We start from the raw sequence: 70,327 nt of genomic DNA on the forward strand, positions 1-70,327 counted from the left end.
TTACTGTATGTACTGCTAGCTAAATTATTCATCGGGTTAGGCTGTGATCAACAGTAAACTCCTTGGATATTTCTCACATGGCTTCCATGTACAGTATAACTCACACGCAGAGATGCAATCAGACCTCTGGATGGCAGCATCCTCTTTCCCAGGATGCTCCACTACCAGCGGGAGATGGGTCTGGCAGGCATGCTGCATCAGGCACTAGGAAGCGGATGTATGAGCGGGGGCAAAAAAGCAAACAGACCATGACAGTCAGAGGAAGCTGTGAGAATGGGTGTGAGGCCTGTGTTGCTTGTGTAAGTGCCTTTCAACAAAGACCCCACCAGCAGTTTCCAAAGTGCACCAATTAACACAGACCATAAGGAAGAGAATGGGGAGGGAGACAGAGAAGGTGGAAGCGTGGCTGAGAGGGCTGTACGAGTTAGGAGAGGGTCTAATCCTGCCATGGTATGGAGAATGGAGAAAGAAATGGAGAGAGAGAAATAGATCGGGTTTATAGAGGAGGTGAGGAAACAAGAGATATGAAGAAAGGAGCAGGAGAAACACTGAGATAGGAGGAAGATGCAGAGCTATTGGGTGAGGGGTTTGATGATGTGTCTTTGAAGCAAAGACATGGAAGGGTGGTTTGTGTCTATGACAGATGAGTTCTATTTCAACTGCATATACTGTAGACTGCTTATGTATGGAAATGTATTCTACCACAGCCTCCAAAAATAAACACTAAAATCCACAGAAAATGAACGCATCTTTCATATTACAAAATTTCTGCTGGCCTTGGACAGGTTCTTGAGTCTGGAGACATCAACCCATGCCTTTATGGTTGCTATGCAGCTGCTAAAGCCTGCATCCTAATGTGCGGGTCCCATGGGACGCTGTTGAACACACACGTACACACAAAGATTTCTGCTTTAGGTTGTCTCTTCAAGCACCATAACTGGCAGGCCATTAAAATATCAAGAAAGATTGATGTTGCAGAAGCAGAAACTATTAAAGGTTGCACTGTGTTGAACGGAAAACATGAGTAGACAATTGGCCTGGATAGTCTCTAGTGTATTTTTCAGATATTGTTCCGGAAGAAACAGGGTGATTCACTTCGTCCTCTTTTCAATCAATATTCTCAAGGTCAGTCATGAGGTTCTGTAAGGCCCAGTGCTCTTCAGCAACATCTGAATGTTGCATGGTGCAATTGGCTTGTGTGAAAAACTGATCAAATATACTGACATACTGCATCAGTTCAGACAGACAGATTACTTCCAGAAATAATGCCTGAATAGGCTTCCTGAATATCTGTCCATACATCGTTGTATTTAGAATAGTAATTTCCATTGTAATGTAGGACTGAAACTGAACTAAGACCTCTTATGTTAAATGTCCTCTGTGAACCTCACTTTCTTGTCCATCAAAATAATTAGAAAAAAAATTGAATTGAGGACAGTAGAGGAGGATGAGAGTTTATTCATCGGTTTCCAGAAGGATGAAGAGATTTGCTACATCTGTACAAGATCCTCCGTCTTTGTAAACCCTCATTCTCCGTTTCATTTTCTAAAATGTCTTTTTTTGTGGTATAAATGGGCACCTTTTAGTAAAACCCAGACATGCAGCAGAAGTACTCTTTGGAGATCTGCAAGAGAAAAAAAATCCGAGGTTGACTTGGACAATCAGGGCATGATTGACCGTAGCTGCCACTCAGTCATGGGCAGGGACCATCTGTCTGGTCCAAGAACAGCTTGTTGTGTGAGTCAGCCCGTGCAGACACTCTCAGCCTGGGCCCCGGCTCTCACCGACTCACCCTCTTATGTCCATCATGCTCCTGCCTCCTGTGCACACCTGTTAAACTTGTGCAGTTATGGACGACCTGTCACGTAGGAGACACAACCTTCCGAGCGGTAGCGCTGTGTCGGCCACTCGTGATGGCCGTTGTCCATCTGGCCTAACCGTCTGACTGTGCTGTGAGTGAACGCACATCAGGTGAGCCGGTGAGCCCCCCCAGGGAGCCGATGTGAAGATGCGCACGTTCAATGGGGCTTTGCCCAGTACACTGAGCTGAATTCAGACAATCTCTCGTCCTTTTTGGTTTTGTTTGAAGGGATATTTCAACCATACTTCTCAGTAACAAGTATTACTTCAGCAAGAGTTGCAGCGTTTAAAAATATTATTTTAGTTAAGGCAGTGGCAGGGTTAATCTAAAATTGAAAAAAAAAAAGTTTTTACTTACAATTTAATGTTACAAGTATTTAACACTTATTTTGATGAATCCAACATTGTGTAATTATGCTGTGCATGCTGGTTTTGAACAGGTGCTCTGGTTATTAACAGTGAAATAGAGACACTAACAACTTGCATCTATGCTACATTCGCTTTTTGGTTTTGAAGAAATGTGAAAACATCACAGATGCTCAACTGCAAAACAGAGAATCTTTTCCCTCCCAGTGGATTTACCGTGAGGCCAGACAGGGCAGCTAGCATGTTTGTTGTCTCCACGGCCTGCGGAAAGGCAAACTGATCAGCTTTAATTGGTAAGGCTAATTAATGCCTCCTGTAAAACCCTGTTCTCATGCAGCATTCAAGAATCCACAACAAAACAGTGGGTAGAGACACAGAGAGAGAGAGAGAGAGAGCGGAGAGAGAGAGAGAGAGAGAGAGAGAGAGAGAGAGAGAGAGAGAGAGAGAGAGGGAGAGAGAGAGAGAGAGAACAGTAACTGAATAGTTCATGACACTGATTAGACTGGCAATGCTGGGCACAATTACCCACTTTACTGACACTAATTAGACCCAACCTTTAATAATCTGAGAAAGTTGGATTAAAAAAAACACTCTCTTGAGAGTGTCTTGTTGCTCCTCACATCTGCACTTCATGAACATGTAAAGTATTTTATGAAAAGATTCACAAATGTCACGCATCCACAAGTCTGTTACTTCACAGGAGGCACTTCAGAGTGTAGGGCACAAATTTGCAGACTGCTGAGAGGCTTGATTAATGCGTGTAAAATGTCTTAACTTATGTTGTGTTCCCTACAATTTTGCTTTACTCGGTTGGTAAGTAAGGGATAATGTATAGAACCCAAGTGCCCAAGGACATCATAAAATACTTCTCTAATGAGGTGCTAGTTTGACACATGTTGATGTTAATTACAAAAGTCTCTTTTATTCACTGTTTAGAGGTTAAAAAAAACTGAATATTATGGTGTGTGTTTGTGTGTGTGTGTGTGTGTGTGTGTGTGTGTGTGTGTGTTTGTGTGTGTGTGTGTGTGGTGTGTGTGTGTGTGTGTGTGTGTTTGTGTGTGTGTGTGTGTGTGTGTGTGTGTGTGTGTGTGTGTGTGTGTGTCTTCAGGTGTACACTGCATTGTGTGTGTGTGTGTGTGTGTGTGTGTGTGTGTGTGTCTTCAGGTGTACACTGCATTGTGTGTGTGTGTGTGTGTGTGTGTGTGTGTGTGTGTGTCTTCAGGTGTACACTGCATTGTGTGTGTGTGTGTGTGTGTGTGTGTGTGTGTGTGTATGTGTCTTCAGGTGTACACTGCATTGTTTCTCCACTGTGCTGTGGCTGCAAGTCCAGCCACTGATGCATAAACAGCAATCGCGATTCAATGTTAGTACTACATCACACAGATACAATTAGGATTAAAGGCCTAGGGTGAGTGAAACAGAACTGCGCCAAACTCCCCCCGGATCTCAGCAGTCAAGTGGAGATTGTAAGCACATGGAAACAGTGAACATTGGAGTGCAGCAGCCGTCTTTTTCACCTACCAAGCCAAAGACAGGCTATCTGACGTGAAGGGCCATGCTGAGGCATCAGTGTCTGACCCACTCACAGAGAGCCATGCTGAGGCAGAGACACCAGCATCCCACCCCCCACTCCCTTGACTTCTTGTCACTATCCCCACCCCATCATCTGAAGTCCCCTGAAAGTATGGCAAGGCTGCTGTTGATTGGCTGGCTGTCTTTTTCAAGCCCATCCCCAGCCCCAAGGGCCCAGCACCTAAACCATAGACATGAATGACCTAAACCACCTACTTCACCCCCACCTTTGTTCCCTACTTTCTCTCCCTTCCTACCTCCAGCAGCTTTCCCAAACTTTTACAACACCGCAAACACCCCTTCCCCCTCCCCGTTCAGAAGGATCTTTTCGCCACTTTAACAAGGGTGACCAGACGTCCTCATTTACCCGGACATGTCCTCTTTTCGAGACCTAAACAATGCGTCAGGCAGGGATTCCAAAATTGTATTCCAATATTTGTGTTTCTCTGAGTCTTTTTTAAAAACTAGTTTTTACGCCTTGCAAGTTTTGGAAAGGGTATCTCCCTTACGTTCCACCTTTTTGCGCGAGCTCTGTCTGGTGAGAGAACTGTCATTGGTCGACCGCCCTCTCAGTGTTGCCAGATGCACAATATTTATCCTCCAAAGACGATAATTTTGAGAATTTGGTAGGATACTTCGCCATTTCCAATCTGGCAACACTGAGCACCTTGCCGCTTCCACTAGTAACTAGTATCTTTTTCACATGCAGGCGTCATGTGCTGTTGTAAACAATGCAACTTGTGACTATAGCTGCGTTGTTTACAACAGCACATTACAAAATGTCATGTGCCGTTGTAAACAATGCAACTAGTGAGTAGTTGCATTGTTTACAACAGCACCTGACATCTGCATGTCATCTGTATGCTATACACTACCACGCCCCCTCCCCCGCGACAAAGTGTTTTTCTCAAACTAAAACGTGGTCACCCTACTTTAACACCACTAGCAGCAGCCTTGTCCTTCATCTCCCCTGCCAATACAGAGCATGAGATGTTCAGTGAGTGATACTGTGGCAGCAGCAGGGAACAAGACATTGATCGGATGGTGTGATGTGTCCAGGGTCCTTGCTACAGTAGAGATGAGTAGAGTACTGACAGCTGTTCTGAGGACAAGCTGGGACCCAGTATGCCTATTCCGGTGTTGATAAGAAATACAAGGAATCAAGTGCATCTAGCGTATGGGTTAGACCAGTCTAATCTGTTACCTGTACCTTTAAACCAGTCTAATTTGTTACCTGTACCACAACAATATCAGAGTGGAAGAGGACTCCTATTATACTTTAAAAAGCTATACATACTTAATATCAGATCTCTAGCGGATAAATAATTTTTTGTTAATGACATTGTTATATCTTACAATTTAGATGTTCTGTTTATTACTGAAATGTGGTTAGCAAAAGGCAGCAGTGCCACTGTTCTCAACGATACAAGCAGCAGCTAATTTCAGTTTTATGAATACATGCCGAACTACTTTCAGTTATCTCCATTGATTACCACATTTTCATCAGAAGAGGGGTAGATAATCACATGGACAATAATGCCAAAGAAAGTCTTGCACTACTTGACAGTTTTAATGTTTCGCGACACTACGCACTCTATACTACACACTCTACACACATTGAAGCCCACACATTCAAAGTCTTTACAATTCTTATGTTATGGTTAAAAACTGATCCTTTCTGGGTGATTTTTGACATACCAATCAGAAAAGGTGCATAAATGAGAGTACTAGAGCTCAGTTTATATAAGCCATAGCTATGACACCAACCTTAAGTGCAAAGGCGATACACTCATGGATAACTTTAACTTGAAAATGTTAAATGTCTTGGATGATGTTGCAGAGGTAAAAGTCAAGAAAACAGAAAACACCATGCGAAACACCATGATGGAAAAACAGAATGCAGGAAAGCTGAACACAAATAGAGAAAAAAACATAGCTTCGCTTTAGTCCTAGTTGAGCTTACAAACCCTCCAAAACAGATAACCCCAGGACTCCTTTCCGCAGAGAAATGTAATAAATGTTCTTGTTTTTTAGTGAAAAAATTTTAACTATCAGATGGACCATCAACACCAAAAAGTAAAAAATGAAACTATGCCTTCTAAATGACCATCTAGAAATAGTTTGACTGCCATGTCACAATGGAATACAATTGACCAAGAGGACTCTCAATTCATTGACATGTTGTCTCGATACACTGCCTTTTTTAACCTATATTTGACTTTGTAAGAAATGATTTGCAGGAAATAGATAATGGCTCATTGCTATCAGGCACTTTCCGTAAGTCACTAAAGTCACTTTCATTATGCCACTCTTTAAAAAGATAACTCTGGAGTGTTTAAAGCACCAATAGACCTGTCTCAAATCTTCCTTTGAGACCACAGTTCTAAAATTACACTGATAGTTACAGAATAGACTATAAAGTGCTGCCATTAGTGTAAATAACTGAATGGTTTGGGTCCTAAATACATCTATGATATGTTTAAAGAATATAAACCGATAGGGCTCTTAGATCCATGGACTTAGGTCAGCTATAGAGACCAGATTCCAAACAACACAGGGTGAAGCAGCGTTGAGCTGTTATGTTGCCTACAACTGGAACAAACTTCAGCAGCATTGAGCTGTTATGTTGCCTACAACTGGAATAAACTACAGCAGCGTTGAGCTGTTATGTTGCATACAACTGGAACAAACTACCAGAAAACCTTAGATGTGCCCCAAAAAACATTTATCTATATGTGCCTAATTTAGAGCTCTAAACTGGCACCCCGTTCTAATGGCGCCTACTTATTCCTTTTCTTTTTAAATCAATCTTTTAATCAATAATTGATGTACTTTGTACTTTTTTTTAAATTCAATAACATTTGATCATTTAATTTGAATGATTTGAATTATATGTTTTTCACTTTGTTTTTCTTTTTCCTTTGGAAGCTCCCTTTGCTTTCTTTTATTTAAAGCACATTGGATTGCCTTTGAACGAAATGTGCTATATAAATAAATGTGCCTTGCCTTGCCTTGTCATGCCTTATATTAAAATATATATTATATATAATCATTACAAAACATATGTCAGCTCAATCCGTGGCTTAACTGGAATGATACATAGCTAATGAAGGTACACACAATTCAGATCTAATCTATTGAAAGGTAAAATAAATGTGTTGTCTTAATAGAATTACTGTTGCCCAAGATGATGAAGAAATATGCAACTTAACACAGTTGGCCTAAACGATTCGGGAAATTGCTTATTGTATTACAGATTTGCAGGGTTTTCTTCTGTTCGAGCGTCAGGCACCCATTTACAGCAGCTTACATCAATGACTAACTCAGCCTGAATCAATGAGGGCTGCGACCCCAGGTTCTCCCTCCAGCCCATCTTTACACCACCTACCTCTTTCTCCCATGATGCAACAGCAAACAAAGGGGTAGAGCAAGAGGACGACTGAAAAGGGGGAGAAAAGTTTTAAATGCTTAACATCATGATTCCAGAGATGTTTAAACCTCCAGCAAATGCCTCTCATTCAAACGTATATCCTGACGAATTGTGTTTTATGCTGTAAATCGCTAATACAGAACACGGCAAAGCGATTTTTATCATTTAGCTTCGGAAGCTAGTTAGCAGTAGCCAACGACAAAGCTAGTCCATCAAAAACGCTGTATATTTGGTGGTGCGAGTTGTAGGAGCCTTTGGGCTAAACCTTAGCGACATTAGCTTCTTGTTTTATTTCAGGATGTGATTCAGAGCTCTTCGGGAGATACTACGGAAACACAAGTTCTTGTCTATTGGATGTGACAGGACGACAGGTAACTGTGCACTTTCGATCTTACAAGGTGTAAAAAGTTCATCGTTTGTATGAAACAGCTTTCTTTGTGTTTGTCCAGTAACAAGCAGGCTTGTTTGGCTAGCTAGTTGTCAAGTTAGCATTAGCCAGCAAGCTAACTAACTATTTAGGATATCTGGAGTCACTAGCCTCGTGAATTAGGCCCACTGTGTCCTATAATACAAGATCACTCTAAATTAGTCATGATGTCACTGTAAAATAATATGTATGTGCATCTGATTAAGAATGTTGGTAATCTTAGCCAGGTCTTCATATAGTTAGTTTGTTATAGAAACATCAGAACAACTTAACTAGCTTGCTGGCTGTCTCCAGTATCAGTTCAAGTCTGATATGTAGCTAGCATGCTAACTTTCATCACGTTGTTTGGCTGGAAATCTTCTGGCTTCCTTACTCGCTGACAATTGTATCGTTACCCTCAGTCTCAAGAGAACCCACCAATAAGACATTTAAGTTGTTTCGAGGCGTGAGACGTAAGGGTTAATAGTATGAATGATTGCACTGTTCATACTGTTTGTCCATTGCTCCACCACAATAGCCATACTATCAAATAGTAGAGAGGACAAAGTCTCTGGAGAGGAAAATGGAATAGGTGCTTAGTGTTGTTGCCCAGATGTTACTAACCATACAGCTTTGCATTTGTTAAGTAACACCATGTGGGATGGTTCAAACTTTCCACATTATGAAACAGTAGGCTACAAAATTTGAAAACACACCTGCATGCATCTTATCTCCTATGTCCTTTCAGGTCAGGCCAATTGCATAGCGTATTTATGAATGTGGGTTATGATAATCTAATTTAGAATGCAATGTAATTTGACAAAAGTGTGTTTTTATTATTATTACTGTTTTTATTATTTAAACCTTGAGGTAAGTGTTTGTTTAAGTCTTACATCATACTAGATAAGTGAGTACTAATCACTCATTCTTTTCCAGGAATGGCAGAGGTATTCACATGATAAGCAATGTGCAAGCAGAGGGACAGGCAACTTGGTCATCTGTAAAACATTGCCTGAGTCACCCCCTTGCCTAAACTGGGGAGGAACTATCAGAATGAAGAAGATAAGCCTTAAGACCATAAGAAAGTCGCTAAATCTCAAAGGCAAAGATGAAAATGAGTTTGCTGCACCATCAACACTGGCAGCCGGCTTTGCAGCAGAAGACTCTCTGTTTGGAGGCTGTTACAGCAAAGATCTTGTTAATAGTGACTTTGATAATGAAGAGGAGAAAGGGTCTAAGAATCGCTCCAAGAGTGAGAGCCTTATGGGCACCCTGAAAAGGAGACTGTCTACGAAGCAGAAGGTCAAAGTCAAAGGGAGTTCGCCATCTGTAAGTTCTGTGGATGACGACACGTTCTCGTCATCGTCCGCGCCCATTGGTTTCAGTGACTTAAAATCCCAGCCCTCGTTGCGGTCCACCTCTCTCCGGAGCCACCATTACAGCCCAACCCCGTGGCCTCTCAGACCAGCAAACTCTGAAGAGACGTGCATGAAAATGGAAGCCAAGGTGCACGCCTCGATCCATTCGTCCAGTGCTAGTCCTGCATTGAATAGTGTCCGGAAAGACTTCCTGGAATTCCCTAGAGACGGACTCTTTAAGGAGTCAAGTGGTTCATTGAAGGATCCCGAACCTCAGAATGGGGACCTTCATCTAGAAATTGACGAAAATGTGCCTGCATTCATTGGCCTTGCAGCTCAAGACTATATCCAGTACACAATGCCTTTAGATGATGGACTGTACTCTGAAGAAGGGTCCCGCTCTTTCTGCCTGGATGGCACTTCACCTATGGAGGTAGGGTCACAGTCAGATAGATGCTCTTTAAATGTTGATGAGGACCCCATCGACCAGGAACTGATGTCCCCAGACCTCTTTATGGAACCGTCGGTCAACAGACTGCTGCTCAACACGGCCAACGTTTTGCTGCAAGGCTCTCAACTCGAAGCCCCTCTCTCTCCTTTGCTACCTCTGCTCCCGGGCAGTCATCTCCAACGGACCTTACCCGGGTTTTTTAGTGGTACCCACGCTCAGGTTGCTGAGCGGGTCATCCACCACCTCAATTTTGACCCCAACTCTGCCCCAGGTGTGCGGCGGGTCTACGATGCGGTTCAGAACAATGGGCCCATGGTGGTGACCAGCCTGACCTTTGAGCTAAAGAAGCTGGCTAGACAGGGTTGGTACTGGGGGCCGATCACACGGTGGGAGGCAGAGGAGAAACTGACTAACCTAGTTGATGGCTCCTTCTTGGTGCGGGACAGCTCCGACGACCGCTATCTGCTCAGCCTAAGCTTCCGCTCCCAGGGTAAGACGCTCCACACGAGAATAGAACACTCCAACGGCAGTTTCAGCTTCTACGAGCAGCCGGACGTAGAGGGCCACACGTCCATTGTGGATCTCATTGAACATTCGATAAAGGATTCCGAAAGCGGGGCCTTCTGCTACTCCAGGTCACGCCTACCCGGATCTGCAACCTACCCCGTCAGACTGACCAATCCCGTGTCCCGGTTTATGCAAGTGCGGTCCCTGCAGTATCTCTGCCGGTTTGTCATCCGTCAGTACACACGGATAGACCTGATTCAGAAATTGCCTTTACCGAATAAAATGAAAGATTACTTGCAGGAAAAGCACTATTGAAAATGGTTATTATAGACTAGGAACTTCACAAGACTCGCTTGCTACTTGCACTTTTGGGATAGATAAAACAACAAAGCAGGTTTTAACACATTTCTGGTGCCATTACTGGTGCCATTCCTTTTTTTCTTTTTCAGAGGGAAAGTTGAGAGGTGATGTGTGTTTTTGTGTTAGTGAGTTACAGTGTCTCCCTCCTACTAGAGTAGATAGTCATGTTATGTTGTTGGGCATATCAAGTGCAAAGAATGTGATTTAGGGGATCAAATTTTACTGGAATATTTTCTGCATGTTCATGACGAGAAAAGCTTATATTGTTGTTCTTTGGTTGTGAAGATCAGTCGTTACATAATACATACATTTTTTTTTTGTATGCATAAACACATACATATCCCAAATAAGAAAACATGACAAAGCACATGAGGGCCCCAAGCTTTAGTAACTTTGAAGAAATCTAATCAGCCGTGGATGCACACAGGGAAAATGTCTTAATGCTGTTCAGGGTTGCTTGTATTTTTCTGTAACTATTGACTCTACCCACAGTTGCCAATTGCCACATTTGAATCATCCCCAGTGTTATAATTTAATTCCCTCTGCCCACGACCATTTTGGCTCAGTGATAATTTCACAGTATTGTGTTAACTGCTGTCAGCCTGAGTTTTATCCATAGATGCTCCTCCCGTATAGAGTGCAGAGAGCCATACTTATCAGCTACATTAGCTGGTCACACGGGCAGTGTACTTCTATGTCCAATGAAGTTGACTTTCTACAGTAAGGATATCTGAAGCTATCTGTAGAAATGTTAATTATTGCCTTTTTTTCAATTTGGCTAATGTATTTTTCAACTCCCCTTATTTTAGCCAATACAGCTCCCCATAACTTATAATCCCTGAGAACCTGTTTTTGTTATTTTTCTACATTTTCCTATTTGAAAGTTTTTCAATGAACGGTACTTTTTTCTGTGTGTTTGACAAACATCTTTCACTCTGATATTGTAATGGTGTAACTTCATTGTTCTCATTTCTTGATGATCATTTTGTTTTGTTTTAAAATTATTTCACATTTCCAGTGTTCAAGTATTATTGGGTGTTCCTTAAAATGTCAGACACTCCCTAGAAGCTACCAGTGCTTGTCGAGAACCTCAGAAATGACTCCTCCCATTGCAAAGGAGAAGTATTTACAATGGTGTTATTCAGTGCATTCTGAATAATATATATCGAAAGGGAAGACGTTTCTGCCTTATTCCACAAGGTGCAAAGAGATGTCATTGGTTTCCAGCTCTAATAGATGAGGGTTCATGTTTGCGCTTTTTTTTGAGAAATGATTTTATTTAAGGTTCAAATTCAGTTGGCAAACCAACCTCTCCCACACATTAACAAAAGTTGGACAATAGTTTTAAAACGCTGGACAAGTTGATTTTGTTATTCAGTCATCTTAAAGCTTCATGTTGCAGCCTTGACTGGCTCATGCCACAGCAAACATGGAAGAGTAATATATGCAGCCATTTCCACTCATTTCTTCCTAACACATTTTTGCTAGTCAAACAGATATCAGTTTTCTATTGTCTGTGTGGCTTTATGCTGCCTTTGCGGTTTCATTTTGTATACAGACAGGCAATAACTTGGGCATTGTAAGGGGGTAGTATTTTCTTTTGTTCTGTTTTAAAGAGAGTTTTGAAACTTGCTAACCTTACAGCAGTCCTTTTGTGGCTCGTGAACATTGATGATTATGGAGCAGTTGGTTAAAAGATCTGGGATCCCTAGTTGTGCTGCACCATCCAGTTCAGAAACGTATCAAATCGAAAGTGTTAAATTGGCAAGGTACCGATTTGTCGTACCTATGTTATTATTAAGACGGCAAGTGTATGGTTCCTTCAGAGGAATCTTTCACTTGCTGCTTAGCAACAAGTTAAACATTCCTGTGATACTTAAAAGGGAAATTGATTCATTTTGTCTGTATTGCAATTGGGATAATACTGTCTGTATTGCAATTGGGATAATACTGTCTGTATTGCAATTGGGATAATACTGTCTGTATTGCAATTGGGATAATACTGTCTGTATTGCAATTGGGATAATACTGTCTGTATTGCAATTGGGATAATACTGTCTGTATTGCAATTGGGATCTACAAGTAGATTTGACCTCCAAACATTGAAATCTACATGGTTCAGAAATATATGTATAACAGTAATTGACAGCAACATTTCAACACTATTATGGGCCAAAATAACATGCCTTCGGCATACCATAAAAACAGACTGACTGCTAGTCATATTTCCACTGTTGGTGGAAAATGGGAAAACCACACCAAATGAATGAACCCTGTTTAGATTATCGAGCACCCTGAACACTGGCAAAAGAAAAAATATTGGGAATGGTACTGGCTTGATATATTCATATTCCAATAGGGAAAGACTGAGGGAAGTTATCCACAAAGATGAGGCAAGTGTATCTGATGATAACGTAATTAAATGCTAAAACAGCTGTAGTCACTTAAGCACAGAAACACACCCTTTATAGTGTTCTCCAGTCCTCGAAAGTGATAACTCTATCGTTCCTTATTCATTTAAGCTGCTGGTTAAGTCAGTATTTTATCTTCAAGTTAAGTATCTAGTTATATCCAGCCAGCGATGTCTATTTCCTAATCCTTAGGTATGACCCTAGGAAAGTTTACAATTGTTCATACTGATTATTTTATGTCGCTTTGGGCCTGAGTTTATTCTGGTTTTAAATTCAATTCAATTTTATTTATATAGCGCCAAAACGATAAAATTGTCTAAAGAAGTATATCGACATTAACCACACATTTGGTACGTTGTAAAATGTTAAGTTCTCCATTACTGATGGCCTTTCTGCTCATACAGAAATATGAATATATCGAATGTTGTTTCAATGTGATTAGAATGGCTGGGCTTTGAAGTCACTTAGGTGTGAACGTCTGTAAAATAGTCAAGTTGAAGTAGTGATGACTCGATGGGTGATTATTGATGCCTAGGGCTGCAGTGATTTTTTTTTTTCCGGTTTTGGTTTGTTCCAGGTTTTTAGTACGCCCTTCAAGAAAGCAGTGTATGCTCCGACATGCTTTTTTTTATGTTTTTGAAGGGTGAGGCTGTATACCAACATATTGCACATTTTGAATACAGTGTAAAAGGGTTTTTTGTATCTGCCGATACACCATGTAAATAAAAGACTTATTCTGATATGTGTGGTACGTGTGCTACCTTCACAGTAGGTCTATAATCCTCTGCTATATTCACTGAGTGTATGTCTGTCGATTCATTTAGGGCTTATGCTGAAACAATAGTGCTAAAGCCTTTCCGACTGAATGTGTCAAATTTGCATTGATTACAGCTGCACAGGAGCGTTAAACCACAGCCAGGGCCATCCTCATGCATGCAGTCATATTTCAAGGCCAGCTGGTAGCCCAGAGGTGTGAATGGGCCTCTGTTTCTCCTCCGAACACCACACCACACTGGCCCTAGGGCGGAGTTTATTACCCAGGGTGACTGATCATATGCATGCGTTACCAACCCTTCTGTGTCAGTTTTAATTGGTTTCTATGGAGGCTCTAATCCACCATGCATTTCTCCGAGGGTCACTTAAAGACCCACATGTCTCGCACACAACCTTTTCCACAGCAAATGCCCACTTTGCCTCTTAATTGACAAATGAGCATGCGCTTTTTTCTCCAACAAATCAGAATGGAGGGGCCTATGGGGGGTTGGGGCTTGAGAGAGGCTTTTCTTTGCCTGATTACCCCCTCCCTCTCTCCCCATTTCTAAACTTCTGTTGAACAGGATATCCTCAACTGCAGTTATTCATTATAGTATTTGTGTGCGTGTCGGGGAGGTGGGGAAGGGTAACAGTAGTACACCATGGTGTGCTGCTGTGTCCAAATACGTTATGATAGCTGCTTTATTTTTTGATGCAGATAAGGTAAAAATATAAAACATATTTAATGGTCAAGTAATGTAATAGACAGATGAAAGTATGAAGAAAGATTACGCCTTGTCACTAAGAAAGCTAAAAAGCATCAAGGGGATGGGAGAGGCGGGTATGTTGAGAACCGTATTTGCACATGTTATAAGGCACTGTGTGTGTGAGTTTTGGATGCCTGTGCTGGAATATTTGATGGTTGAGTAAAGCAAAAGTCATGTTTGATGATTTTACCCATCATTTCTGAGAATGATTCTGTCATGACGTGACATCGGCATCTCAAAGAGATTTGATCATGGTTGCAGTGGTGCAATGTGTTTAAAAGAGCCAATCAATATTTTTTTTAAAGATAAATCACATATGAGGATGAACGTGTGGGAAATGCAACCCCAAACCATCTAAGCGGAGTATCAGTGTGAATGACTTTCAATTGTGTATCTGAGTGTAAGGCACTTCTACCATGATCCTTATGTTGTCTTCAAACCTTTCACTGTCCCCCAAAAACGTCAGTGTCTCCACAAGTGAGCACTTTGATTTGCTGCTTGTGTTCAAGGCTGGGAGTTTGCACTGCAGAAGCAGCAACAGCAGCAGCAGCAGCAGCACCCACCCTGACGCTTCAGTGGAGCTCTTATGCAGAGGCCTGTGGAGCCGCACCGCTTGTCACACTGATGCTGCCTTTATCTGAGAGCCACGCCATCTGCCAGCAGCCCCAGAAGACCTCTTTCTGAGCGCGCCATGTGTCTCCACATGAAAGGCAGGCTAGGCAGACAGCGCTGCGAAGCTACCGTGCCTCTCCCCGTCCCTGCTTCATTACAGGACAAGATTAGGCTCGCGAGGTTATGAAGAGGTCTTCAGAGGGGTGGCCCTCCAAAGCCTGCATTCAAAATGAATGTATCCCCATGAAGAAGGTGAAGTGAGGGGGGATAAAAAACATTAAAAAAAGTATGTCAATGCCAAGGACTCATTTTGCAGTGAAATGAATAAATGTGTCATCTTGCAGTGCTACAGAGAGAGTGAGAAAAAACATATACAGTACATATAGCACACAAAGCAGTCAGACCATGTTTTAATCATGCTGTCTGTGACTGCTTTGCCGGCGCAGGGCTTTTTGCAGAGCTCCTCCTCTGGAGCGAGGAGTAGGGCTGTGGTAGAAAGACCGGAGGCGTGCCCTGGGAGGTTTGTGACTCCCAACAGAAAAGCGAAACCTGGGGTCACGGCCAAGAGATGAGTCTGTTCTCGCTTGACGCTCGTTTCTAATTAGCCTGACATTTCACACTTAGTATCAGGGGAAACAATACATTTTTCATAAAATGTGTATCTAAAAAGATGAATAATTTTTCAGGTCTGCGCATAATATCCAGCAAGGCAGAGCAGACTTGTAATGATGTGATCTGCTAAAGCATTTTTACCTTTAACAAATGACTGCAGTGACTCGTATTCAGCACTCATATTGTAGCAACTCAAAAATTATTATTAATGAGAAAGGGATTTTAACATTTGAAAGGGTTTTATTATGTGTTGTATCAGGCTTCTAATATGGCAGTGGTAGATAGTACGGTGTTAACGGCTGATAATGCCATGGGTGTAATGTTTTCTGATTGACACCAACCTGCTTTTGTGCTGATGTGTGTGCTGTGCTAGTGTGTCACCAATATTCTACCTGCACTGTAATGCAACAGATGTTAAGCAAGATGTGTTGTGGCACATTTTCCCTTGAAAATCAGTATAATGTAGATGATGTTCGGGGATCAAAGATGCTGCTGTGGCTCTAGTGCATTTATATAACTGTTTTGGTGTTCTGGTCTGGTCTGGTAGAACACACTAACATTACCACGGTAATGGGTTTGGGTTATGAGTTTGGTTCGGTTGGGTTAGTCTCTGGAGAGCTCTTTGGCTGCCAGTTCTGCTGCAGCGTATCTGCCATTACCACCAGTTGATACCTATCAAAAAATATGGATGCCAATAGCTCTATCTTATCCATGAAGAATGGAATAACTTATTGTACAAAACTGTGAAAACCACATATTATCCAGCGTTAAAAAAACAGCAAGTGCATATTATCCAAACTCAATGTTTTCCACTGAAATGGAACGCTTTTTAGTGAATCTGGTGCTTTGCAGCTTGCTCTGTGATTTCCCAAACGCTTGCACATCAAGTAGCAGCCTTTCGGAACATATGAGCTCGAGAGTCTTCAGCTCAGCAAACCCTTGATATGTTTGATACCAATTTAATTAATAAATGGAAGGGGTTGAAGAGTCTTCTTTCGGGTATTTTTCAACTGTATTATGACTCCTATCAGAATATATGATTTAGTCTGACTTCACGGAATATTTCCCAGATATTTAATGGTAGTAGAAAATATGTAAGGATGCCATTAGAGTTGCTTAAGCAGTCAGCCCTATTTCAATCTTTCAGCAACTTCATCAGTATGCCATTGGCTGAGGCCTTGCCTTTGGGCTTCATGATAATAAAATGTGAGCCCAACACTGCAGTGTTACCTGAAGAAGAGATCACGGTTGTTAGGGCTGCATCAGCCCTCCAGCTACGCTATCTGGGTTTATAAAGTCATGGCTTGTCCAGAGAAGTGTATAAATGTATAATTTGGTTACATTTCACCTTGGAGTCTGAATGCATAATCCATAACCAATAATCAAAACCAAGACAAGTATGGTCAAAGCCTAGGTCAACTATTATGTTCAAGATTTTCCACAGATAAAGGTCTTTGGGATTCACTGCCATATGTATCTATATTCCATTACAATAAAGACTAACTTTCTGCTTCATACAATAACTCCGCCTTCTTAAACAGTCAGCAAAAAAAAAGACAAAACCACGTTAGAGAGGTCTGTGTGCCGTAGAGCAGATCAGACAACACTTAATTTCTGTTATTTTCCAGCATGTGCTCCCCACACACTAACAACAATTTCAAAACTCACAATTATTTTGGCAAAGGCACAATTTAATTCCACCAATTCCCCTCTGCTTCGTGCGCTTCATTTTGTTTAGATATCTCACCACTTCCCCCGGTCCTCTGGGTACACATCTCAGTAGGAGAGTAAACAGCTCGGAGGACTGAATTCGCAGACTCAATGAGAGGAAGGTAAAGGCTAAATAATGGGATCCAGCAGATGCTCCTATTTATTATTTACAGGCAGCCACTGACATCTTTCAGAGAGAGAATCTCATAACTGTTGGCATCCACGTCGGAGGAGAACGAGGTGATTGCTCCCCCAGGAGATCACCTCCCTTTCCAGTTAAGAGGATTGTTGATCATGGAGCAATTAAACTGTGCACCGATTAATTATGAACTCTCACTGGTCACCTATGAAGCAACTGCTTACTTTACCCAGGTTGTGGAAATTCACACAATCGTGTGCAATAGTGTAGTTAAAGCAGCAATAGGTTATAAAGACCAAAACGTCTTGTGACACAGAATGACATGATGAACACATGGCCAGAGGGATGGAGACATGAAACATTCATGTGTTAACTCAACAAGGCAACGTGATGAGAGTCATGGTCCTTAATTTACTAGTTTACCTTGTCAAAAGCTTTTCCATTATTGAAGAACTTTTTTCCAGAAGTGCCAACAAGTAATTCTAGGGTCATTAAGAAGACATATGACTTGTACTCCACCCATAAATTCGAAATTGTGTTTGCACTAAAATAGATTTCATCAGAGCTGGCAAACAAGTGATTAAACAGCTGGGATCCAGAAAGTAGCATGTAATGCATTTGAAATAAGCTCCAAAGAAAATATACTGGCCAACTTAATCAAAAGAACATTGTCTTGTCTGTTCCTATGTATGCAAATTGTAGAGCGCAATTCTAACAACCTCCAAGATGTCCATAAAGAGCCATAAAAACGTACTGCCATAGACAATGTGAGGCACCATCATTGCCACCCACAAGCTGTTCATCAGCAGAGGGGAAGGTGTTGTCCTGACTGTGAAGGAAATTGGGCATATGCTTCCCCGGTAAAAGCATAGCCTTGATAAGTGGGTTTCATTGGGTAATTGTAAGATATAATAAATAAGTGTTTCTAGGGAATTTATACACTTCATTGCCTTGAGGAAATATACTAAAGTGCTTGTCAGCTTTTCAGCTTGTCAGTTTGTTGATGTAAAGAGCAAACAGTAGATGAGATTTACAGGAAGCAGAACACCTTAAAGGAAGTCCACCGTTAAGTGACTTTAAAACCTGAAATATGAGATAAGGGATGATTATATTCAGAAATGTAACATGTTAACCTCTCTCATTTGTGTGTGTGGGGGTTAAAAAAAATCATTGAGTTTATCAACTTTAATGCAGTTGCATTGCCAAACACAATACTTGATTAAGGGGGTGAATTAATTATGTTTATGACCTTGCTGACCCAGCTGTTGGCATCAACACAGCCTCCCTGCACAAAGCTGGGTGTGCAATGGAAACTGGCATGGGCCTAAGGCGTATAAGACCCTCTCACCTCACAGACTCCACAGTTGATGACTGTGCTTACATTTTGTGAAGTGAAGTGAACTGCTAAATGTTTTGGAGAAAAAATAATAATAATAGCACATCTCAGAAAAAAAGCATAAAGCCTTCCAGTCAACCTAGATAAACGTGACCAGACGTGATAACAAAAGTGACCAATCTCCTTCGTAAATAGTCATTGAAATAAACAGGTCTTCAGCTGTCAGCTTCTGTTATGATCACAACAGGCATGAACTAAGAAAGGAAATTTAGATTGGAGTATTTTCTGACAAATTTTACATGACCTACTGTATATTGACTGTCACATTCAAAGGTACCAAATTTCACTACACTCTGAAGTTGCAACAAAAGCATTTATTGAATATTAAAGAGGTGTAAATCACGGCTTGTGAATTTTACTCACAATGTTCCTATCAGTGTTTCAAAAGTGTTTAAGCAATATACTGTATAACTGCAATTCTATACCGTAGTAATGTCACATTTATGGTGCATGACAAACACTCTGGCTATGTAGTGCTGTGTTTTATTAGACATGTATCTATCTATAAGATACTCTTTGTTATATTTTATCACAATGTTTAGTCTTACATGTACAGTATCATATTTGGTACAGACCCACCAACCCCAATTTCCACCAGCTATGACTGGTTTTAATTAGTGCTGTCAAACGATTAAAATATTTAATCGCGATTAATCGCATTTTTGTCATAGTTAACTTAAAATTAATCGCGATTAAATTAATCAAAATTAATCGCGATCGCAAATTTTACCTATTCTAAATGCCCCTTCAATTATTTTTTTCCATCATTTTTATTTTATTTTAATGCTGTTATCAACATGGAAAAGTGGATTGGCTTGCTTTAAGCAATGTTTTATTTTATTGAAAAACAACATTGCTAAACAGGGCGGTACAAAATAAAATTATAGCTAAAGTGCACATTTAAGATAAACAAGGACTCAGCCTATAGTGCAGTTAAACCATGGCTTAATATTTTTTGCTGCCAGCTGCCTGTTGACATTTTCAGACAACAGTGAAGCTCGCTTCTTTTGCACAACACAACTTTTAAAGGTAAACTTTCTATTCAGAAGCTGTTTATCATCCATTTCGCTGTATCGCGCTCATCATTCACTGAAACGTGACGTTAGCCTACCACAAAGTTTGGGAGGGCAAAATAACGTTAATCTAAAAAAAAAAAAAAAAAAAAAAAAAGTTTTTTTTTTTTTTTTACAACGCGTTAATCGCGCGATAAAAAAAATAACGGCGTTAAAATGGGTTCGCGTTAACGCCGTTAATAACGCGTTAAACTGACAGCACTAGTTTTAATATTATTGAAAACCTATAAAATTATAACTGAATACTGTGGGCATAGTCAACTCCCCATTGGATGTTTACTTAACTGGCTAATATGTCCCTTCTGTACCATAGGCTAGACCAGTGTTGCAGTAATTGGTGATTGTGCTAGCACTATAGCAACCATGACTCATCTGACAACTCTCTGACACTGCCGTTCATTTCAAAGAACCTCGTGGTGATGTAGGTTAACAAAGCAACACTTGCACTTGCTCTGAGCCTTCTCTAAGTTTTCATATTCCAGTACATGAAATATTAATGGCCGTCAACCAACACCCCGCTAACCACAGCCTGCAGAGAGATGGTTGCTCTGGTAGGAGATCAGTCGTTGGCTTCTGGAGAGGAAACTTCCCCTCGCGCCAGGGAAGGGACGGATCTACGCGAGTTTCCAGGCCCTGGGTTGATTACGGGCCAGTGAGTACCAGGTGTCAGTGGGTCACAGATTGGGCTTGAGCTCAGTCACTGCCGATCTCCCGGCAGGCGTCCCACGGAGAGGGCGGACATCAAAGGCCCTCAGCTGAGTTCACAATGAAGAAATATGGTATCGCTTTCACCATCTGAGCACTGCAGCACACAGTGCATGCGATGAGTGTGTGTGTGTGTGTGTTTGTTTGGGGGGAAGGTTGTGTGCACGTGTGGGTGTGAGTGGTGTGTGTTTGTTTGTTTGTCACTGAAGACACACACACCACCTACAAGCAAACCGTACTCACAAATGCTTAGAAGAAGAGATGAAGAACAGATAATCTTTCTAAATGATTCACGTCACAAATAAGTCCAAGTTTATCCAGTGGAAAACACCAGAGTGATAAACTTTGAGATTAACCTATTCGTTGATGGTCTTAAAGTCTAAGTCTAAAGTTATATATCATTCCACATACTACACAGCTTTTGATCACTGGGAATATAAAAAATATTTACCTTTGTCATGAATAGTCCTGAGTTATTTTTGCAAAACAGACTTATGTTCATTCTATTTGACTGTGTTCCACCTGGCAAAAGAAAGATATCTATCTGGCAGAGAGAGAGACGGTACTGATTTTTCCACAACAGCAGTTAAAGCCTTGTGACTGACTTTAGTGTTTCATCAACATCTTGTGCCAAGCTTATTTTTTTATCATTGTTCCAGCAAATGTCATGATGTATTTTCAAAGATGCAATCAGCATTTTCCTTAACTATGCTGACTGCACAACACTCACAACATTGCAAGTCCAGGAAGCCAGAGAAAGAAAAAAAAAACTGGAATGCAGTAGGTCTATTTTGAGTGTCTTCTCTCATTTCTATTTCTCTTAATAAGCACTGCCTCTTCCTCACGGGATACAGCTCAGTGGGAGGCCATGCTGATTGGATCTGTGTTCCTGAATGCCATGCTGCAACGCACAGGTGGAGCACAACACAATGCGAGAATGCCAGTTCCCATAGGATGGATCCAGAGAGAAAGGTAAACTTGGTAGTCTGCGTTAAATTCATGCTATGGGTACATTTATGATTGTACTGAAATTATGCTACACTAAAGTGTCAGTCTGTAGAAACCATGAAATACTCTTCATGACCACAACCCCGTTATACTGGCATAAACTTTGTGTGAGTACCCCACATTCCAGTGCAAATTGTTGATTATTAAAACATGCACAGTATAATTGGGTATGATAATGTGTGTGAACCTAAAGCCACTCTGGCATGCCATGGAAACATGGGACAGCCAGCAGGCACATATATGCAAACAGGATGCACCACCATCCCATGCTGAAATGGCAGTTGTATGGGAAGTAATGATTGAGGGGGTAGATGTGTAAGTAGAATGATAATGGAAGGCCTATTAATTTCTGTTCACAAAAAAAAAAAAATCATGAAGAGATACGAAGCCATGCCTAAATGTTTCTTCGACTGATGCCTCGTGTTCTGGTAATATGATGATATAGGATCACAGTGCTTGTGAAGGACCGAAGAAAAGAAGAAAAAAAAAACAGAAAGCAGGCAAGGTTAGAGGGACATTTTGCACTCACTCAAGAGAAAGAAAAACTGAAGTTTGAACCAGAGAGATCTGCATTTTCTTCCCCCAATTCAAAGTCATGTTAAGTGACCTGGCAGCAACGTGTCTGCTTGACTCATGTTTTCAAATTTAATCATCCTCCTGAAAAAGAAAGGTCAGTAAAGAGATTCAGACAGCTTTTAGCCTTTGGGTCATCTTTACTTGAACCGGACCAGGAGACTGTCAGGGTACACTTATTATATACAGCATCAACGGAGCACACGTGATAAGAGCTGATAGAAAAACAAGCCGGGAAGCAATACTGATAAAACACACTAATGAAATGCGAAGACACAATTTGATCAAAGCCGATAACTGAGAAGTGGAAATAAGACATCACCGAGATATAGTTTCACAGGTGTGATTGTGTTCACAGTCCACAACGTCATAACGGAGGGAATGTGTCTGTGTTTTCTCCAGAGCTCGGCACCTTGTGCAATTTAACACTGAACGCCTACGTCGTTACCAAGCCCCATCAAATTTGCATTTTACCTCCAAGAGTGCTGTCTATACAGTTTTTAATTGTGCCCATGGTAATAACTCTCCTTGTTCTGTGTCTCATCCTCTTATGCCAGCAGAAAATAAATCTCGGTATCCTTGGTGTTCAGAGGTGCGTAGACTCGTTGATAGTCTTCCTGTCAGAGGATGCTCAGATGCTACTGTGTCACAACACAACCCAAGGCTCATTCTGTGCATCTGCAAGTCCCTGGAGGAAAATACCACGCTCACGTTGTTGTCCGCTTCTTTCCAGACTGTGCACACTCTGCTCTTTGCAGGTGGTGAATTATTTCTGTTTTCCACCTGCTATTGTAGTATTTTGTTGTGGTATGTGTGTGCATGTGAGTGAGGGAGAGAGTAAGTATGAATGTTTTACAGGTACAAAGATAGAGGAAGAGAGTAGATGTGTGTCTCTGGGCCTGTGTATTAAAGTTTGCATGTTGGCTTTGTGTGTGTGTGTGTGTGTGTGTGTGTGTGTGTGTATGCGTGTGTGTGTGTGTGTGCATGTGTGTCTCTGTGTGTGTGTGTGTGTGTGCATGTGCGTGCGTGTGCGTGTGTGTCTGTGTTCTTAAACAACTGCTTGACAGACAGAGCAGTTTCTCTCTGACCTGATTTTAGACTTCATCTAAGCTTTGCTCACAGTCACTGTTCATGATGTTACTGTGGCTGCTGCACCAGAGTCAGAATGCTGATTTAGTGACAGCTTCCTTCTATCCATTTTCCAAGACAAATATTGTTGTGGAAAGTTCATCCATGCCTCTTTGAAGTCCCATTACAAAGGAAAAGGATTCCAAAGTTTCTACAAACAATAAAATACAAATACTATTTGAACTAGACGTATCCTTAAAGCACAGATTTTTGTCAAAGTATCCATTGTAATGGTGCAGTAATATTGGCCCCATAGTGGATCTGGCCCTTACTTCTATGCCACCTCAAGGTACCCGAGAATCTCACAGTTTTGATTGCCTGTCTTCTATAGTATTTACCATAAAGTGTACACAAAGATAATGGGCAGGATATGTGCTTGGTTGAGCTGTGCTAAATTCCAAGAGTACAATAACCCATCTAATCCATTCCACACGTTGCTTGAGGTGCAAACCCAAAATGAAGAGGAGCCTTAATGATGCACATGCAAGGGCCAACCCTGCTTTTGGCACTCATCCAAATTACGGGTGTTTACAGTAAAGCTGTTGGAGAGAGACATTCATCCCCAAATTGTGTTTATAATTTGTGTTTATGGGTTGTCTCATAAAAATCTTGAGCACTATCGAATGGGTTAGAGTAAAAGAAAAATCAGATTCACTGACGCCAGAACATGCTAGGTATCTTTTCTGCATACAGAACCCACTGGGTTTAAAATAAATACCGAATAATTGCAGGCGATACTTTGATCGCTATGTATATTGAATATTTGAAGTTGTCCCTAAAGTGTGTAACGTTTTTTTTCCCAAACGGATTTTCTAGGGTTAAAATAACATTGCTGGTGTTTTCAGTACCATGGACAGGGCTTTGGAAGAAATTGTTTGTTTTCTTAACTACTTTACTTTGGCGATAGTGTTAATGTAAAATATTTATACATATTTATATCGATATAACATTCCTAATGCTACTTTTTCATAAATACATTCAAGTATAAAATGCAGGTCTTTTGAATATTTCTGAAACGGAGCGAAACTAAAATTCAACCGAGATTTTGAAGATAACATCAAATGCGCCGTATTTACTTGAAAGCACAGCAAAATCCAAAAACAATCCAGAACAGAATACCAAACTAAACACGACTCGTGCATTTCTAAGAAAACTCCAAAAACTGTAAACAGCCTTGCAACTGCCTACCAACTCGTCTTGACTGCAAGATTCTCACCATTGCATACGCTTTCACTAGATGGTTTTTGAAATGTTCTTGTCTCAGATGATGTCTTCATTGTGAAAGACCAAAGTCAGTAAATAATAAAAATCCTTGGATGTTATCCGAATTCAGACAGAGGGTTGCACAACAGAAATGTTCTGACATTGGGTAAAATTAGAGTGGAAATACAAGGAAGCCAGAGAATGTAGAGTACTTCCATCCACCCATCAGATTCCCGCGTTCCAGTTTCAGGTAGAGCTTGTCTTCGCGTTCCAATTGAAGGAGAACTGCGTTGCTTGCAGCTTCACGAGTCACGTCCTGATCCCCAGCGAAAGCTGATATAATTGGGTACTCGTTGTGCATCAGATTTACCTGGGTATTTAGGGAGGGAAGTGTGTATGTTAACTTTCTATCGTTCACTTACATCCACTGGTTGATATATAAGTAATTGTATAAGATCCAATTTTACGTAGCCTGTTCAGTACAGTACCCACCTGAATAGTTTGTCGATTGTAAACCTTCACAACGTGGAAACTAAAACTGTATATCCCTTTTCTTGGTGCCAGGAATATGCTGGACCTGAGGTCGAAATGATTTCCAATATTGACTAGTACCTGTAATGATGTGAGACAGAGCATTGCGGTATTTGGCGTCACCATCGCCTGTTTAAGTCACTGTGATTTTGACAATCAGCATTAATCACTTATTCATTGAACTTCATTACACAATGTTAGACAAATGTCAAAAGTAATTGAAGATGAAGACACAATGACACATTCACTCCCGGAGGCAATACATTCTGAAGTTGAGAATACATCTATCTTTGCCTCACTTATAGACTATAAACAAAAGAAAGGCTTCTGTAGGATACTAACCTGATCGAAGTAGATGGTCATAGATTGATTGCTCATATCAGAGGGCTCGTGGTTGGTTCCTCTGACTGCAGAAAACGCCACTTTAGCTCCGGCTGCCCGAACAGATATTCCGAAGGATGATGTTACCCCTCCTTCCGCGGATGGGTTCGAGTCACATACCACCAAACATTTTCCCTCCAAAACCACTGGTTCTGTTTCATTCTGTCCAGAGGAAAGACCAACACCACACCCCAGAACAAGGCAGGACGCCAACCACAAAGGAAACAGTCCAGTATCGTGGCCTTTCATCATAGTGAGGAAACAGCTTTCTGCACAAAACGTGTAACGACCACTCTTCAGAGACAAGTCACAGCACAAGCACCTGCTGCAACTAACTACTCTCTCCCTCCCTTTCTCTCTCCCTCTCTCTTTCTCTCTCTCTTTCTCTCTCTCACCACGTCCATGTTATTCCACCTCCGGCATCTCTTTATTGTTCACAATGTTACCTACACAATGGAAATTAAGTTAGCTGCCGGTTATAATAATCTTTTAAAGAGTGGGTCAATTAAGGATGCACCACAGTCCATTTGTTTAAATTGGCATATACCTTATAAACCCTCGTGGATTAGTCTATTTGGCTACTCAAGTTGTCTCTCGCCAGGTGATCAAATCCTAAAGCAGCTGTCAGCAATATCGTCTGTTATAGACCGACATCTGCTTCAGTGGGTCTTTAATTATGCCCTTTCAGCTGAATATGTCGTTGTACTCCTTCTGCCCCGAAAAAGGGGATGTAGAGTGAAAATAAAAGCAATCCTTAGAAACTTGTAAGATTCTTGATAGAATGCAATTATTTTGTATTAAGGAGGAATAAGAGCCCGCACTGATTTGAATAATTGCGACAAAAAATATCAGAATAAGCGACGTTTGCCCCATCTAGTGGTTTTCGGTAAAGTCTGCATGAGGTATTTGGTAATAGGACAGTTGACTTTCTTCTCAACAATGTACTAAAAACACTGAAAGGGCTTGTCTCTGATAAGCAGAAGACATGTAGTGTGCTATATGATTGCACCTAATATAAAACAAAATACACTTTAATGCTGTTTAGATTCAATGCAGAACAAAATATTTGTGTTACTAGTTGCCCAATCCTTATCTTATCACTGTTACTTTTTTGTGCATAATCTAATTCTGAATGTGGCACTTGGTCTACAGCCAATCCAGCAAGTCAAATTTGGAATAGGACTGACTACATTCAAATACATAGACCTCCCTTGTTTGCCAATCATTTCCATGTTCCACTTTTCCTGAAAGACCCATCCAATTCTACAGGTGATTGGCCATATTTTAAAACAGTGTGGCCCCATTATCGTTTTTTAAAAACATGAAGACCAAATTCCCCAACACTTATAAGATCAGCAGGTTTTTCTTACTCTGCTTGACTTTTCCCGAAGACCAGTCATTCATTAGTAGCCTACTCAGAAGTGGATCATGTATCACCTGACATGGTGATGACATACCTTTAAGAACAAACTACGCCTTATATGTAGTATTTTATACTTTATGGTATCACTTTTGTTATATTGTACACAAGCAACATAATCTGAGCACTTTAAATATCAGTCTCTACATGTTTGCAGGTGCTGAGTCACAAGATTCTGATACTCTAAAACATGTGGCATCATTTAAAAGTTGAGAACTTTTGTCTTTGGACTATGGGTTTGGATATCCCTTATGGCATGTCATGTCATATTTCAGACGGAATGCCAATTCAGCACTGTACCAACCAAATTTCCACTATGTAGTGAAACTATGTCACCATGGTGATTACGCTATACCCTGGCTGCCATCCATGCCTTAGTGCCAAGACAGCAGTTAGACTTCATGTGGATATAAACCGTTTTAGCCAAAGGAATCAGTTATTCACTATAACTTACCATCAGATACACTGTTGTATTCACATTAAAATGCTTTCAGTAAAGACTGGTTATTTCAAGTTACTTCGGCCAGAAGTTGATTTAGTTTTTTTTTCACTGATATCAGTGACATATAAATGCAATGTTTGGAAATGGCCTGATATCCAATGGCAGTCACTAAGTTTCAGAAATCAGAAGACAGCAGTGCATATGTATGAATTCATGGGTTTCCTTTCAGATCTGCCATATGATATAACATAGGTTGGTCGTCTAATCTCAGTCTCACAAATTACAGCAAAGCAGAGGACATCTGGGACCAGATAAGCTATCTCTCCCCCCCTTTCCCTCTCTCTCACTCTCTCTCTCTCTCTCCCTCTCCCTCTCTCCATTTCTCTCTCTCAGCTGTTCCTGCATGACCTGATTGTTTGCCCATCTCTAATCTGAAAAATTCCAATAGGAGGAAGACACTACACAGTCAAAGGTGTGGCTTCACCCCACACAAACACTGCAATACACAAAAACACTGCACCCCACACAAACACAGCACCACACACTTTATTCTGTATTTAGTGAGGTCAGAATAAGTGAGTAGAGGCTTTACCCATGATTCATCAAATGTCTGCTCATATTTTGAGTTCCTTGCACACAAAGGACCTATAACTGGAAATAATTTAAAGCATCACTCTGTTAGGTTCATTTTGCTGACCATGCAGATTATACAATGCAGATCAATATACCAATTAACAAAGGGTACTCAGGAAAAACACAGTGTGATTTATAAGCCATTGGTTCAACAATTGGTTATTAACCTCATAGTATGCAGGGGAAGGAGAATTGTTAAGTCATGCTACCAACATAAGACTTCAGCACCAATATTCATGATCTCACTCTGAGTTCCGGGAGGAGTGGGAAGGGTGGTCGCTTAGGGCCATTACATTGTCTGCTCCCAAAAAAACGAGGATCATAATGACATGCGAAGCAGAGCCTCTCATCTGATCTCGTTGCAGAACTGCCCTTTTCTCTTTCTCTTGTTTCTTCCTGTTGCTCTGAACAGGCATAGGCTACAGGGGGACGCGCAGGAGATACCGATGACGGACCTGTTAATCCGCTCTTCACTAGGAGAGTTTTCAAGAGGCATGGAGATCAGACAACCATGCCGTCACATCTCGTCAGTCGACGTAATTGAGTGGTACCTTTCGCTTCGTTGATTTTTTTTCACCCTCGTCTTTGGGCTCTTAAACTCTTCTATTTGCCGCGCAAAACTTTAAAGTAAATGTCTGGATTTACTGGTGAGGTATTTTTTCGCCAAAGTTTCATGGAAACAGCTAAGGTTGAAAACCTTTGCAGAGAGAGATCATGTACGGGCTCAAACTGCTTATTGGTAAGTTAATTTCTCAGCATGCAATTAACCTACATACATAATGAATGCATGTGATGAGTATATTTAACATTATTGACACTAACATTTAACTGTTATTAAAATACATATACTTTTTTATAGTAGCCTATAGGGTCCTGATTATATTAAACTCGACATTGCGATGTGATTCTTTATGAAAACCTGACTGGGCGTTTATTTAACTTTATATGTACAACAGTTGCACATTTTATGAATTCCTCCATGATTATATGGGACGTACGTGTCCAGTATAATCACAATTCCCTTGCTACAAGATTGGAAATACTTCTCTTTCGAACGTAATCCGAAAAAAATATTAATGTTTTGGCCCAAACGCAGATGTGTTGCATTATGTGGAGGCTGTGGTTAACAGAGTATTTGGATTTATATCCAGATTTAAATCTGGACGAGCAAGCAGCAATCTAGGCCTTCATCTGATTTTTCTTTCGGCATTCAGTAAAGTAAACAAACTGCATATCACACTAGAATGCATTGCTACGGCTATGTGCTGAATTACTGCATAACTTGTTTGTAAAACATACCATTCTCTCCCTGTACATTGTCAGTGAGTGTCAGCCTGATCAAACTGGGCTTTACTGGGAAGACAAAGAGGGCTGCAGGTAATCCTTCAGGTTCTGCATACCTTTACATCTCACTAAAATGAGGACATCTCACTAAAACTAAAGGAATGACATATTTTATGAATGTAATTATTTCTCACCCTAACTGAATGGGCCAGGGAAGGTAACCATTCAAATGTATCCTCTGGTGCCTCTGCCCAGTTTATGCCATACAAGTGGATCCCACATTTGGCAAATCAAAGTTAGAGCAACAAAGAAGCTTCAAACAAAGTCAGGTTTGACTCGTGAACACAGCTTTTTGGACCGAGGGCATGACCACTGTGAGTCTGATGTCTGTTTCAGTCAAAAACAATTCTGGGGTGACGCCAAAGGGCCTGTGTGGCACCTGGGTCAAAGAGCCTGATGGAGGGCAGTTTACCTCCCCAAACTTCCCAGGGAGGTACCCTGCGGACAGGGAATGCATCTACATCATTGAGGGTACTTTTCTTAAGCCTCTCTATCCTTATCATTACATGGAGATGTCATTCTTTCACCTTGTGTGCTGTACTGCACTGTGCTGATTCTTCTCTCTGGCTTTTGTCTTTAGCGTCACCAAGGCAATGCATCAACCTGTTCTTTGATAATAACTATTCTATAGAGCCTTCTTGGGAATGCAAATTTGATCACATTGAAATACGAGATGGACCGTTCAGCTTCTCTCCCATAATTGGCCGTTACTGTGGACAAGAGAGTCCCACGTTTGTCATATCCACGGGACGTTACCTCTGGATAAAATTTGTTGCCGATAGCGAACTGGAGTCAACTGGATTTTCCGCTACATACAACTTCACCCAAGGTAAGGCAGCACAGGGTACATACAAGTAAACAGCGGCCTTTTAACCAAAGCTTTAAGGCTCCATGTTACAGTGATGAATGTCATCATTAGGCATGATGTAGCAGTGGTTTGCAGACCTCCACTGTGTGAGTGTGTAAGACTTTGTGCTTTGGTCTGCTGGGTCTGCATTTGCAGTGCAGGCACACGTGCACCAGCTGAGGGGCGGGGGAGGTCAGCGTCATCTCTCTTCATTCCACTTAATGAAAGCTTGTGTTTGGGAGAGAACTCTCTGTCCACTCAAAGCCCCAGCAGCATTTAGCACCCAATTTCTCTTACTGGCTACAGGGGCTTCATGTCATCTACTCACAATTGTTTGTATTGATGCACTTTAATGCTACCCTGGTTGACAATGTGAAATTAATTGAAAACTTCAAATGTTTATTGCTGATATTTCCTAATGCTAGACCAACTGCTAGTTCCTTTGTCAAAGAAGCTCACCCTTGAAATAAATAGTGGTATAACAATATTCAAAATGTCATAGTCATTTCAATATCGCATACTATAAAATATCTGTTGAACAACAACAAAAATAACAACAACAAAAACAACAATAAGAAGAAGAAGATGAAGAAGAAGAAGAAGAATTTAGTAATATAATAATATGTGATATGTGAGTTAGAATGTTTGAAATGCCAAACATTATGATTTACCTAAACACCAAATTCTGCAACCATGCAATCTCTCAATCCCGCAGCCCTGAGTATAATCCACTTTGATCTGAGCCAGAGGTAAGAAAACATGAGAGGATTAGGAGGGATTCATGAATGATTTTTTGATTGAAACCTCAGAGAAGTTAACACCCTCTTCTTGGAATTTTTTATTTTGTATTACTCTTCAGACTATTTTCTCACGTCAGTCATTGCTATGAATAACAAACTGGTTAATGGAAACACTAATGAGTGAATATTGCTACGTCATGAAGATACATTTAAGTCCATGATCTTGCACGTCTAGTCTTGCATGTTTAGGATGAAGCAGTTTAATCTGTATGAAGCTGGTACAAGGATTAATAATCCACATACAATCACAATTGTGAGGCTTCAGGAGATTCACTAATCCTACATGATGCAGTTATTAGAAGAAAGTGGATGATTGCAGCAATGTTGGGGATAGTGATAAGGTCAAAGGTAGTTGTTTACTTTTATTTTACTTTTATACAAATTACTCTCAAAAACTGTCATCAGTTTTGTGAAATAACATCAGGATAAGCAGCATCATTTCAATACACTATAAAGGCATGTGGTTTCACTGTAGATGTATGTGTTTGGAACACATCTGGCTCTGTACTTCTTACCATAGACTCATCCTGAGCATGTAAACTGCTATTTGTCATGAAGCTTTCAAACACTCAATGTGTTCTCTTTTTACAGATCCTGATTTCAAAGAATTGGGAACCTTGCCACCCCTACCCAGTATGTTTCATTTAAAAAAAATCTAGATCATCAAGTGAGCCGTAACGACAGCAATCACAACTAACAGAATGTGTTTTTGCAGACTGTGATTTTGAGATGGGTGGGCCAGAAGGCATAATCGAGTCTATTCAGATATCAAAGGAGTCCAAAGCGGTAGACACACAGGCTGTGGACTGTAGGTGGTTTATACGAGCCCCGCCTAACTCTAAGGTCAGTTCTTCTAAATGTAGACAAAAACCTGCCCCTACCCCTCAGTGTGTTCTGCCTTGTTACCATACACTGGGTATAGTGGCTCTCAAATTTGTCATATAGATTAAACTTCTTTTTATTTTTAATACCATACATACTGACAGAAGTGATTTTGTTTAGGAATCAGATATACAGTCCTTCAATGCAATCACTATATCAGCTATATCTATTATTAAGTAATTAAGTAATTCATTTTGAAAAGATGATGATTTTTTGCTTGTTATGAAATATCTGCCTATTCTTTCCCCGCAGATCTTCTTACGCTTCCTGGAGTATGAAATGCACAACTCAAACGAGTGCAAGCGTAACTTTGTGGCGGTGTATGACGGAAGCAGCTCAGTGGAGCACCTGAAGAACAAGTTCTGCAGCACTGTGGCGATCGACGTGATGCTGACCACTGATGTGGGTGTCGTGCGCTTGTGGGCTGATGAGAAAAGTCGAAAGAGCCGCTTTCGCATCCTTTTCACCACCTTCCAAGAACGTGAGTTGCCGCTGTAGTTAACTGTATTGCCACACATCTACGGTACTCTATGGGTGGGAAATGCTCCTTCACACTGTATATCACTGACATTTATATTTATACATTGGGCAGACATTCTCATCCAAAGTTGGAAGTTAGGCTAAACATCAATCCAAGCATGCAGTTCCACAACACAGGTTTCATGTTGTTAACCAGATGAGTGTATGGGCCATTATAGACTACACAACTTTTCAGTCGCCTACTGTAAAGTGGCTATATGTAGGCTGTTGGGGAAAATAGTAACAGGGTTAGCCACGGCCAACAAAGACAAACATAGACTAGTCACAAGGAAATCAGGCAGGTTTGACTTCCAAATCTGTCAATGTAGTGAATGTAGTTGAAGCATAATGTGCCCGGTTTCGTCAGAGATCAGATGTGCTACTTAATTTTTATATGAAGTGATTTACCTTTCCTAAGTGAAGTTTATTGACCTGCCATTAAAGAGTTGCAGTAGTCCATTTTATGACACGATGAATGCCTGAAGTAGTACTTCTACTGTACACCTTAAAGGTTATGACTGCCTTTATGAGTCGAATTGATAAAGAGCAACGCTTAATATTTTGCTCAGCAATTCTATACAGAAATTTGTATGTATGAAATGTCACACTGTTTGACATGAAACATTCCAGGAACATTTGTTCTGCATGAATGGTTTCATCATCATATTATTTGTATTGGTTACAGGGGAAGTTATGCTACCAAACATTTGTGCAGGTTGAGTTGGTATAATCTCTCCAAGATGGTCATTTTGCATAAACAGTATTGATTGTCATCATGCATGACACTGACCCTGTTTTTCAAGTAATCTAATTCAGCATTATGTGTCTAGTTTAGGTTACAGAAATTATGGTACTTAAACCACCCAATGCTTTTTCTATTCCCAAGCTCCATGTGAAGGGGACACTTTTTTCTGCCACAGTAACATGTGTATTAACACCACCCTTGTCTGCAATGGAATACAGAACTGTGTCTATCCCTGGGATGAAAATGGCTGCAAAGGTAACCTTTCCAACTAGTTTGAATAAGCCAACCTTGTATATCTGATGTTCATGTTGGACCAAACACATTTTGGACAACTGTTGCTCACATGAATGTACAGTGCAAAAACCACTTACAACTGAGAGTATTAAAAAAACCTTAATAATTATGAGGGATTATACTATATGTTGTTTTGCATCAAGTTTGTAAAGCCAGCTCTGTCATATACTTTAGTGCACAAGGTATTTACCATCATTAGTGAGTTGGTTCATCTGGGTTTTTTCCAGAAAAAAAGAAAACAAGTGTTCTGGAAGAATTGGACCACGTAAATGTCGCCATCATTGCCATGACCTGCGGCGTAGTGCTCATCCTCCTCATCGCGTCCGGTATCCTTCAGATGAAGCAGCCCCGCAAAAAGTATATCGTGCGACGGGATGATTTTGATCCCAACCTGTTCCACGAGGCCTTTGAGCCGCCGCACTATGAGCTGTGCACACTGCGCCGTGATAACTCCGCGGACATGGATGACCTGGCTCAGGATTTCCAAAAGCTGCGCCGCTCCTCGTCCAAGTGCATCCGTGACCACCACTGTGGCTCTCACGCCTCCTCCAGCGCCCACGGTAGCCGCACCGACCTGAACCTGCGAGAGGCTGCCGCCGCCCTGTCCGACCCCCAGGCCGTGTCCCCACACCTCCCCTCACACCACCCCATGCACCACCCCGCCACAGCAACCGTCACCACGCCCGGCGGCCGCAGGAGCGTCCAGGTCATGAAGCACAGCTACTCGCACAACGGAGGAGAAGACTACGACCCGGAGGACGAGGACGAGCTGGATGAAGGGCCCAGCCACGGCAGGGCGAGGCTGGAGAGATCTGTGCACCGGTCAGTATCCAACGATTTCTAAAGCCTGTGGTAGCACACCGTGCTTGAGACGTGGTGTGAGGGTTCTTGCATGGAAGCCCCTGTCGTGAACGTGGCGCTTTTCTGTTTCTCGTTTCATTATGTGAAAGATTTTCTTGTTTATTTTTTTTTGTCTTCTCCTTCCATACAATCACCTGTCATGCCATGTCATGTCATGTCTAGAGAAGATGCGCATATCAGTGACAAGATTATCAGATACATATTTTGATTTTAGTCTGCATGTGCAAATTCCATTATACTTATTCCATTAAGTATTATTGCAGGTTTTGGTATAAGAAACTGTGAAATGTATGATTTTATTATATATAGGTTTGTGTTATGTTTGCATCCTTTTATTTTATTTTATTGTATTATTTTATTTGCATTATGTTTACATTCACAGTCTGGCAGGCTGTTGCACATATGAGATTGGTCTATTACCATGTTAGTTGAAGTGGCAAAGCTGAATAAATGACAGAAAAACAACCTCATTATTATTATAACTATTATTATTATAATTTTTTAAGTTAATCTATGATTGACATCTGTTGTCTCTTTTTTGTCCCTTTCATTTGATGTGACTTGCATGCGTGTTTGTTGTTATCCAGATGTTTTATATGAACCTTTTGGAAAAAAAAACATTCTTGGATTTGTTAAAGGGCAAACCCATTATTTAAACCAGTGATTCACAAACGTTTCATGTCAGGCCAACCTTTGACAAAGAAAATGTCACCTCCCCTCCCATGGTGTAAAGATTAAGACTCACATGTTATCTGCTATTTAACTTTAAATAAAAAAACATAAAAAACCAGGACAAACATTTAAAGTGTAATTCTACCCTTACTTATGTTTTTGGTAAAACTGTAAGGTAAATGGTATGACTAAACTGTAATGGAACACATTAATACTGGTGTTAATATTGACAAAATTCCCAATTTAAATAAAAAATGTTCTGGGTTGAAAATGGGTCAACACACCTACTGCTTCAAATCATCCTGAATCACCTTGCAAGGCCGATGCTGACATATTTGAGACCATTTGGAACATATCCGCGTCATGAACTTGGCCTCATTGAGTCTCATTTTCATTAGCTGATCGAGACTCATCATTCACAGCAGTGTAATATTATATATGATATAAGTAGGCATACAAAGTAACCTAAAAACTCATCACAAAAAAGTTGGGCTACTATGCTGTTGGAGCACTGCCATACCACATTCGACCTGTAGTCTGTGGTATAGATTTCTTTCTCACCGTTTTTTCCGCCCTCAACCAGCGCCCTTCCTTCTGTAACTTCATGCAGTCCAGTGGCCAGTGTTGACACATTGCAAATTGTACATTTTTACAATAAATACATATCAATGTGTTACGGGACATTTCGAACATTTCTGCAGTAAGGTAAAAAGCCTACGCGCTGAGCACAAGGCCATATAAACTGCCGTGGTGACGGTGTGCCCCCTTGTGGAGGCTCTTGAGATTTGTACTCTGATTTCCCTGTATTTTTCAGGAATTATACATTTTGTTAGTAAGTCAGACAGACAAACAATCAGATAGGGAAGGATAGATTATAGTATTATTGGGGACCATGGTCGTTTTATAATGCCATTAGAAATGCGGTTGTTGTAAACTCTGGCCAGGGTAGGTATTACATACATGTCATGACTGTAGCCAATATATAATGAAAACAATTAAAACTGCAACACTTTCTTAACGACAACATTTTTAATTTAAGTTGCACTTTATAATTGCAATTTTGTCGACGAATGCTTCATTTGTAGGCCTATGTCAGTATCCTATCGAAAATAAAACACGTCAACTTAGAAAAGCAAATTTGTATAAACAAATGTATATGGTGTTGTGTGTGTTGATCCACCTTTGCAATCATAGCATATTTTCTAAGGGGGAAAAAATCTAGCATCGTCAACCTAGGCAGCCTTTGATGTTTTGCGGAACATATCGAATGAGCAGTCATACATAGTCGGATGATTTTTTGTAACGGACAGAGCCGGTGCATCAACATCGGTCATCGTGATACTGGGTAGAATCCCTCCTTATGTGTCGTTATTCAAGAACATGTAGGCTATGTTATTTTAAATGGTGTTCACTGGCAATTTGTAGTGAAAACTCAGGCCATTGAAAACATCAGAAAGTACTGCAAAATCCACTAATCTTGGACAAAGCTCTGACCTTCTGTTGTCATGTCTTAGCGGCGATCATTTTTATTACCGATTTAGTTAACGTTAGCTGGATTTATTCTGACAGTGCGGTGTTTACCATTATGTCTAAGTACGACGCGCAAACTAGTACGCCGGGAGACACAATTGACGTTGCTGTGACAGGCAATGGCCTAGGAAAGCGTTTAGGTATAATCGCTACATGTGTAGTTGGAGGGTCGCTAGTTGCCCTCTATGCAGTGACAGGACCATTTGTTGCTCCTGCCCTAAGAAAAATATGTCTCCCATTTGTTCCGGCAACTTCGGTGCAGGTTGAGAATGTCTTTAAAGTGCTTCAGCAAAGAACAGGGTCACTCGTGGACATTGGAAGTGGAGATGGAAGAATAGTAAGTACAGCAGGTCGTGTCTTCAGTGCTTCTTCCGGAAATTATTTTTTTATTTACATTATTTGTGGATTATTAGCCCCACAATATCAGCTTTCGATCATGATAAGAGCAGTACAGATTTTAAAATGATAACACGCCTTTTCATCTTTGTAGGTGATAGCAGCTGCCAAGAAGGGCTTTAGAGCTGTGGGTTTTGAGCTCAATCCATGGCTGGTTTGGTATTCGCGTTACAGAGCTTGGAGAGAAGGGGTTCATCATTCTACTTCATTCTATATATCAGATCTATGGAAGGTAAACATATTAATGGATATAGAACAGATTGTGAATCTGTTGGAAATGATGTATCTTTACTAAATCAACTTTGGACAAAAGCATCTGCTAAATGTAAATGAATCGAAAACAAATGAAGAAAGAAAGTATAAACAGTAGTGACAGTGTATCTTCCTTTCCAGGTTAGTTTTGCACAGTATTCCAATGTTGTGATTTTTGGAGTCCCACAAATGGTAAGTGTCCTCTGGTTTGACATACAATTTTGTTCGTTCTAACCTAACCATTTTGATTCAAATATAAAGTACAAAATACACTGTAGTTTGATATAAAGCCCCTGTCTTCTCTCTCAGATGGATAAACTTGAGGACAAGCTGGGCAGAGAGCTAGAAAGCTCAGCAAGGGTGGTTGCCTGCCGCTTCCCCTTTCCCTCTTGGGTCCCTGATGACACAGCCGGCGAGGGGATAGATACTGTGTGGGTGTATGATGCTAAGACAGTTCAGTCCCTTGTACAGATAAACGAGGCAACTGAACAGTGAGCTGAATTAGGGTTACTTTTACTTTGGTACTTTCGTCCTTGTAGAATGTATTCTGTTCATTGTGTGAATTAAAAACTGTATGAATAAATGTATCATGAAAATAAATGTACATTTCTATTAATAGAAGGTCTGCTCACAGAACTTTTCTATTCAGGTATATCCTCTTAAAGGCAATGCATGCGTATTCATACATTTAATATTTGATTACCTCTCATACGCATTTTGCCCGTCCAGACATAATTTAAACAGCAGCTATGCAAAATATGGTTAATTCAACGTCAGGATAATTCATAGTATCTAGATTACAACCTGGGGCCTGAAGTATGAATCGGTTTTGAGGTTAGTGAGGTAACTTCAGGTTTAACTCTGGGTTGTCAGTATCACAACCGTAGTTAACTTTTTACCGGGTACATCGCCATGGTATCTTACGCTGCACACTTAACCTGTTCAGGAGCAGGTTATGTTTAAGTTAACAGATCAAAATAAAGAAAAGCACCGCCTACTGACCAATCAATTTTCTTCGAAAATCACCATTCCTGGAAACTTGGTGCGCAGAGAGTTTTAGAGCTGAAAAAATTACATTTACACATAAGAATACATCTCAGCAACCGATTAATTTAATGAAATACACAGTTGTGATTAAAGTCAGATCAATTTGTGTTTTACTGTTTTTCTCAAGTTGCCTTGGTGCATTTATCAGATATTACACAACCTCCACAACATCTAGTCAAGTGTGCACGTCATAAAAAGTAATTTCTCATTCTTTTGATAACATATGCTTTGGCACTTTCATACAAATGTTTCTAACATTATCAATTGCTATTGTCATGTTCAAAATGCATTATGGTTCTCTGTTGAATAGTCTTACCCCCCAAAATATATGGGCATTAGTTCATTGGATACGTCATTACATGTAGAAATGTAGTGCAAACCAGGTGTCATAAGCAAGTGTCATTCTTTTAGACAATTTGGGTAAATACTTATGAATTGATGAATTGCGCTCCGGTGTATGTGTGAAGCGTTAGATCAACCAATGACCAATCAGTTCTCAAATAGCTCAGGGGTGCATCACTGGCAAGCATATAGACAGAGCACAACATTGGGAATTTCTGACAATGGAAGAACAACAAGGAAATGAACATGGTCAAGACCTGGGAAGAAGACTAAGGCTTCATGGGGGAAGAGGAGGAGAGGAGTAAGCCTACTGGTGGAAGGAGAGGAGTAAGGCTGCGTGTGGGAGGAAGAGGAGTAAGGCTTCATGGGGGAAGAGGAGGAGAGGAGTAAGCCTACTGGTGGAAGGAGAGGAGTAAGGCTGCGTGTGGGAGGAAGAGGAGTAAGGCTTCATGGGGGAAGAGGAGGAGAGGAGTAAGCCTACTGGTGGAAGGAGAGGAGTAAGGCTGCGTGTGGGAGGAAGAGGAGTAAGGCTGCTTGTGGGAGGAAGAGGAGTAAGGCTGCGTGTGGGAGGAAGAGGAGTAAGGCTGCGTGGGGGAGGAAGAGGAGTAAGGCTGCGTGGGGTAAGAAGAGGAGAGGAAGTAGGCTGCGTGCTGAAAGGAGAGGAGTAAGGCTGCGTGGGGGAGGAAGAGGAGTAAGGCTGCGTGGGGTAAGAAGAGGAGAGGAAGTAGGCTGCGTGCTGAAAGGAGAGGAGTAAGGCTGCGTGGGGGAGGAAGAGGAGTAAGGCTGCGTGGGGGAGGAAGAGGAAGAGGAGTAATGCTGCGTGTGGGAAGAAGAGGAAGAGGAGTAAGGCTGCGTGGGGGAGGAAGAGGAGTAAGGCTGCATGTGGGAGGAAGAGGAGTAAGGCTGCGTGGGGGAAGAAGAGGAAGAGGAGTAAGGCTGCGTGGGGGAGGAAGAGGAGTAAGGCTGCATGTGGGAGGAAGAGGAGTAAGGCTGCGTGGGGGAAGAAGAGGAAGAGGAGTAAGGCTGCGAGGGGGAGGAAGAGGAAGAGGAGTAAGGCTGCGTGGGGGAGGAAGAGGAGTAAGGCTGCGTGGGGGAGGAAGAGGAAGAGGAGTAAGGCTGCGTGTGGGAAGAAGAGGAAGAGGAGTAAGGCTGCGTGGGGGAGGAAGAGGAGTAAGGCTGCATGTGGGAGGAAGAGGAGTAAGGCTGCGTGGGGGAAGAAGAGGAAGAGGAGTAAGGCTGCGTGGGGGAGGAAGAGGAGTAAGGCTGCATGTGGGAGGAAGAGGAGTAAGGCTGCGTGGGGGAAGAAGAGGAAGAGGAGTAAGGCTGCGTGGGGGAGGAAGAGGAGTAAGGCTGCGTGGGGGAGGAAGAGGAGTAAGGCTGCGTGTGGGAAGAAGAGGAAGAGGAGTAAGGCTGCGTGGGGGAGGAAGAGGAGTAAGGCTGCATGTGGGAGGAAGAGGAGTAAGGCTGCGTGGGGGAAGAAGAGGAAGAGGAGTAAGGCTGCGTGGGGGAGGAAGAGGAGTAAGGCTGCATGTGGGAGGAAGAGGAGTAAGGCTGCGTGGGGGAAGAAGAGGAAGAGGAGTAAGGCTGCTTGGGGGAGGAAGAGGAGTAAGGCTGCGTGGGGGAGGAAGAGGAAGAGGAGTAAGGCTGCGTGTGGGAAGAAGAGGAAGAGGAGTAAGGCTGCGTGGGGGAGGAAGAGGAGTAAGGCTGCATGTGGGAGGAAGAGGAGTAAGGCTGCGTGGGGGAAGAAGAGGAAGAGGAGTAAGGCTGCGTGGGGGAGGAAGAGGAGTAAGGCTGCGTGGGGGAGGAAGAGGAAGAGGAGTAAGGCTGCGTGTGGGAAGAAGAGGAAGAGGAGTAAGGCTGCGTGGGGGAGGAAGAGGAGTAAGGCTGCGTGGGGGAGGAAGAGGAGTAAGGCTGCGTGTGGGAAGAAGAGGAAGAGGAGTAAGGCTGCGTGGGAGAGGAAGAGGAGTAAGGCTGCGTGGGGGAAGAAGAGGAAGAGGAGTAAGGCTGCGTGGGGGAGGAAGAGGAGTAAGGCTGCGTGGGGGAAGAAGAGGAAGAGGAGTAAGGCTGCGTGGGGGAGGAAGAGGAGTAAGGCTGCGTGGGGGAGGAAGAGGAGTAAGGCTGCGTGGGGGAGGAAGAGGAATAAGGCTGCGTGGGGGAGGAAGAGGAGTAAGGCTGCGTGGGGGAAGAGGAGGAGTAAGGCTGCGTGGGGGAGGAAGAGGAGTAAGGCTGCGTGGGGGAGGAAGAGGAGTAAGGCTGCGTGTGGGAAGAAGAGGAAGAGGAGTAAGGCTGCGTGGGGGAGGAAGAGGAGTAAGGCTGCGTGGGGGAGGAAGAGGAAGAGGAGTAAGGCTGCGTGTGGGAAGAAGAGGAAGAGGAGTAAGGCTGCGTGGGGGAGGAAGAGGAGTAAGGCTGCGTGGGGGAGGAAGAGGAGTAAGGCTGCGTGGGGGAAGAAGAGGAAGAGGAGTAAGGCTGTGTGGGGGAGGAAGAGGAGTAAGGCTGCGTGGGGGAAGAAGAGGAAGAGGAGTAAGGCTGCGTGGGGGAGGAAGAGGAGTAAGGCTGCGTGGGGGAGGAAGAGGAGTAAGGCTGCGTGTGGGAAGAAGAGGAAGAGGAGTAAGGCTGCGTGGGGGAGGAAGAGGAGTAAGGCTGCGTGGGGGAGGAAGAGGAATAAGGCTGCGTGGGGGAGGAAGAGGAGTAAGGCTGCGTGGGGGAGGAAGAGGAAGAGGAGTAAGGCTGCGTGTGGGAAGAAGAGGAAGAGGAGTAAGGCTGCGTGGGGGAGGAAGAGGAGTAAGGCTGCGTGGGGGAGGAAGAGGAGTAAGGCTGCGTGGGGGAAGAAGAGGAAGAGGAGTAAGGCTGCGTGGGGGAGGAAGAGGAGTAAGGCTGCGTGGGGGAAGAAGAGGAAGAGGAGTAAGGCTGCGTGGGGGAGGAAGAGGAGTAAGGCTGCGTGGGGGAGGAAGAGGAGTAAGGCTGCGTGTGGGAAGAAGAGGAAGAGGAGTAAGGCTGCGTGGGGGAGGAAGAGGAGTAAGGCTGCGTGGGGGAGGAAGAGGAGTAAGGTTGCGTGGGGGAGGAAGAGGAATAAGGCTGCGTGGGGGAGGAAGAGGAGTAAGGCTGCGTGGGGGAGGAAGAGGAGTAAGGTTGCGTGGGGGAGGAAGAGGAGTAAGGCTGCGTGTGGGAAGAAGAGGAAGAGGAGTAAGGCTGCGTGGGGGAGGAAGAGGAGTAAGGCTGCATGTGGGAAGAAGAGGAAGAGGAGTAAGGCTGCGTGGGGGAGGAAGAGGAGTAAGGTTGCGTGGGGGAGGAAGAGGAATAAGGCTGCGTGGGGGAGGAAGAGGAGTAAGGCTGCGTGGGGGAGGAAGAGGAGTAAGGCTGCGTGGGGGAGGAAGAGGAGTAAGGCTGCGTGGGGGAGGAAGAGGAGTAAGGCTGCGTGTGGGAAGAAGAGGAAGAGGAGTAAGGCTGCGTGTGGGAAGAAGAGGAAGAGGAGTAAGGCTGCGTGGGGGAGGAAGAGGAGTAAGGATGCGTGGGAGAGGAAGAGGAGTAAGGCTGCGTGGGGGAGGAAGAGGAAGAGGAGTAAGGCTGCGTGGGGGAGGAAGAGGACTAAGGCTGCGTGGGGGAGGAAGAGGAGTAAGGCTGCGTGGGGGAGGAAGAGGAATAAGGCTGCGTGGGGGAGGAAGAGGAGTAAGGCTGCGTGGGGGAGGAAGAGGAGTAAGGCTGCGTGGGGGAGGAAGAGGAGTAAGGCTGCGTGGGGGAGGAAGAGGAGTAAGGCTGCGTGTGGGAAGAAGAGGAAGAGGAGTAAGGCTGCGTGGGGGAGGAAGAGGAGTAAGGCTGCGTGGGGGAGGAAGAGGAAGAGGAGTAAGGCTGCGTGTGGGAAGAAGAGGAAGAGGAGTAAGGCTGCGTGGGGGAGGAAGAGGAGTAAGGCTGCGTGGGGGAGGAAGAGGAGTAAGGCTGCGTGGGGGAAGAAGAGGAAGAGGAGTAAGGCTGCGTGGGGGAGGAAGAGGAGTAAGGCTGCGTGGGGGAAGAAGAGGAAGAGGAGTAAGGCTGCGTGGGGGAGGAAGAGGAGTAAGGCTGCGTGGGGGAGGAAGAGGAGTAAGGTTGCGTGGGGGAGGAAGAGGAGTAAGGCTGCGTGTGGGAAGAAGAGGAAGAGGAGTAAGGCTGCGTGGGGGAGGAAGAGGAGTAAGGCTGCATGTGGGAAGAAGAGGAAGAGGAGTAAGGCTGCGTGGGGGAGGAAGAGGAGTAAGGTTGCGTGGGGGAGGAAGAGGAATAAGGCTGCGTGGGGGAGGAAGAGGAGTAAGGCTGCGTGGGGGAGGAAGAGGAGTAAGGCTGCGTGGGGGAGGAAGAGGAGTAAGGCTGCGTGGGGGAGGAAGAGGAGTAAGGCTGCGTGTGGGAAGAAGAGGAAGAGGAGTAAGGCTGCGTGGGGGAGGAAGAGGAGTAAGGCTGCATGTGGGAAGAAGAGGAAGAGGAGTAAGGCTGCGTGGGGGAGGAAGAGGAGTAAGGTTGCGTGGGGGAGGAAGAGGAATAAGGCTGCGTGGGGGAGGAAGAGGAGTAAGGCTGCGTGGGGGAGGAAGAGGAGTAAGGCTGCGTGGGGGAGGAAGAGGAGTAAGGCTGCGTGGGGGAGGAAGAGGAGTAAGGCTGCGTGTGGGAAGAAGAGGAAGAGGAGTAAGGCTGCGTGGGGGAGGAAGAGGAGTAAGGATGCGTGGGAGAGGAAGAGGAGTAAGGATGCGTGGGGGAGGAAGAGGAAGAGGAGTAAGGCTGCGTGGGGGAAGAAGAGGAAGAGGAGTAAGGCTGCGTGTGGGAAGAAGAGGAAGAGGAGTAAGGCTGCGTGGGGGAGGAAGAGGAGTAAGGCTGCGTGGGGGAGGAAGAGGAAGAGGAGTAAGGCTGCGTGGGGGAAGAAGAGGAAGAGGAGTAAGGCTGCGTGTGGGAAGAAGAGGAAGAGGAGTAAGGCTGCGTGGGGGAGGAAGAGGAGTAAGGCTGCGTGGGGGAGGAAGAGGAGTAAGGCTGCGTGTGGGAAGAAGAGGAAGAGGAGTAAGGCTGCGTGGGGGAGGAAGAGGAGTAAGGCTGCGTGGGGGAGGAAGAGGAAGAGGAGTAAGGCTGCGTGTGGGAAGAAGAGGAAGAGGAGTAAGGCTGCGTGGGGGAGGAAGAGGAGTAAGGCTGCGTGGGGGAGGAAGAGGAGTAAGGCTGCGTGTGGGAAGAAGAGGAAGAGGAGTAAGGCTGCGTGGGGGAGGAAGAGGAGTAAGGCTGCGTGGGGGAAGAAGAGGAAGAGGAGTAAGGCTGCGTGGGGGAGGAAGAGGAGTAAGGCTGCGTGGGGGAAGAAGAGGAAGAGGAGTAAGGCTGCGTGGGGGAGGAAGAGGAGTAAGGCTGCGTGGGGGAGGAAGAGGAGTAAGGCTGCGTGTGGGAAGAAGAGGAAGAGGAGTAAGGCTGCGTGGGGGAGGAAGAGGAGTAAGGCTGCGTGGGGGAGGAAGAGGAGTAAGGTTGCGTGGGGGAGGAAGAGGAATAAGGCTGCGTGGGGGAGGAAGAGGAGTAAGGCTGCGTGGGGGAGGAAGAGGAGTAAGGTTGCGTGGGGGAGGAAGAGGAGTAAGGCTGCGTGTGGGAAGAAGAGGAAGAGGAGTAAGGCTGCGTGGGGGAGGAAGAGGAGTAAGGCTGCATGTGGGAAGAAGAGGAAGAGGAGTAAGGCTGCGTGGGGGAGGAAGAGGAGTAAGGTTGCGTGGGGGAGGAAGAGGAATAAGGCTGCGTGGGGGAGGAAGAGGAGTAAGGCTGCGTGGGGGAGGAAGAGGAGTAAGGCTGCGTGGGGGAGGAAGAGGAGTAAGGCTGCGTGGGGGAGGAAGAGGAGTAAGGCTGCGTGTGGGAAGAAGAGGAAGAGGAGTAAGGCTGCGTGGGGGAGGAAGAGGAGTAAGGATGCGTGGGAGAGGAAGAGGAGTAAGGATGCGTGGGGGAGGAAGAGGAAGAGGAGTAAGGCTGCGTGTGGGAGGAAGAGGAGTAAGGCTGCGTGGGGGAGGAAGAGGAAGAAGACACATATGCTTTGGCACTTTCATACAAATGTTTCTAACATTATCAATTGCTATTGTCATGTTCAAAATGCATTATGGTTCTCTGTTGAATAGTCTTACCCCCCAAAATATATGGGCATTAGTTCATTGGATACGTCATTACATGTAGAAATGTAGTGCAAACCAGGTGTCATAAGCAAGTGTCATTCTTTTAGACAATTTGGGTAAATACTTATGAATTGATGAATTGCGCTCCGGTGTATGTGTGAAGCGTTAGATCAACCAATGACCAATCAGTTCTCAAATAGCTCAGGGGTGCATCACTGGCAAGCATATAGACAGAGCACAACATTGGGAATTTCTGACAATGGAAGAACAACAAGGAAATGAACATGGTCAAGACCTGGGAAGAAGACTAAGGCTTCATGGGGGAAGAGGAGGAGAGGAGTAAGCCTACTGGTGGAAGGAGAGGAGTAAGGCTGCGTGGGGGAGGAAGAGGAAGAGGAGTAAGGCTGCGTGGGGGAGGAAGAGGAAGAGGAGTAAGGCTGCGTGGGGGAGGAAGAGGAGTAAGGATGCGTGGGGGAGGAAGAGGAGTAAGGATGCGTGGGGGAGGAAGAGGAGAGGAAGTAGGCTGCGTGTGGGAGGAAGAGGAGTAAGGCTGCGTGTGGGAGGAAGAGGAGTAAGGCTGCGTGGGGGAAGAAGAGGAGTAAGGCTGCATGTGGGAGGAAGAGGAGTAAGGCTGCGTGGGGGAAGAAGAGGAGTAAGGCTGCATGTGGGAGGAAGAGGAGTAAGGCTGCGTGGGGGAGGAAGAGGAGTAAGGCTGCGTGGGGGAGGAAGAGGAGTAAGGCTGCGTGGGGGAGGAAGAGGAGTAAGGCTGCGTGGGGGAGGAAGAGGAAGAGGAGTAAGGCTGCTTGTGGGAGGAAGAGGAGTAAGGCTGCGTGTGGGAGGAAGAGGAGTAAGGTTGCGTGGGGGAGGAAGAGGAGTAAGGCTGCGTGGGGGAGGAAGAGGAGTAAGGTTGCGTGGGGGAGGAAGAGGAGTAAGGCTGCGTGGGGGAGGAAGAGGAGTAAGGCTGCGTGGGGGAGGAAGAGGAGTAAGGCTGCGTGGGGGAGGAAGAGGAGTAAGGCTGCGTGGGGGAGGAAGAGGAGTAAGGCTGCATGTGGGAAGAAGAGGAAGAGGAGTAAGGCTGCGTGGGGGAGGAAGAGGAGTAAGGTTGCGTGGGGGAGGAAGAGGAATAAGGCTGCGTGGGGGAGGAAGAGGAGTAAGGCTGCGTGGGGGAGGAAGAGGAGTAAGGCTGCGTGGGGGAGGAAGAGGAGTAAGGCTGCGTGGGGGAGGAAGAGGAGTAAGGCTGCGTGGGGGAGGAAGAGGAGTAAGGCTGCGTGTGGGAAGAAGAGGAAGAGGAGTAAGGCTGCGTGGGGGAGGAAGAGGAGTAAGGATGCGTGGGAGAGGAAGAGGAGTAAGGATGCGTGGGGGAGGAAGAGGAGTAAGGATGCGTGGGGGAGGAAGAGGAGTAAGGCTGTGTGGGGGAGGAAGAGGAGTTAGGCTGCGTGGGGGAGGAAGAGGAGTAAGGATGCGTGGGAGAGGAAGAGGAGTAAGGTTGCGTGGGGGAGGAAGAGGAATAAGGCTGCGTGGGGGAGGAAGAGGAGTAAGGCTGCGTGGGGGAGGAAGAGGAGTAAGGCTGCGTGGGGGAGGAAGAGGAGTAAGGCTGCGTGGGGGAGGAAGAGGAGTAAGGCTGCGTGTGGGAAGAAGAGGAAGAGGAGTAAGGCTGCGTGGGGGAGGAAGAGGAGTAAGGATGCGTGGGAGAGGAAGAGGAGTAAGGATGCGTGGGGGAGGAAGAGGAGTAAGGATGCGTGGGGGAGGAAGAGGAGTAAGGCTGTGTGGGGGAGGAAGAGGAGTAAGGCTGCGTGGGGGAGGAAGAGGAGTAAGGCTGCGTGGGGGAGGAAGAGGAGTAAGGCTGCGTGGGGGAGGAAGAGGAAGAGGAGTAAGGCTGCGTGGGGGAGGAAGAGGAGTAAGGATGCGTGGGGGAGGAAGAGGAAGAAGAGTACGGCTGCATGTGGGAAGGAGAGAAGTAAGGTTGCGTGGTGGAAGGTAAGGAAGAGGAAGAGGCCAAGGAGGAGCCCATGTACAGTTCTGCTACATGTATTTTTATGTTTACATATCATCATATTTTTTGTATTTGTGCAATGCAGTGCTGTAAAAAGTATCTTTTTTTCTGTATCACTGATCTGTTTTATGTTTTACAAACTCATAAATGTTAACTCATAAATGTGAATCGTGTGTGCCCAAAATCTGTCAGTCAGCCTTCCAGATACTGTATTGTGTAACTTTGTACTGTTGAAACCACATAGAGAAAATGCCGTCCTGTTTATTTTTCCATTATTGTCATCAAAACCAAATACTTGCAGAGTTCGTCGTTATATTGGCAACATTTCCAAGCTTGTCCATGGACCATAAGCAATGACACAAAGTTCTGATGGCACCGACACGTTAATTGACATACATATTTGTACACATAAAGAAAGGATTTTGAGCAAGTTACGGGCTGTTGCAGGTAATGTATTGCCTGGTGCTGTTTGTACGAATTGTTTCGAGAAATACACTTAATGTTTTGCAAATGTTAACGATTCTAGAAATGTACTGAAGCGAGTGAGAAACGGTAATGATGAGGCAAGTGCCACTTGGGCCACTTTTCCTTACCTACTTTGGCTAACACTGTGTTGCGTTTAGCCTGTATTATAGATTAAAATTATTCATTCTTGTCAAATGTATCATTGAGATCGCAAATGCATGACTGTGGTTATCGGGTTTGTCAAGCCTGCTAACGAAAAGTTACCCTATGTTGAAATTGCCTGATTTGGCTCAGAAGAAGTGTCGTGGCTCAGAAGAAGTGTCGTAACTTTACACGCGTGCGCAGGTGTCTGACGCAAATGCAGGCTGCAGCGCAAGTGCACTCTCACCAGAACGACTCTGGCATTAGATACTCTCAACACTAAAAGCTTGGCTAACGTGACATTAGTTCGCAAACTATGTTGATTGTACTTAGTCCATCTAATTCTTATCAATGCGAAATTGAAATGAGTTAAATATATGCTGAAAGGTGCGAGGTGTTGCGCTCAAACACCTGCTCCGAAATGCACAGATATTTCATTTTCTTTCCGAGTGCATTATTTTCTTGATCAGTATGTCAGACGTCGCTAGCTAGCTAGCTAGCTAGCTATGTGTTGACTGGAGGGACAGTGCGTCACCATTCAAGATGGACACTGCCGAAGAAGGTACTTTACCCCGACTAAACCACTAGAATAACACTACTGGCACTGGTGTTTTTTCTGACTGTATACCGCAATGTTTTGCTGTTTTTTGTACCACACAACGTCCTTAAACGTAATGTCAGAGGTATGTGTAGTTTGGGTGACTGACAGAAGGTGACCATTGGCTGTTTTTAGCTAGTTTGCTAACATTATAGCATAGCGAACTTATCCTAGCTAGCTATATGTTGCAAATGTGCTTTGATAGCGTGCTCATTCGCATACCTAGTATGTGATCTACCCTAGCTGACAACAGCTATCATTAGCACTTTGAAGGCTTACTATCTATAGAAGACGTCCTCATTAGCTAGGCAAGTTTGCCTCGGTCAGAAGCACATTTGTATTTGTGTTGTAACGGGATGAAACTCCTGAACATCCACAAACGTTAGCAAACTTTCATCTTACAACTTAGGATGGTTTGGGAAACTGCAGCTACCGAGCCACCTAGCTGATGTTTGTGTAGCTATTAAGCTCGTTAATAAGCATTAACGTTTGTTAATGTTGCCTGTGTAACGTTAACTAGCTTCACAAACTGTCAACACAGCGAGTTAGTTCATTATGGTTGCATCATTGTAACTGATGAACGCCAGCTCCATTTCAGTATGTTTGATCACTCATATTGATTTGATTTTCTCAAAATTGTGAACAAATCAATGGAGTAAAAAGGCAGGCGATGCAATATATCATTGGTTAGTGATGCTAGCCACGTTGATATTGATTTGTAAACAATAAATGCTTATCTGTCCGATTGCACTGCCGCTTAAAAGACCGACAAAACAAGACATTCAGATGCCGGAGCTTTGTTGTGTTGCCTTTGTCTGAGTTTGTTCACCTATCCAGAAATCAGGACTGCTGACATCAACGGCTCAGAATGTCGTGCTTTACTTGTATGGTATTGTAGTCACTGGTGGTCAAAGTCTGACTTTGCTTTTTATGAATTGACAGCCGATATATGCAGGGTATGTCGGTCAGAGGGGACCTCTGATAAGCCCCTTTACCATCCCTGTGTCTGCACTGGAAGCATTAAGTTCATCCATCAAGAATGGTAAGGACTTGATATATTACTTTCCTGATATTATAAAAGAATGTTCTGGCTGCTGGTAGAAACGTTTAGGATGGTCCTCAAAGATTAAGATGCTGATGCAACAGAAAATGAGCTTTTATGTCTTGTTAAACAAGCCCCCTTACCCTCCCTTCCTTCTACTTTTGTGTGTGTTCCTCTTCAGCCTTGTTCAGTGGCTGAAACACAGCAGAAAAGAGTACTGCGAATTATGCAAACACAGGTTTGCTTTCACACCAAGTAAGTGTCCCTCGCTGCTTTTTGAAAAACTGTTGAAGATGGTAAGTCTGTCAGGTGTAAAGACACCACTTAATGATGTCTCTTGTGTGGCTCAGAACTGTAATGTGATGTGGAGCAATGTGGTACAATGTAGTTTGACCAAGGCCTTGTTGACCCATTTTAATTACACAGAACTGATATCTGATGCTCCCGACGTGGTTGATGTGGATTGTTATCTCAATGTCTCTTTTTCTGAAAGCAGAGTTTTGAGAATGTGCAAGTAGCCAAGTTTGATGTGCTTTTTGAACTAGAGCAGATAAGCATTCATGCTGACCTCTCTACTTGGAGCAGGGACTTTGAAATCAGACAGCATTGGCCCACTAAAGCTTAACAGCCAAGTCTTCATTCAGTCCCACATTTTGGACCTTTGCCATTTTTAAAGTCTACCAGACATTTAATTGTTTACTCTGTAACTGAAACTTTCTTGGAAGATGACTCGTCCACAGTGAATCAGTTATGAATAAATAATTTAATTTTTTTGTTTATTTACATTTTGTATTCATCAAAGTATGAAATGTTATAATTAAATGTAGTCTTCATATATTGTTAGAATCAAACTGAAACAAACACAAAGACATATATGGTTTGTCATGTTATCATGTTGTCAGCAGTATGGTATGTTTGATAAATAAGGACCTATTGCAACTTCCTTCTCTCCTCTCTCCAGTCTACTCACCAGACATGCCCTCCCGGCTGCCGGTGCAGGATATTTTTGCTGGCCTGGTGACCAGTATAGGCACAGCCATCCGCTACTGGTTTCACTACACACTGGTGGCTTTCGCTTGGCTTGGTGTTGTCCCTTTAACAGCATGTAAGTGGTCTGCTGATGACGTTTGAGTAATTGGGAATGGGAGTTTGGGGAATGTTGATGAGTTTTGGTACACTTAAGTTATTATTTGCACCAAAGTTTGTCAGTGGTGGGCTGGGGGGGATAAGCATTTTTTTTTGCTAGCTTTGTACCGTTTACCTGCCTTGGAGGTCTGATCAGTTGTTGAATTCCTTATCTGAGGAAACCTTTGGTTAGAACTCTGCAGTCTTGAGTGACGGCCTTTTCTCTCCATCTACAGGTCGCATCTACAAATGTCTGTTCACAGGCTCTGTAAGCTCACTACTGACGCTGCCACTGGATATGCTCTCCACGTAAGTCCGCTGCAAAACTTGGCTGAACATGACGTGCAACCCGCAGTTTTATTTGTGACGCTCAGATAGTTTGTGGAAGTCTGAGGTGTGAACGTAGCTCACTCTGACGGTGTGGAAAGAATGTGTGTCGTCTTGAGGGTGGTCTCTAAGCTGCCCTCTCTCTCTCTCTCTTTGTCCCCTTGCTGCACAGAGATAACCTGCTGGCAGATTGCCTGCAGGGCTGCTTCGTGGTGACATGCACGCTGTGCGCCTTCATCAGCCTGGTGTGGCTTAGGGAGCAGATTGTTCACGGCGGTGCCCCACTGTGGCTGGATCAGAACCAGCAGCAGCCGGGCAACGTAGCCGCCCGGCCCAACGAGGTAGGACTTGTCACCCACACTCATGTAAGCTCAAATTGTATGCAACGACGGGCCAATCAAAATCCACAGTAGAGTACTTGATTTCTCTGGAGTGAACACTGATGTTCAGTGCCTTGCATAAGTATTCACCTCTTTGGATGTTTTTCCCTGTTATTGCTTTTATAAATATAAATCATGGTCAATATAAGTTGGCTTTTTCGACATTCACAGGGGGTGAATGCTTATGCAAGGCACTGTATGTTGCCTGGAAAGCATATGAGGAAGCTAGTTCCATGATGATTTGGTCAAGATCAGCCATTCATGAATGTTTGGTCTCTACCTGAGCAAGCCTTTGTTTTGAAAGACTGTTCTAAAAGGTGTCTGAAAGTTGCTGAGGGCCACATATAACATTGTTGTCATGACTACAGAAATGTTTCATTATCTCAGCATGATAATGCCATATACAGAGGACTTCCATGAAAAGGAAATATGGTATTGTGCATCATGATTCCTGAAAAACTTCACCCTAGTTATTGCCTACAATCACAAATGGTGAAGCATAGTATGGCATCTGTAGATACGCAATGCATTCAGTATTCAGACCCCTTCACTTTTTTCACATTTTGCATGTGTTCCAGCATTGCAGCAATATGCTTAAAATCCATTTAAATCATTTTTTTTCTCTCCTCAATCCACACTCAATAACTCATAATGACAAAGCGAAAACAGTCCTGTCTTGAACCCCATCAAATATTTCTGGGGAGATCTGAAAAAGGCTGTCTGCCGATGGTCTTTATCCAACCTGACCGAGCTTGAGAGGATCTGCAGAGAATGGCAACAAATTCTCAAATCCAAAATCCATCCAGCTTCATCACACCCAATAAGTCCTGGCTGTAATCATTGCCAAAGGTGCTTTAACCGAGTACTGAGTCAAGAGTCTGAATACTTGTGTCACTGTAATATTTTAGTTTTTCCTTTTCATAAAATCTGCAAAAGTTCCTAAAGTCCTGCGTTCGCCTTGTCATTATGGGGTATTGAGTGCAGATTGATGAGGGAGGAAGGAATGCATTTGGTGACAAAAAATTAGCAAATTTAGCACAAGGTTGCAACATGATAAAATGTGAAGGTAAAGAGGTCTGCATGGACTGTCGAATGGGTCACAGCACTGTTTTCATACAGACACCGCTGGACACAAAATCCTGCTGCCACTGTTACTACGTAGTCAGCTTTTCCAGACTGTAATTCATCGCACAGTTGTGCTGAAATCAATAGAGAATATTCCTGGAAGGACCGTAGACACTCTTCAGGGACCAATTAGCAACACAGCGCTTCTATTACCCTTTCTTCTTCTGCACCTTATTCCCAATTAGCACAGCCTGGTCCCAACCATTAGAGAAACTCCCTGGAGATGTAGACTGATACTCAAGCCTTATGTCTCATTCTGTGCTCTGTCTCTTGTCTTCTGTACACTGCTGTCTCCCTCTCACTCACTGTTTTTCTCTCCTTGTTTTGCTTGCTTTACCTTCCCCCCTGTCTGTTTTGTTGTATTGCGTATTGTATTTTTATTCCCCTCTTTCTTTTCATGTCATCTTCCTGTCTTCTCCCTCTTTCTTCTTCCCTCTGCATCCCCTTCCCTGCATCCCCTCTTTCCATTTCTCCCTCCATCTCTCCCTCTGTCCCTCTGTCTCTGCCCCTCTCTCCAGGCTCCTGCCCCAGGTAATGAAGCAGGTGTGGTGGAGCAGCAGGCTGCCCCTGGCCCTGCCCCGGGTCCGGAGGAGAACGCGGTGCAGGCCGAGGCCCTGGAGGGGCAGGCCGAGCCTGAGGAGCTGGAGCTGGACAACGAGGATGAGGAGGAGGCTGGGGCAGAGGATGCCGCCAATGCCAACAACGCAGCACAAGGTAATGCGCTCTACCCTTCTGGGCAGGAGTAAACACTGTTGTACCCTCTACTCTTGTGGGCAGGAGTAAACACTGTTGTGCCCTCTACCCTTGTGGGCAGGAGTAAACACTGTTGTACCCTCTACCCTTGTGGGCAGGAGTAAACACTGTTGTGCCCTCTACTCTTGTGGGCAGGAGTAAACACTGTTGTGCCCTCTACTCTTGTGGGCAGGAGTAAACACTGTTGTGCCCTCTACTCTTGTGGGCAGGAGTAAACACTGTTGTACCCTCTACCCTTGTGGGCAGGAGTAAACACTGTTTGCTTAAACGTCTGTGGTTGCGTAGTGAGTAAACCCACTAAAATAAGGGTTGATGGTAATGTTCCTTATCAGCTTCTCCACACCACTTCTTCCAATTGCTGGCTCCTCATGGTCCCCCGTCTTTGTGTGTTTGTAAGAGCAGTCAAGCACCCACTGGAGCCGCATCAGGACGCTTTCTTAAACAGATGCTTAACTTACAACTATAAGACTCTCAAGTTCCCAAATGAGTTCCTTTTCTTGCCTCTCTGGTCATGTTCTTCAGTACCACTGTTCAGTTCATATCTATCCAGGCCTCCCTAGCTGGGAACATCCAGCTTCCTTCCTCCTGCCCTCTGACCCCTGTGCGGATCTCTCCGTCTCTGTTCTGTTCATACATTTCTCTCCACATGCATGTATTTGAAGGGCATCGCTTCTGATTGGTCCTGCGTGTTATGCTAGTGCTGCTGCTGAAGGCTCATGTGTTTGGTTGAAGCCGAGACTGAGGAGTGTGTTTTGGTCTTACATTTACATTTAGTCATTTATCCAAATCGACTTACAATGATGTATACACATTTCTTACATTTGCACTGATGGCACATCAGGAGCAATTAGGGGTTCAGTGTCTTGCTCAAGGACACTTCGACAGGGAATCGAACTAGCAACCTTCTGATTACTAAACGACTTCTCTAACTCGTGTACCACTGTTGCCCTTAGATGACATGAACTGGAACGCCCTGGAGTGGGACCGAGCTGCAGAGGAGCTCACGTGGGAGCGGGTGAGTGACTGTCTGGACGTCTGACTGACTGACAGACTGACGGACGTGCCAGAGTCATCTATCAAAGGCTGGCAAACTCTCTTGTATATGTATTTGATGATGGCTAAATTAAACAGATCGAATTGTTACGTGTTTAATCTGCATTCTTTGTCAGACTTTTTTTTTATCTCCGGTTTCCGTGTATTTGTTTTTTTATTTGTGTGTTTATTTCAGCACCATAAATTAATCAGATGGCTTTTTCTTGGTTTCTTGTCAAACAGATGCTGGGATTAGATGGCTCTTTAGTTTTTTTGGTACGTATGAAAATGGGTATTTTATTAATGAGACTTATTTGAATAGGCACTTCAGAGAAAGAAGTGTTTCTGATTCATATCTGATGATTGCCTCTTATTGTTTTATTTGTCTCAGGAGCATGTCTTTTGGGTGGTCTCACTGAATACACTTTTCATTCTGGTGTTCGGTAAGCGTCTTTTCATTTTTACCTGAAGTCTTTGTCATCTCACGTCTAAGCATGGTGCATAAATATTTGTTTTCGTCTTTTCAGCTTTTTGTCCATATCATATTGGGCATTTTTCAGTGGTGGGGCTTGGCTTTGAGGAATATGTGAGTGACTCTTTAAAACTTTATTATTATTATTAATATTATTACTATTAGAAAAAGGCAAACCTATGCAACAGCTGATGCACTTAAGGTGGTGTTTGTAGTTGTTGTGTTCTGCCAACTGTCCTGTTCATTCTACGTAAATTAACCAGATGAAGGAAGACGTTTTCATTGGACTGTTTTACATATTATATGTGCTCTCTGCGAAAAAATGTGGTTAAAGTACGGTTAGCTGTGGCAGGTTTATTTGTCAATGAATAGCACAACATTTGAGGACTTTTCAATATGGTTGCGTTTGATGGTTTACTCCCTATTAAGTAGAACAGCTTTCACAATGCTGAGGACTGTTACATAGCTATCACAAGTGGCAGACTGGAGCTCATGTGAACGCCACCATGCTCGAACTTATTACACTCTGCTCAAGTCCCATGTTGTTAAATCTCATGTGATTATACCACGTGCTTCCACCGTGTTAAAGACGTGACCCTATACATTTTGTTAAGGGAGGATCAACCGCCTGTTGGGTTTGCAAATACATACCTGTCAATGATAATCAACAGTTCTTGGTTTGCACCACATGTGTGGTTTTGTACTTTGATGCATCCACACTTGTTATTTTTGTGTGTCTACATTTTTGCGTGTTCTTCCGTAGGTGAAGGCGTCACATTTCGAAGGACTCATCACCACCATTGTGGGCTATGTTCTACTCGCCGTTACACTGATCGTGTGTCACGTATCCTTCCAGAGTGTGTAATTGGGAATATGTGTTAAGTCATCACTACTTAGGCCTAATCCCAAATTCTACTCCTTAAGCCTGACTGGAAAATCTAAAAAACAACATACCAAAGGCTATGTGTTCTGGTCTCAGAGATCATTAAGAGACTCATATTTATCCGTTATATTAATCTACAAGTCCATTAGTTTGTAAGTGCCTTTAAACTACTAGATGTTGCGTAAATGTGATGGTAAATGGTCCAATTTTTGCCTGTGTTTTTTTTGGCCTTTTTGGGCAAGATTAGAAGTCCTGTGTTGCGTGTCTTTCCTTATTTGAAATTCCAGGGATTAGCAGCCTTAGTGAGATTCCAGAGATCACGGCGGTTATTGGGGGTGTGCTACATCGTTGTTAAGGTAAGCTTAGATCTTTGCACACTCGTTGTACTTTTGGTGTGTATGAAAAGCCAACCTGTCAATGCACATGTCAGAGCCTGAGGCATCATGTGTTTTGCCCAAATTTAGGTGTCTTTGCTGGTGGTGGTGGAGATAGGTGTTTTCCCCCTTATCTGTGGCTGGTGGCTGGATATCTGCTCCCTGGTATGTTGAAGCCCACAGACGTGTCCCCGATGGGCGTATGGTCTTGTTAAATGTCAATTTAAATGTCCAATATTGTGAAAGGAAGCGAACCTTCTGTGTGTGTGTGTGTGTGTGTGTGTGTGTGTGTGTGTGTGTGTGTGTGTGTGTGTGTGTGTGTGTGTGTGTGTGTGTGTGTGTGTGTGTGTGTGTGTGTGTGTGTGTGTGTGTGTGTGTGTGTGTGTGTGATAGGAAATGTTTGATGCCTCCCTGAAGGACCGAGAGTTGAGTTTTGAGTCTGCCCCTGGCACGACCATGTTCCTCCACTGGCTCGTCGGGATGGTCTACGTCTTTTACTTTGCATCGTTCATTCTTTTACTGCGCGAGGTGAGGACTGTTCTACACTGTGGGTTGCCCCCATTATGCCAAACACGATTATGATGCCCAAAGGCAGTTCAAAGAGAGAGTGTGATGTTCACCCACGTAAAATCGATAGTACTAAAATTGTTTCTTTTTTTCTTTTTTTTTCAATACGTAGGTGCTCAGGCCTGGTGTCTTGTGGTTCCTCCGAAACTTAAATGACCCTGATTTTAACCCAGTACAAGAGATGATCCACCTGCCAATATACAGACATCTGAGAAGGTTCATTTTATCAGTGGTGAGTGGAGCCTGCAGGACCTCCGTCTAGTCTCAGCCACTAGTGTGTGTGTGGAGGCCATGGCAACAAAACACAACATTCTTGTACTCGCACCCGATAACGCATTTATTTTTTGGAAGTAGAGCGCGCCTATCCCTACTAACAAAACACAACAGCCACCCGTGTAATGATGTATGCCTTTGCAGGTGGTGTTTGGATCCATTGTTCTTCTGATGCTGTGGCTTCCCATTCGAATCATCAAGCAGCTGCTTCCTTCCTTCCTCCCCTACAATGTGATGCTGTACAGGTACGTTTCTTTCTAAACCACTCCGATGTAATGACTCCCAGTCACGTCGCTCTTGTCTGGTGTATGTCTATGGGGGATGGTGGTTGTTCTGTGGGGGGGTCTGCCTGTGCTCCCCTGCCTGTAGCAGTGGGGCACATGAGGATACGGTGAGTGTAACGATGAGCGGTGGGTTACATCACCTCTGTCAGGTATTGCAGGGCGATGACGGCATTCCCCTGGGGCTCTTCCCCGGAGGAGCCTTGAATGCTAATGGGGTCTCGCTGGCACTCATGGGTTCCTGTGGATGCTGATGAAATTCATTACTTGTTTGTTATTTGCTAAGCTTGATTCAGTTCAATATCCCCCTTTCAAGTAGCGATCAGTTTTTCTGCTTCTTGCTGGGATGTAAGTGTGTATTCTGATTGGATCATGGGAATGCTGACCTGACCTAAATATATGGTACCAGGTCGGTGTTGTAGCCTAGCCTATGCTAACAATACAAGGCTCTGCTAACAATGCTAGATTAAATATTTGCTGGAATTGTTTTGTTTGTCCAGTGGCAAGCCACTAAAAAAAAATGTGTCCAGTCAAACTGTCTGTCTGTCTGTTGGTCTCTGTCTGTATGCTCTCTCTCTCTCTCTCTCTCTCTCTCTCTGTCTGTCTCTGTCTGTCTGTCTGTCTGTCTGTCTGTCTCTCTCTCTCTCTCTCTCTCTGTCTGTCTGTCTGTCTGTCTGTCTGTCTGTCTGTCTGTCTGTCTGTCTGTCTGTCTGTAAGAGAGTGTCCTCTAATGGTTATGTGTGTGTTTCCCTCTTGATCCCAGTGACGCGCCCGTGAGTGAGCTGTCTCTGGAGCTGCTGCTGCTGCAGGTGGTGCTGCCTGCTCTCCTGGAACAGGGACACACACGGCAGTGGCTCAAGGGCCTGGTGCGGGCCTGGACCGTCACCGCTGGATTCCTGCTGTACGTAACCAGCACACTAGGGCTGCTCGATTATGGGAAAAATCATAATCACGATTATTCTGGTCAATATTGAAATCACGATTATTCAAACGATTAATTCTGAGTTTGAAAACATGATGCATTTATTTACTGAGAACTTTACTGAGAATTTCCGTTAAAAATTGTATTTGTTGTGTACACGCTATGCGTTGGAATGCGTTGAACCGTCAAGGTTGACGGATCCCCATTCAAAGTGAATGGCCCAAAAATTGATATCGCGATCAAAATTCGATTAATTGCACAGCCCTACATCACACTTATATATCTGTGCACAATCAATAACAAATCACTATGAAGTTGCATTACATTGGACATGGCTTTGCATTCGGTTGATGCAATTATTTGTATGATTGCGCTCAACATATGAATGAATGCCTGGACAGGTGGGCATGTGATAATGGAGGGAGTTAAGGGAAGGTATTGCCTTTTAGATTGTCACATCTGGGATTAGTCTAAACTTCAATAAATCATTAAATCATTTCCCCTCCAAACACACATACTTGCAGCGAGTAAATCCTTCAAATGAAAGGAATCAGTGGAGCTTTTAAACCTTGGCTTGTGAAGGCAGGGGTTCTTAATGGGGCCAAAAACGTGTTCAGTCAGAATGTCTATATTTCCTTCCCATGCTTGCCAGAACACAGCCTCGATACGGTAGAAGCTGCAGTTTTTTTCGGATTGGATAAGAACACATGGGGGGAAAGAGCTGCGTTACGGCCCTACAGATGTGCTAGCCTGAGCCCTACAGATGTGCTAGCCTGAGCCCTACAGATGAGCTAGCCTGAGCCCTACAGATGTGCTAGCCTGAGCCCTACAGATGTGCTAGCCTGAGCCCTACAGATGTGCTAACCTGAGCCCTACAGATGAGCTAAAAAAAAAAGCCAGCTTCAAGGGCTTCGGGATAAAAAGCAGTAACAAAGCATTCACTCTGTGAATAGAAACCTTTGCATGGTGATGAAAGCGATCGACTGTTTGCCCTCCAGAAATCTATAATCCCACAGGTGTGCTGTTGTGACCTTTATCAGCAGCCGCCCGCGGATGAATCAGACTATTACACGAGTGAGCAGGGAGGCATTTCACTCCGTCCCACGCTGCCCGTGCCAGCTGATGCCTTATCAATTGAACTCTGCCTTGCCGCTCAATCTTCTCCTCCCCCCCACAAACAGAGACCTGCACTCTTACCTGCTGGGAGACCAGGAGGAGAATGACAACAACGGCAACAACGACCAGCAGGCACGTAACAACAACAACGCCATCCCTGTGGTGGGCGAAGGCTTGCACGCGGCCCACCAGGCCATCTTGCAGCAGGGCGGGCCGGTTGGCTTTCAGCCATACCACCGACCAATGAAATTCCCCTTCAGGGTAAGGGGCTGGCACCGCAGACCAATCGGTGTTCTTCTTATTGTAGAGCAATAAGGTATTCTTCGTGACCTGCTGGGGCTGCTTCACCTCGGAGTTCACAGTTGCACAGCTTCAGGTCACGTTTCCAAATGTTTGGCCAGGCAGACTAATCACTACCTCCTCGTCTGTTGTTTTCTCTAGATTGTCCTGCTGATAGTGTTCATGTGTGTGACACTGCTCGTGTCCAGCCTGGTCTGCCTCACTTTGCCAGGTGAGTGGTAGAGAAAGCACTGTAACCTAAACCACATATATGGTTTGTTGGCCTTTTGCATATAGCCTTTTCTATTTCATCGAATGCTTTGCAAATTGTGCATTAAATACACATTTCCTCATATATACAACTTTGTATGTTGCTTAATTTCTTCTCTACATTTCTCGGTATTGGTCAGAAGACTCTTAGCACAGTTGAATATTGATCTAGTAGTGCGTGACTGACTGACTGACTGACTGTCCTCCACTCAGTGTGGGCGGGCCGCTATCTGATGTCTTTCTGGACGGGCAGCGCTAAGATCCATGAGCTGTACACTGCGGCGTGTGGCCTGTACGTGTGCTGGCTGTCCATCCGTGGCATCACTGTGCTGCTGGCCTGGATGCCTCAGGGCCGAAACATGATCCTCATCAAGGTCCAGGAGTGGACACTCATGGTACAGCCGCATAGCTCTTCCTTCCTCTCCCTCTCCCACATCCCCATCCCCTCCCTCTCTCTTTCTCTCTCTCTCCACATCCCTCTCCCTCATCCTCTCCCTCCTCCATTCCTCCTCTCTCTCTATCTCTCTCTCTCTCTCTCTCTCTCTCTCCCCACATCCCTCTCCCTCATCCACTCACTCCCCATTCCTCCTCTCCCATCTCCACATCCCTCCCTTTAATCTTCCGTCACTTTTCTTCAGCCATCCTTCCTCTCCTCCTCTCTCTTTCTCTCTCTCTCCTCATCCCCTCCCTCTCTCTCTCCACATCCCCTCCCTCTCTCTCTCCACATCCCTCTCCCTCATCCCCTCCCTCTCTCTCTCCACATCCCTCTCCCTCATCCCCTCCCTCTCTCTCTCCACATCCCTCTCCCTCATCCCCTCCCTCTCTCTCTCCACATCCCTCTCCCTCATCCCCTCCCTCTATCTCCCCACATCCCTCTCCCTCATCCACTCACTCCCCATTCCTCCTCTCCCATCTCCACATCCCTCCCTTTTATCTTCTCTCACGTTTCTTCAGCCATCCTTCCTCTCCTCCTCTTCTCTCGCTCCTCTACCATTTTTGTTCTGTCCTCCTCTCCTGTGGCTTCTGTCTCCTTATTACACCAGCTATGGGATGTTCTTGTAATGCTAAACAGTGGACTTCATTGCTGCTGTAGTCAGGCGTATCTGCTTTTAGCTCTTCCTTTGAAGTGTAGCAGACTGGTGGCGTGTGTGTGTGTGTGTGTGTGTGTGTGTGTGTGTGTGTGTGTGTGCGCGTATGAGTGTGGTTTTAGTTATTAAAAGAAATTCTTGTAGTTTGCACTGTCCCTTGACTCCCTATACTAATAATGTATTCATGTTTGCTGATCCTGCTTGGAGTTGAGGAAATTAGCTTTTGTCTCTCTGTGAAGTCTTTGAAGCCATGTTGACCTCAGGCTTTGTTCTGGTCTGTTTTTTTTTGTTTTATTATTATGTTTCTATTTGTTAAATTGTAATGTTTCCAACAATAGCAATGAACAAAAACACATTAAGTGTTTTCACTGAATGGCAAATGTTTTCCAAGCGCAGTCATACTTGTTGGGCTAATTGCTTAGTAGGTGTCAATGCCCATGAATACATTGTTTTTCCAAACAGAACACACTAATGCGCCTCGCCCCTCTGCAGATCCTGAAGACGCTGGTCGTGGCGGTGTTGCTCGCAGGGGTGATCCCTCTTCTGCTGGGTCTGCTGTTTGAGCTGGTCATCGTCGCCCCCCTCCGGGTCCCTCTGGACCAGACACCCCTCTTCTACCCTTGGCAGGTAAAGCCCCACCCTGTGCTCTGAGGACAAAAGAAACAGCAGTGAATTGTGTAGTTGCCACTCTGGCCACGTGGGAACTGTCATCTCTGGATTTACCTTTATTTTTACGCTTGTGATGGCAGAAGAGATTACGTAACCATGGTGACTCTGCTCCTTTGTCTTTGTTTCCCTTTAGGACTGGGCCCTGGGCGTCCTGCATGCCAAAATAATCGCCGCCATCACCCTTATGGGCCCGCAGTGGTGGCTGAAGACTGTGATTGAGCAGGTGTGTGTGTGTGTGTGTGTGTGTGTGTGTGTGTGTGTGTGTGTGTGTGTGTGTGTGCGTGTGCGTGTGCGTGTGCGTGTGCGTGTGCGTGTGCGTGTGCGTGTGCGTGTGCGTGTGCGTGTGCGTGTGCGTGTGCGTGTGCGTGTGCGCACGCGTGCGCGCGCGTGTGTGTGTGTGTGTGCGTGTGTGCGCGCAGAAACAGGCGCAGCTCATCTGCTGGCTCATCTGAAACGAGCCCAAGGACACGCCAGTGCCTTTTCATGAGCCCAGTCATGCCATGCCTCAGGGTCTCAGTGGCAGGAGCTCACCTGCTAGGGCAGATCACGAGCAGTGCGAAGGCCACGCCTTTTGTTCAGAGAGCGCACTGCCACTGGCAATGTTTCCACTCTACCAGCTGCATCATGGTTCAATCATCCCAGTTATTTTGTAGGCGCTAGAAAGACAGGTTCAGCAACTGTACTAATGAAACTTAAGAAACTCCAATTGGTTAATATCCTGTTTAATCCATTTAAATCCAGTCTGTGAATTGTGAACTACTGCAACATGGCTACTCATAGCAGGAGACCACTGTCCTAAACTACATACTGTATCAAATGGATAACACATCTTGAGTTTCTAGAACAAGTGATCCACAAATGAAGTGAAAGCCCAGTAGATCACCTCCCATATTGATTATATATGGAGCAAACATATTAAGTAAACATCTCATAGCTACAAAAACAGGAAGTGTTTAAATATGTTAAACAGAATGTGTTTAGCATGTTCTTGTTCTCCCTCCATGGAACATCTTATATTCTTAGAACGGTCATACATCAAGGGTCACACAGAGGAGTTGCCACATTGGCAGCCACTGGAATGATTATATGAAGCTTATGGACATAACTGCAAGGGGGACTATGTGTGCTGAATGACTAAACCAAGGCTTTGATTTGTTATCATGTCCCAGGTGTACGCCAACGGGATCCGCAACATTGACCTGCACTTCATCCTCCGCAAGCTGGCCGCTCCCGTCATCGCCGTGCTGCTGGTGTCACTCTGTGTGCCCTATGTCATCGCTGCAGGTGTTGTGCCTGTCATAGGTATGTCCAAGACACTGGGTCTGTGTATGCGCTCAGTGTATGTGCTCACTTACAAGGAGAGAATAGCAGGAGTGTGTTGTTAACGACCCGGGCTAAAGGCCGTAGCAAAAGAGGAGGAGGCACGCGTTTAACGCGGGCCAGGAGGAATTATGAATGTAAAGAGAGGGTTTGGATGAGTGAAAAGTGAGGTGTTGTGCAGTGTAAAATTAGGCCCATCAAAGAGGCGGATGTCTGCCTTCGGACCCTCCCCCCCCCCCCCCCCTCTGGGGCAGGCCTCACTGAGGTTCTTTAAGAGGTGGGCAGAGGGAACGCCCTTAGCTGCAGACTGTTACTGAGATCTCTTCTTCTTCTCCTCCTCTGCTCAGGAGTCACGCGGGAGATGGAGAACCTGGTGCAGAGACGCATCTACCCCTTTCTGCTGATGGTGGTGCTCATCATGGGCATCCTGTCCTTCCAGATCCGCCAGTTCAAGCGCCTTTACGAACACATCAAGAACGACAAGTGAGTGCCTGCCTGCCAGTAATCGTGTCACGGCCCTGAAGGCTGAAAGACACGATCTGTAACGCCTGCATGACAACCTCCAAATCTGGTTGGCATTGGTCGAAGAGATTGTTGCAAAAATGTATATGTTATGGAGAATCAGGATGCAAAGTTTGCCAGCTTAGACTTTCCCGTAAGAATCATAGACTTGCTGCTGTCTTTATGTCCATGTTTTTAAAACCTGTGCAGACTTGTTGTAGAATATATTTGTGGTTAGTAGTTGTCCTTAATCCAGTACTCTTCTCATCTGCAGGTATCTTGTTGGACAAAGACTTGTGAATTACGAACGAAAAACTGGCAAACCCAGCACTGCCACCCACAGTAGCTCCCCACAGGAGTAACAGCCTGAGCGTGTGTGTGTGCGCGTGTGCGTGCGTGCGTGCGTGCGTGCGTGCGTGCGTGCGTGCGTGTGTGTGTGTGTGTGTGTGTGTGTGTGTGTGTGTGTGTGTGTGTGTGTGTGTGTGTGTGTGTGTGTCTGTGTGTGTCTGTGTGTGTGTGTGTGTGTGTGTGTGTGTGTGTGTGTGTGCGTGTGCCCAGCACTGCCACCCACAGTAGCTCCTTAAAGGAGTTATAGTCTGAGCAAGTTGTTCTGCTTCAGAGTCAGCTGGAGGTGTGTGTGTGTGTGTGTGTGTGTGTGTGAAAGAGACCAGTTGAATTTGTCTCCAGTGCCCTCTTCCCTCCAACTGTTCAACTCTCCAACTGGTGCATGACCCATTTCACCTTGTGTCCACTGCAACTCCCTGTAACTCTCCACGACTCCAGCTGCCTGTGTGCTTATGCCTGCACAGGGGACTTCAAAACAGACTACCACAGGAAATGGACAAAAACAACACCACCACCAATGCTAAACAAGACACCCAACACAAATCTAAAATATTCCTCCTTTGAAAAAAGGAGAGGAATATATGTGTATGCTAATTTATTAAAGTGTAGTTGTCACTTTATTTCGTTTAGATCGTGTGGCTCTGTTTGGATTGGATTGTGGTATCGTTTTATGCTACAAGACAGACGTCATGCTTGTTTTTATTGACCTTTTTTTTTTTCACCCACAAATGAACAATGGGGTATTGGTCATGAATTTGGGTCATTCGTAGTTTTTATTTATTAGTTTTCTTTTTCTTCAGAGGTGTTTGTGGACTTTGACTAACAACGTTTTTAATACCACCACTCGGACAGCGTTGCATGTAGGAGGCGTCATTTGATTGAGCTGAAGACGACTGCGTTGCACTTCACCTGGGATGCTGGGAAGAGCTCTACTCCACCAAGGGTCTCCAGTCTCTAGCGATGTCATGGCAGTGGTGCCAGATGAACTTTGAGCGTGGAAGCGGGTGGCCTTGGACAGAGTTTCAGAATGATGACATACTCCCTAAGCACAGATGCTAGGGGTATGGAACCTCAGAAGGCCTACCAAAGAGCTATGTTGTGTAGCTCTGTCAACCTATCCACTTGAGCTCTGTGGAGTATGTGAGCAAAGGCTGAGAGGCCTCAGTGATTGAGCATATTCATTTGCCAGCTACGTTACAATATGTTGATTGTGCAACCGCCCAGTTTCGAGTGTGTCCTGTCAATACATTTTCTTGCCACACTTCACGTGCAAAGGGTGACAACCTTGGTGAAGGCTTTGTTGCACGTGTACCAGTTGGTTGCACTTTGTTTTTCTTTGAAAGAGTAGCAATAGATGGGGAAACTCTTCCAGTTTAATTCAATCAGTATTGATGTATTGTAAATTGAGAATACAAAAAAGTACACTTAAAACAAAATTCATAATGAATGATTTCGTGCACCAGTGTTGAAGAATTATACCTTCTCTTTAATGGTCTGTAAAAAAACAAATTTCCATCATATGTTTGTTAAAAGTGTAACATTGCAACACTCTTGGACTGTAGGTTTTTTTTTTTTTTTATTATTATTATTTCCATAACAACTGTTTCATTTTGACATTTCAGGCAACTGCTGCAAGTTGAGAGAGACTCTGACTAGAGGGTCTGTTGGATTTGTATTCAGAATGCCGTGTAAGTAGTGTTAAAAAGTTGAGATTCTATAAGTGACCTTATAGTATCCACCAATGCGAAACTGGAAATGATGTGCTTCTTGACCTTGTTTTGGCTTCATCTGAAGGCAAATGCTCTATTTTTATATGTGCACATTAGAGGCGCTACTGATTGTGTTTGATTTTTTTCTCTCTCTGTCTCCTCTCATCCTGTGGTTTCCTTTGTAATGGGATGGTGGTACACAGCACTGCTGTTGATTGAAATCAGCATGCTGTCAGAATTAGTGGCACAATTGCGATTGCTCCCACTTTTACTGGATAAATAAAACATTTGTCCTACATCCCTCTCTGCCATAGTATGTGTGTGTCGGGCCTATTCAGTAATCTGAGGTTTAAATGTGCTGGGGGGTGGAGGGGGGACCTTTCTCACATGGACAGAGTAGGATCATTGTGTTTTGTTTCAAGAATTTAATAACAAACATTAAATCACACGTGTGGAATTTTCTCCTCTGCTTCATTTGAACAACTCATATATGCATGACCAGTTTTAAATAGGGCCATACTCCAGTGACCCCATTGTATGTGCTACTGTACTATGTGAGCCTTAAGAGCGTTTATTCAATGTTATGTTTGCCATAAAAAAAGCGACATAGGGTGCAGGATCATCCCATTTTGGTCCTGGACATGTAACAGCTCAGGGGCCCCTGTGCCTGGACATGTAACAGCTCATTGGCCCTGTAGGCCTGTTTGGTAATCCATCCCTGGCTCTAACTCATGTCTGTGTTGTACCTGACATCTTTAGACTGTTGTATATCCGTTATGAACTGCTAAGTGGGCGCCTAAACAGGCTACTAAAGCTTCATGTTATTCCTTCTGATTTAGATCAAAGTCAACGGCACGTATTGGACGTTCTGTAATCATGCGCAGTTTTTGTACATTTAGAATTGTCAAATGGGGGGGGGGGGGGAGCAAGACAATATGCATTGGGCACGTTATCAAATAATATTAATAATGTTACATCCAATTGTAAATTATTAATTATTTAATGTAAATGTTGAATGCTAAGCGTTCAATCTACGTCAGACCTGAAATTACAATACACACAGTAATTGGCTATGTTTCCATTGCCAATTACCGTATAGGCTATTGTAATAACCCGTTTTCAAGTCCAACTTGTAGATTGAACATTTTACATTTACTATTTAACACATATATTTGCCATTTTACATTTACATTTAGTAGGGGAAGTTCATATTTTGTGTTGCAGAACTATGAGGCAACTTAATTTATTTATTTTGCGAGGGCTACTGAGAATGACATAATTCATAGCTCAGCTTGCCTCTACTATTAGCTTTCAGTAGTTCACTTAGTTCTCCTTATGATGGCACTGTTGACGCCATCTGTCTGCAATCACATGCGAAGCTAACTAGACCCTATTAGTTGTGTTTTTCATCAAAAGGTCTTGGCCTGTCCACACCGTGCGGTATGTAGCCTAGTCCTTACCCATCCCCACTGAGGCTTCTCTTCCCGACCCAATGATGATTTGTCCTTTTCAGGTCATTGACACAAATAGCCTACTTGTGACCTTAAATTACATTCATTTCTGTATGCAGATGAATCATTACTGAAGTGTGTTTTGCAATAATAGGAACAACGATAGTTATATATCTCATCAAGGCTTTTCAAATGATTTTCACAGAAATGAAAATGCTGTTAAGGGTAGGCTATAGGCTCCATGATGCTGACCTGATAGCAGAGTCTGCGTCAAGCGAGGCCCATGTTCAATTGCTGTCCTAAGCTCTTAAGCCAGCTATTCAAGCTGAAAATAGCTTAGGAGTCAATAGGTTGATGTGTCATTGCCTTTTCCTGAACGGTGAGGGCTGATTCTGTGGGCACTCTCTGTGTAAAAGTGCTTACCAAGCTCTGAGGCAGGTGCTGCGGTACAATTACACTGAGTGTTGTTTGGTTTTCCGTCATGCTACTCCCTTTTTCCTTTGAACAGACACACAGTCTTCCTGAAGAATCTCCATAAAGAGGATACCGATCGTTATTTAAAACATATCCTTCCAGCCAGCCTGTCTAATCTGGTGAATAGTTCACCAAGGGCAGATCTTGTGTGAATGCTGACATGTAGCCTATCTACCTATCAACCTGTGAGAGCCTTGAGATTAGTCGTCCCTGATAATGCGGAGCAGAGGATGTGCCCCCGGCTTAATAGAGAGGTTGGCAGTGCCAATTCACCTGCTCTCTGAGGTCATGCTGTCGAGAGATCTGGGTTGTCTGAGCTAATTGCGTCACTCGCCTTGGCTGCAAGGCACCGAGGAGCCACGGCCCCTCCACTTCTATACCACAGCGGAGATTGGACGCGGGCCACAAGTTCCATTAACAGAATTAAAGGAGGGTGGATTGTCCTGAAGAATGTACTTTAATTTCTTCAAGTTTGTGAGGTTCTGTCATTATTGAGACTGTCTGTTTTGAATTTCGTTCTTAGGTCAGATGTTAAATGGTGTAGGGCTTTTTCCATGTTTTGTGCCAGCATCTACCCCCTTAGGCTATAGGCTACTGACATTTGCACATGCATTACAAACTGAATGTGCTTCTGAAGCTAAGAATATATCTTCATATTGTCAATAACGTAGGAAAATAACGTGTCCACATAGACAGGCATTACGGTCCGATAAAGATACCTTTGTTCATCAGTGAAGTGTGAAGTGCTTTAAAGAGGAAGTTCAATGAGAGCATGTTATTGATGTTGTAGCCTATCCAATTATTCTTTCACTAAAAGATAAAAGGTGAAAACTAGGCCAGTGGAAGACTGAGGTCACATATAATGTAGCATTTTCAAAGGGGAAAACACTATTATTTAAAATTACTCAAGACAGGCAGAGAGAGAGAGAGAGAGAAAGAGAGAGAACACATGTGTAAGTGAGTAAAGGGATTAAGAAGCCTCACTTCCGTCAACTCATCTTCCATAGGTAGCTGCGGCGTAAAGGCATGGGCAATTTCGTCCTCACTCAAGATGAAGTTATAACGCTTGTTTGACAGATGGAGAGCGATGCACCAAAGTATATAATTCACTGAAGATGGAGCTTCAACCGTTTCAAACCAAATGCGAAGGGAGAGTTTGGGAGCTTGCGCAGCTTTAGTTTTAACCAGCTTTTTGGTTTGTGTCAGTCGGAACATTGGAGACGAGTATGGAGGGGTATGGTCGATCTTAAAACATCTTCCTATTACACCTTCTGCTGCAACTTGGGGACCTTCCTGGGTTAAATGGTGCTGATCATTGAGGAGGGTCCTGGAGGAGGTCCACCTTTATTGAAAGTTCAGCTAAATGGAACTGTTGAATATGGTGGCGGTTCGCTACAGGAGAAGGTGTCACCTTCTCAAACTGCGTCGAACCATCCACATGAGGGGGACAGTGATGACTACTACGACGACGACGACGACGACGTGTACCAGGAATTTGAGGAGCTCGATCTTTCGGATTTACAGGACACAGGAAGTATTTTGTCCGATGATTCCTTTTACCCTCGCGACGAGTCTCTGTTCGGAAGATCCCCTAGCCCCGAAAGTCCCGAACCACTGACATTTTTCAAGGCATGCAGCAACAACAACGCAATCATTGTAAAAATGATGATACGGCAAGGTGTGACTGAAGAAGAAGTACAAGAAGTAGATAAAAACAACAGAGTAAGTCCAGTACGTCTGCTTTAGCGGATTGTAAAATTTCGTTTTGAGCAAATCAACAGGTGGGCACATGGTCAACAGGTTGCGCAAGCAGTGTTTTAAAGAAATCAATTTGAGTTATCACTGTACCACTGTGATTCCATCCCTTGTGTGTTCAAAACTTTTGATTCAATAGCGGTTGGCTGTGTAATACACAATGTAGGTTAGTTTGGGCCTGTTTTGTTTAAACGTGTCTGACGTGAAAATCAATTCGGATTGTTAATACAATATGCAAAGGTGTACAAGACATTACAGTGTAATGACAAAATAATAATAATAAGGTTTTAAGTCTTGAACTCTGCCATTTCGTGGATTGCAGACATAGGTCTTAATTCAGTAGGCTACAGCAATATTCGTTTCAGCTTGATGAAACAGCACCCAGATGACACCTTTGATATCAGTTATCCTCAATGAAATATATCAAGTGGTTACAATTGTTAAAATCCCAGCCCTATTCGACCCCCCCTAGAACAGACACATAACACATTTATAGAGTTCTCGATCGCTGTTGTTGATAGCTCTGAAACCAGGGTTCTGGCCCCTTTGTGGCTTTTACATATGAAGTCCCACTGAATGTAAACGTCTTGTGATTGTGCTTCCAGCAGTCAGCTGAATCTAGGAGCAGATGGTAGTTTGGACTGCTATCCAAGATGGACTCCCAAGTAGATTGTAATCATGTGTGAGCTTTTAAAAGGCTCACTAAGACACTTTAAAAAGCTATAGGGCTATGGTGAGGACAGCATTCTCAAATGCCATCCAGACATATTCTGCTGACCAAAACAAAACATTTAATGCAATAATATGCATTTATAAAAACATACTGAGGAAGCGGCTTTAAAAAGCAATGTCGAACATTTGGGGCTCTGTTTTAACATCCCATTAAGTCAATGACTGTGGCTGAGTGACTAGTAGTTGGGATTTTTGTCAGACTTTTTCAGCAATATAGAATTGAGTTTGACTTGTCTACATACACAGGCGGGTTTATGTTTTAGTATGTATATAAAATACAACTTTGCACAATAAGACATCATCTACTAACCCACTTGTTCCTCTGTTGGCCGATAAACACAGACACTCTGTCACAGCCTACTGCCTGGTACAGACAGTGGATTGGATTGCCTGCAATTACACATTACGTAGTCAGTGCGGGCACATGATGGCAGCACTCCGATCCTATCCGATTCTCTCCATGGGGTCTCCATGGGGGGTTAACTGCTCTATCTCAAAGCACATGGAAGTGACAAAACTAGATCAGTTCAAATCAAATGCGGAATGTTTACATCTGCTACCGTTGATTATACAGTAAATACGTTGTGAAATGAAACAAAACTGTTGATTATACAGTAAATACGTTGTGAAATGAAACAAAAACACACCACAGTTAAAGTTGTATTAGTATTGATTGATTCACATCGATATGAATGGATTACATGACTAACAACGGGTGGAAAAGTAATAAGAAAATATTTGTTCACTGAATTAGCGCGTTCTGTCCCAAACAGTTGCGTTCCAGTTTCTAAGTTTCACTTTCGCTTTCAGTATTTCAACGTGAATGAGAGGGAGCACAAGAACTGAGCGTCTAGCAGCGTTTATCATATCATATACATTACATATGATGCATGTATATGTCTGTGGGCACGATCTCAAGCACGTGCAAAAGTTGTTGTTGTCCAATTTGAATCAGATACGAGAGACACATGCGCGCCCAGTCCAATTACCAGCGGAATCGAATCGTGTGTCTGGGGGTTTACATCGGAGTCCAGTCGGACTCAAGTTGGACACAATGAATCTAGTTCTGGGGAGTCACATGTGTCCAATATCCAATTTAAATCGGACTGAAATCGGAAATTGGACGCATGTGTCCACACTGAGTGTCTAAGCATGGTGTCTTCAGCGTTATGAGTCACAGTCATCTAAGATTACAAAGTGTCCATCCATAGTGTTCTGGAGTGATACACTCACAAACAGCTATTCTTTTGTATGAAACAGTCTGTGTTAGTGACATAGTGACCATTACAGTAGATTACAGAGGCAAGCAACGTGATATTCTTTTCACTGCAACGTTATCGTTTGGGCTTTTTTTTTTCTGTGTATCTTGAGGTGACCCTATTAGGGTCAACAGATTAAGGTCCCATTCCTTAAAGGGTGAATTACACCAAATGTCAAGGGCTATTGT

General features: G+C 43.9%; 6 protein-coding genes across 6 annotated transcripts in view; 5 read left to right on the plus strand and 1 right to left on the minus strand.

Annotated features, from left to right (window-relative positions):
- Positions 1-7,203: 7,203 nt before the first annotated feature.
- socs6b (suppressor of cytokine signaling 6b) lies at positions 7,204-10,338 on the plus strand. Its single transcript, XM_080836847.1, has 2 exons — positions 7,204-7,599; positions 8,571-10,338. The coding sequence occupies exon 2, from the start codon at positions 8,688-8,690 to the stop codon at positions 10,263-10,265; it is 1,578 nt and encodes a 525-aa protein (XP_080692973.1). The 5' UTR covers positions 7,204-7,599; positions 8,571-8,687; the 3' UTR covers positions 10,266-10,338.
- A 14,234-nt stretch (positions 10,339-24,572) lies between these two features.
- Positions 24,573-25,564, minus strand: cbln2a (cerebellin 2a precursor; the record flags this gene model as incomplete). Its single annotated transcript, XM_080838088.1, has 3 exons — positions 24,573-24,770; positions 24,893-25,012; positions 25,274-25,564. 3 exons carry the CDS (start codon positions 25,562-25,564, stop codon positions 24,573-24,575), a joined length of 609 nt encoding a protein of 202 aa, XP_080694214.1.
- A 2,957-nt stretch (positions 25,565-28,521) lies between these two features.
- LOC308364806 (neuropilin and tolloid-like protein 1) lies at positions 28,522-34,082 on the plus strand (the record flags this gene model as incomplete). The annotated part of the gene is made up of 9 exons (XM_080838054.1): positions 28,522-28,546; positions 29,131-29,184; positions 29,488-29,622; positions 29,732-29,980; positions 31,390-31,431; positions 31,514-31,641; positions 31,933-32,161; positions 33,086-33,199; positions 33,466-34,082. The coding sequence occupies 9 exons, from the start codon at positions 28,522-28,524 to the stop codon at positions 34,080-34,082; spliced, it is 1,593 nt and encodes a 530-aa protein (XP_080694180.1).
- A 1,991-nt stretch (positions 34,083-36,073) lies between these two features.
- atpsckmt (fATP synthase c subunit lysine N-methyltransferase) lies at positions 36,074-37,570 on the plus strand. Its single transcript, XM_080836416.1, has 4 exons — positions 36,074-36,638; positions 36,792-36,929; positions 37,091-37,141; positions 37,259-37,570. Exons 1-4 carry the CDS (start codon positions 36,357-36,359, stop codon positions 37,442-37,444), a joined length of 657 nt encoding a protein of 218 aa, XP_080692542.1. The 5' UTR covers positions 36,074-36,356; the 3' UTR covers positions 37,445-37,570.
- A 9,727-nt stretch (positions 37,571-47,297) lies between these two features.
- marchf6 (membrane-associated ring finger (C3HC4) 6) lies at positions 47,298-64,859 on the plus strand. Its single transcript, XM_080837807.1, has 26 exons — positions 47,298-47,579; positions 48,558-48,657; positions 48,839-48,912; positions 49,619-49,762; positions 50,019-50,091; positions 50,282-50,450; positions 52,133-52,328; positions 53,321-53,382; positions 53,643-53,675; positions 53,791-53,842; positions 53,927-53,985; positions 54,635-54,715; positions 55,042-55,110; positions 55,219-55,293; positions 55,522-55,656; positions 55,808-55,927; positions 56,113-56,213; positions 57,013-57,150; positions 58,353-58,548; positions 58,729-58,798; positions 59,050-59,231; positions 60,417-60,551; positions 60,727-60,816; positions 61,763-61,895; positions 62,261-62,396; positions 62,689-64,859. Exons 1-26 carry the CDS (start codon positions 47,561-47,563, stop codon positions 62,774-62,776), a joined length of 2,730 nt encoding a protein of 909 aa, XP_080693933.1. The 5' UTR covers positions 47,298-47,560; the 3' UTR covers positions 62,777-64,859.
- A 2,836-nt stretch (positions 64,860-67,695) lies between these two features.
- The window catches only part of ankrd33bb (ankyrin repeat domain 33Bb), a gene marked incomplete at both ends in the record, with an annotated part of 5,318 nt that continues 2,686 nt past the window's right edge, over positions 67,696-70,327 (plus strand). Inside the window, one exon of the mRNA XM_080836499.1 lies at positions 67,696-68,115. Coding sequence (XP_080692625.1) covers positions 67,696-68,115 — 420 coding nt within the window. The remainder of the gene's footprint in view (positions 68,116-70,327) is intronic.

This window comes from Sprattus sprattus (genome assembly GCF_963457725.1).
Source record: "Sprattus sprattus genome assembly, chromosome: 4".
Taxonomy (NCBI): Eukaryota; Metazoa; Chordata; class Actinopteri; order Clupeiformes; family Clupeidae; genus Sprattus; species Sprattus sprattus.

Bases quoted from the DNA above. Each gene is read 5' to 3' on its own strand.
- socs6b (XM_080836847.1), top strand. From the start codon at position 8,688: ATGAAGAAGATAAGCCTTAAGACCATAAGAAAGTCGCTAAATCTCAAA.
- atpsckmt (XM_080836416.1), top strand. From the start codon at position 36,357: ATGTCTAAGTACGACGCGCAAACTAGTACGCCGGGAGACACAATTGAC. The intron at 36,930-37,090 runs GTAAACATATTA...CTTCCTTTCCAG, and splicing joins ATATATCAGATCTATGGAAG to GTTAGTTTTGCACAGTATTC. The intron at 37,142-37,258 runs GTAAGTGTCCTC...CTTCTCTCTCAG, and splicing joins TTTTTGGAGTCCCACAAATG to ATGGATAAACTTGAGGACAA.
- marchf6 (XM_080837807.1), top strand. The intron at 49,763-50,018 runs GTAAGTGGTCTG...CTCCATCTACAG, and splicing joins TGTTGTCCCTTTAACAGCAT to GTCGCATCTACAAATGTCTG. The intron at 55,657-55,807 runs GTGAGGACTGTT...TTCAATACGTAG, and splicing joins TCATTCTTTTACTGCGCGAG to GTGCTCAGGCCTGGTGTCTT.